Source organism: Octopus sinensis, linkage group LG7, assembly GCF_006345805.1.
Source record: "Octopus sinensis linkage group LG7, ASM634580v1, whole genome shotgun sequence".
Lineage (NCBI taxonomy): Eukaryota > Metazoa > Mollusca > Cephalopoda > Octopoda > Octopodidae > Octopus > Octopus sinensis.
The window spans coordinates 100419619-100491707 of record NC_043003.1 but is presented as its reverse complement, the minus strand read 5'-3'; the positions used below and the strand labels follow the sequence as shown (position 1 = coordinate 100491707).

General features: G+C 37.6%; 4 protein-coding genes across 12 annotated transcripts in view; 3 read left to right on the top strand and 1 right to left on the bottom strand.

Moving 5' to 3' along the window:
- LOC115214490 (dual specificity protein phosphatase CDC14A) overlaps nucleotides 1-1494 on the top strand; it is a 292683-nt gene extending 291189 nt beyond the window's left edge. For all 9 annotated transcript variants that reach the window (XR_005000182.1, XR_005000181.1, XR_005000179.1 and 6 more), the window contains one exon: nucleotides 1-1494. This exon is cut by the window's left edge and continues 1193 nt beyond it. The gene's annotated coding sequence lies outside the window, so the exon portion shown is untranslated.
- A 16050-nt stretch (nucleotides 1495-17544) lies between these two features.
- On the top strand, nucleotides 17545-18462 carry LOC115214489. The gene has a single exon (XM_029783688.1). It carries the CDS (start codon nucleotides 17545-17547, stop codon nucleotides 18460-18462), a length of 918 nt encoding a protein of 305 aa, XP_029639548.1.
- Nucleotides 18463-34534: 16072 nt separating this feature from the next.
- LOC115214488 (synaptonemal complex protein 1-like) lies at nucleotides 34535-37535 on the bottom strand. The gene has a single exon (XM_036505002.1). It carries the CDS (start codon nucleotides 37423-37425, stop codon nucleotides 34759-34761), a length of 2667 nt encoding a protein of 888 aa, XP_036360895.1. The 5' UTR covers nucleotides 37426-37535; the 3' UTR covers nucleotides 34535-34758.
- Nucleotides 37536-37596: 61 nt separating this feature from the next.
- Nucleotides 37597-64166, top strand: LOC115214487 (U2 small nuclear ribonucleoprotein A'). The gene is made up of 5 exons (XM_029783686.2): nucleotides 37597-37849; nucleotides 38690-38730; nucleotides 48459-48565; nucleotides 60949-61074; nucleotides 64049-64166. The coding sequence occupies exons 1-5, from the start codon at nucleotides 37768-37770 to the stop codon at nucleotides 64164-64166; spliced, it is 474 nt and encodes a 157-aa protein (XP_029639546.1). The 5' UTR covers nucleotides 37597-37767.
- Nucleotides 64167-72089: the final 7923 nt, after the last annotated feature.

Here is a 72089-nt window from a genome sequence, read left to right as displayed (position 1 = left end):
GTGATGGCTGAAGAGTTAGCCGAAAGGGAATTGGGAAGAATTGTGCTTATACACACACACACACTCAGTTCTCTGGAGCTCAGTTACACTGATGTGGGCTGGTCTTCTCAAAAACTGCATATTAAGTAGCCATCTTGGTCCTTTGTGTTTTTCTCTGTGAGGTTGAACGTCATGAGATTGGTCTTTACCACCTTGTCCTTTGTCTTCCTCTGTGCGTGTCTCTCTCTCTTCCACAAGTTCCATCCACCTTTAGTGATTGATAGTTCTTTATACAGTTGTCCTTATCCATGTGCATCTCATATCCATAGCAAGGAAGATGTCATTGTCATTAGCAGATGTATTGACTCCGTGAACTTTCAATAACCTGTTCTTACTCTGGCTACTATATTCTTAGAGCAACCATCTCCCTTGCTAATTACATCTCCTTGGTAATGAAAAGTATCAACTACTTCTAGTGAACCATTTGGGTATTTAAGAGAAACTATTTCCAGTGTGCTCCTACACACTGTTCCAATACATCTGTCACATACAAAGCTTACATTCTTCAATAGCCTGCCTGTAATTCCATAACATCTCTTGTGTGTTCATAGCTTGCATTAGCTACAGCATATGCAGTTTATACCTACTCCTTTTCTGTAAGCTGAACAAAGCTATTTGCCTGAAGGTACCAAGGTCTTGTCTTCTTTCCTATTTACTAAGACCATTGTGTTTGCTAGGTTTACCTTAAGAATTCTCAATTCTAAGTTAGTTTCCATACCTGGAATTTCCTTTCTAATTTCCTCATAGACTCAGCTATGAGAACTAGATCATTATATAGGAGTGTGATGACCTATAGGCCTATGATGAATTGGAGAGGGCTGAGAACTGAAACTTTATGGACTCCTACTTTCATACTAAATCTGTCACTGAAATCATTGCTGACACTCACTTACTGCATCCTTGTACACAATTTGTATCATCCTCAAAACCATTCCTCTCCCACTAGTTTCCTCAGTGACCAGTAAATTCTTAAGCATGGTATCTTGTCAAAAGTTTTCTTCAATTTAACAAAATTCAAGAATAGTGGTTTATTCTTAGCCAAGTATTTCTCCAACAATTACCTAAGTAGGAAAATTGCATCTGTGGTGCCTCTTCAAGAGGTACAACCAAACTGCATCTCATTTAGGTCTACACTGTCATGAATCAGTTGGGCTATGACTCTCTCCAAGACCTTCATAACCTTGTCCTGTAGTTTTATTAATCTAGAGTTGCTTCTCTCTAAGGCATCTCCTTTGGCCTTGTAGTAGTTTATGATGATGCTGCTACACCAGCCATTGGGTATGACACCTTCCTAAATGACTTGAACCCAGGTGGTAACCTTGTATCCTACCTCTCCAACTATTTTAAGTATCCCTGATTAGACCCATAGATTTCCCTCTCTTTATATCTTTGTTTATTTAATCTATCACGCTGCTGTCAATTTGAATTACTGGTCCTTCTACTGAGTCAGCATTTATATGTATATATATATATATATATATATACACACATTATACACACACACACACACACACACATGTGATGGCAAGTGGCCTAGTGGTTAGGTTGCAAGGAAGCACATTGTAACCAGGGGTATGTAACCACATCCAATAGTCTAGTTGATTCAGTTATATATGTGTGTGTGTGTCTATGCATGCACACATACACACACACACACACACACACACACACACACACACACACACACAGATATTGTGTCACATAAATCTAATTCAGGCCTTGTTTAGCTTGTGTTCTTTATATTCAGCAATCTTTCATAATAGCATTTCACCACCAGTTTCATTTGTTGCATATCAACAATGAGTGTGCCTTCAACATCCATAATACTTTATGCCTCTGATCCTCATGTTGCCTCACTTTCTGCCTCACTTTTCCATCAAATATATGTCACCTAGACACCTTTCTAATCATTAGATAATGCTCCCAACTACCACCTTCTTTCCAGGCTTTCTAAGTCTGTCTTTTAGCCTTGCCTGCCCTATCAACCTTATCATTCCACCTCTGTGTTACTTTTAGCTTAGCTAGAATCTTGCTCCAGCCTCATGTCTGATCCATTGCCCTTAGCAGATTATTTTATAGAAATTTCCAGTTGTCATTATATGTATGTATGTATGTATGTATATATATATATATATATATATATACACATTATACACACACACACATGTGATGGCAAGTGGCCTAGTGGTTAGGTTGCAAGGAAGTACATTGTAACCAGGGGTATGTAACCACATCCAATAGTTGATTCAGTTATATATGTGTGTGTGTGTCTGTGTGTGTGCATGCACACATACACACACACACACACACAGATATTGTGTCACATAAATCTAATTCAGGCCTTTATTGCTAAGCTCCCTGTTAGAAATAACAACCACAACTCTGAAATAAAGATAATGCAGTCTTTAATATATGAAGACAAGGTGTTCGTGACTTGAGCACTTTGATTATCAGTATAATTAAGACAAATATTTAGCTAAATCATAGCAATAGTACATACTTTACTTCTTCCTATGCATCTGGTCAACAAATGACTGCTGGTGTCTTCCTTCACTAAAATTAAGTGCTTGCCATGGATTTCTATGGGCAAATACAAAGATAGTTTCCCATTGTCCTTTGTCAGCTATTTTTTTTTTTTTTTGACAAGACATCATTTTGTTGGCTAAATAAAGGCTGCAACATCTTGACACTCAGAATGTATAGCCAGTACAAATGCCTAAAATATTTTGTTCAATGTTGTGACAATTGTGCAACAATTATGTTATGGACTGGTGTATTATTTTATCAACCTTGACAGAGTGGAAGGAATTTTCCCTTGGTGGAATTTGCACTTAGAATGTAATGACACAAAAGTAATTTTGCAAAGAATTTTTCTGATGCTACAATTTGCTACTTCCACAGTGCACATGTCTGCTCTAAAAAGTACCAGAATAAGATATACTGATGTTCTACTTTACTGGAATAATATATACTGATGTATAGTAATATATACTTATGTTAAACTATTCCTTATTCACAGAAAACTGTTTGTACACAATCTTCTCAGTTTATTTTCTTAATTGCTTGGAAAGTATTATTATATAAAAAGCTTTATATTATTGTTTTTGTATCTGGTTTGCAAGATTCCTTGTGTAAATTCTTGCATTGAAACAAATTTTGTTGTGTCTGCGAAAAGTCAGAGCCTTAATATAATACACTCACCAATTCAATTTCCATTCATTTATTTATTTATTTATTTATTCCAGAAAACTTTTTCATCACCACATTTGTGACCATATCAATGGATGTTGACTTTGGATAATCAGAGTCAAAATTCATTGATACAGTCACAAATGCAGCAATGAAAAAGCTTTCTGGAATAAATAAATAACTAAATGAGTGGAAATTGAACCAGTGAGTGTGTTATATTAAGGCACTATGACTCTTCCCAGACACAACAAAATTATATTATTGTTTTATTTGTATATTAATTTTTTTAACATCAACTATATTTGAAGTAAAACAGAATTGTGAGTAATCAGGACAGAATAGAAATTATATTAGAAATAAAATCAATTTCAATTTTATGAATTTTTAAATAAAAACTTGTTGCAATTTAACTAAAATCATACCAGTGATTTTTTAAATATTTTTTTCCCTTGAAATGAAAATCATGTATAATTTATAGCACTTGTAATATTTCTTACTTCATTATAAAATTCTTCATGAAAAGATCCTACCTTACCCATTATTATTTTTCATGCTATTTTTCAATTTTACACCAGTTCTTTTGGTTGCCTTTACTCACTGATATTACTTCCAATTGAAATTTAAACTATATTGAACATGATATTATTACAAAATATTTACAGTAAGTTTAGGCTAGAAATAATTCCCGAGAGATGTTCCTTTGGACTGCATCATAAGATGTGTAGAGTACATTAACAGAAACTTGTTTTAGTAACAGTTGTCTATCATGAAGTGCATTTCTTTGTCATAGTAGATCCAAGTATAACCTTGCTATTTTATAGTTTTGAGAAAAATTCAATATTATTACATAATATTATAGGTTATAGTTTCCACTTAACTATTTTACTTATTTAACTAGAGAAAATGGGTTTTTTCTGACCCTCATACATCCCACCATAATTAATAACAATGTAATGGGACGGTTTAGTTCAAAGCCTTATAGCTACTATCAAATCTCTTACATTAACTGAATAGTAAAATGCTAGAAACACAAAAATAGTAATAAAAAATAATGATAGTGATTTCTTATAGTGACACAAGCAAAGTTTGCTCAAACTCCAAATATAAATGATCTCAAAGCAAAAAAAAGAGATAAACTTAACAATCCCTACCAAACACTACAACGATATATATTGCTGTGTAACCTTTGTTTAGATTATAGGTCTTAAGATTTTCTCTGTATGATTTAGTGTTTATTTTCTAAATGTTGCCAAATAAAAGTTACATTATTAACATGTGTGTGGTTTTAGTGACATTATAAGACAGTTTTTAAATAGTATATTACAGTAAAATTAAGTAAACTAAATATGAAAATCAAACAGAATAATTCATCTCAAAGGAAACTGTACAGTATTGAAGCTAAGTCAAATCTCAAACAGAATAAATTATGTCAAAAGAAAAAAAAAACGATGGTCGCTAAAAAAAAGAACAATCAATGTAATATATGTCCATTGTAAAATTTACTTTATTACTATGTACATATGGGAAGAATTTTGTTTTCCCTCCATGGAAAACCTTTTGTAAATCAAAATTTAAGTGTCTTCTTGAAAAGAATTTCAATTAAAAAATGATTTTCTTATATAAAATGGAAAAAGAAAAAAAGATTATATTGACTATTTGATTTATATAACCCTATTTCTGAAATAAACCAATAATATAATCAGTTTACATAAGTTTGTCTGAATATGGGTTAATTAATTGTTAGAAGCAAAACTATTATTCTCTGTCTGAAATCTATCTTCAATCAATGTTAACTGTTTTCACCCTTTACAGTCAATTTTATTTTTATTTTATTTTAAAAAAGAAACCCTATGGATTGTTTTATGGATGCATTTATTTTTGTAGATGTTGCTAGATTGTGCTGTTATTATACAGAATCAGGCCCCATCCTTTTTTTTTTATAAAAGTTGTTGATTATTTGTCTGTTGAACAATGGACATTGATGAATTAAAAAGAAAAGTTGTATATTATAAATGATAGAGGTTTTGAAACTGATGTAAATTTTAAACATTTATCAATTTGTTTCCATTTGTTATTAAACCTGTCAAGCCATCATTGATTTAAACCAAATGTAGACATAGTTTCACTGCAATTTCAGTGTCACTATAAGATTTTGTTCAAGCTTTTATTTTAAAGTGTCAATTTGAACTCAAATTTCTCTCTTCTAACTCATGTTGGTTTTCAATTCAGGTAATAAAACTTGTCCAACAGTTAAATGTCTTTATAATATATTTTTTTAATTATTTATAACTGACTTATTTTTTATTTATTTATCTATTTGATGATAAAAATGATATTGAAGATTATGATGACATTGTTGTTAATGATGATGATGATTGGAGAGAGAATCACTGATAAGAGCGATGTCGTCAGCAAAGTCAGTGTCTGTTAAGTGTTCAGCTGGGTGTCTGGAACTTCTAGGTTTTATTTCAAAGCCCTTGCCAGAAATGGTATCAACTGAAATATGTAGCACATAGTCAATGACAATGATGAAGAGAAATGGGGCGAGTGTGTCTCCCTGCAGTATTCTGGTTTTGTTTGAGAATGATGATGTTTTCCCATCAGGGGTTAAGATGGTTGAAGACGTATCTGTGTAGAGGACCTTGATGGCAGAGATGATTTTGTCTGCAATCCCATAGAGCTTAAGGATTTCAAACATCTTGTACCTATCTACAACCTGTAATGATATGCATAAGATCTGGTCATCAAATCTAAGTAGAGATTTCAAACTTAAAATCTTCAAAGCCACAGTTGAACCAATTCTACTATATGGCTCAGAAACCTGGACGTTATCAAAGAAGCTTGAGAGGTGGTTGGATGGAACTTACACTCACCTCATTATGAGAGCTCAAAATCTCTTGTGGAAGCGTCATCCAACCAAAGTACAAATATATGGGAAACTACCACCTATGTCATCTCTTGTGAAAGGTAGAAGAGTCCAGTTTGCTGGACATTGTTGTAGAGCTGAAAACGAGGTAATTTCTACTCTTTTCCTCTGGAAGCCATCTGCTCGCGATACCAGAGGGCACACGCTCTCCTACCCTGATGTAATCTCCAGGGATACAGGCATCCAGCAACAGGACCTCTGTAATGCTATGATGGACTGTGAGGTCTGGCGTAACATAGTAAATTCCATTGTCTCGACCACGGTCGAACAATGATAATGATCATGATCATGATCATGATCATGACCATCATGCTGATGTTCAGAATATGATGATCATCATGATCATTTCTGTAAAGTCCTTCATGGAGACAACGCTCTCTTGGTCACTACTGGTCTCTCCACATCAGCTCTTCAGAAAACTAGAAAGGCCCTCCATAAGTTCTTTGCTAACTTTAGCTTCAAATATACAGTGATGACATTTGAGGACTGCACTAAAAAAGCTGACTTCCTCAATGTAATCTTAGATTTAAATGCTCTGGTATAATCCCCATACCATAAACCTATCAAATACCTGAATTACATCAATTTTCACTCTAATCCCCATAGATATATTTTAAATAGTGTCATTAGAGGTATTTTTATTAGGATTCATGATTTGCCTGCAAATGAGGAAAAGTTTAATAACCACACCACCTATTACAATCTTGTCTAACACAAAGCCTAAGAACTACCTAGTGCAATTAAATCTTAATTCTAGGTACCCCAAAACAATAACGATACCACTCCCCACTAGAAATAAGAACCCTCAGCTCAATACCCTGCACCACAACAAATAACTTACTGAATGCTTCTGCCACACCTCAAAATAACTCATGCAAAATATAATCCTAAAGATAGAGTTACATCCCAAATACCCACTGGAAACTTGAATTCTACCCCCCCCCCCAGATTTCTTATTAGAAGTGGGGAGAGAAATATACTCTAGTATAAACTCCACTTCTCTTTAAATGTTAAGGGCCTGACCCAGCAATTCTTTACCATTATCAATTCAAACTTCCCACCACACTCAATCTTTAATCCACACTTAAATTATTCTATTCCACTACACCAAGCATCGAATCCATCATAGTTGCATCTAATAAGCACAAATTTAAAAGACATAACTCATCAACCCCATCTAAGGAGAATAGTAATAATTCTTTCTACTGGAAGCACAAGGCCTCAAATTTGGGGGAAGGGATTGAGTCAGTTACATCGACCCCAGTGCATAACCGATACTTATTTAATTGACCCTGTAAGTATGAAAGGCAAAGTTGACCTCAGCGGAATTTGAACTCAGGATGTAGTGTCAGCCAAAATACCACTAAGCATTTCACCCGGTGTACTAACAGTTCTGCAAGCTTGCCGTGTTAGAGAATAGTAATAATAATTAGAAGATCAGTGAATGCATAGGCAAAGTAAAGTTGTAGTAGAGGAGAGGCCGAGTCAATATAATGTAGAAAACTTTGTATTACAAGAGGATATAACTGAGGAACAGAAAAGCCTCAGGATAAGACCCAAGTATAAAATAAGTACATGAACAGAATCCAAGCTGGTGAATTTAAGAAGCTTCAACCATAATAATGTGAAATGCACAACCCAAAAGGCTGATGAGATTCTGAGAAAAGATCTAATGGAAACAAGGGACTCGATTCAGATCCACTTCAATTTTAGTAGGTGAACTGGTTGGAAAGAAAGAGAGGAGAGCAGATGGACAGAAGGAACCATGGTGGAAGCAGAGAATTGGAGGCAATGTTAAAACTTTGCATAAAGATCTGAGTTGCACTGAAGAATGGGGCAATGGAAAAATGATAAAAACGGTGCAAGGGCATATCTTGATGCAAAATACCAAATAGAACAGGCAGGATTCAAAACTTATTGAAACCCTAAAACAATGTATGTGGGCAAAAACATTAAATATGCAATGCTACACTGATTGCATATGATAGTTCCAGCAAAACAGAGGCAGTTTTTTAAGGGCTTAGGAGGAGGTAGAGAAGATAATATAACTCCTGAAGCAGAGGAAACCCACCAATTTTGAAATAACATCTGGAGACAAGAAGTTTCCCACAATCACAGTGCTGAGTAGATTCATTCTGTGAGATCTGAATTCCATCACCCAGAGGTTCCATGACAGGACCATATGCACATAACAACGGAAGATGTAATTTCACAGATTTCAAAACTGCCAAACTGGAAAGCAGCAGGACCTGATGGAATTCAAGGCTACTGGTTCAAGTGGTTTAGTTCAACACACAAGCAAATTGCATTGTAATTAGGTAATTGCCTGCAGAGTGGTGCAGTTCCAGAGTGGATTGTAGAGAGAAAGACAACATTGTTGATGAAAGATCGATCAAAGGGCAATGAGGTTGACAATTACCGACCCGTTGCTTGCCTTGACCTCTTATGGAAAGTGTTAACAGGCATCCTCACAGGGAAAATATATACATTACTTGCAGAATGCGATCTCCTTCCAGTAGAACAAAAGGGATGAAAAAAAGATCCAAGGGCACCAAGAACCACTTTGTGATAGACAAGGTTGTAATGAAGAACTGCAACTAATACCAGAAAAACTTGTGCATAGCTTGGATAGACTTTAAAAAAGCTTACGATATGTTGTTGTATTCATGGATTTTAAAAACACTTGACATGTGTAGAATAGCTGAGAATGTGTGTGCACTGATTAAGAACAGCATGCTTAGTTGGAAAACACATCTTTTCTGCAACAACCAGCTCTTAGCCAAGGTAACAAGCAAAAGAAGTATCTTCCAGGGAGACTCTTGCTCACCTTTGCTATTTGTTATAGCCATTATCCCACTTTCTGTAGTCAATGCACACTATGAGATGAGAAAGAATGGACCATGTCTCAACCACCTTCTCTTCATAGATGATGTAAAACTGTTCACAAAAACAGAGCCTGAAATGGAGAGGCTGACTGAGACTGTGCAAGGATACAGGGATAGAATTCAGTATCTCGAAGTGTGTGGTGCTCACTTTGAAATGGGAGAAAAGAGCAGATTGCAGGGGCATAGAATTGCCAAATGGAGAGAGAATGGAAGACCTGGGATCCTAGAGCTGGGCAATATCTTGCACAGAGAAATGAAAGACAAGGTCATCACTGCATATTTGAAGCACCCCAAACTTCTTTTAAAATCAAAACTGAACCCAAAGAACCCTGTGACTGCCATCAACATATGGGAAGTTGCTGCAGTCTGCTATAGTGCACCCATCCTGAAATGGACATGAGCAGAGATTAACCAACTCGATCACACTACCCAAAAGACAATGACAATGCATGGTGCCCTCCACCCTAAGGTGAATGTACATAGGCTCTACATGAAGAGGTGTAAAGATGGATGTGGGCTGATTAGCGTATGGGAGTGCATCAACAGTGAAAGAAGAATATTTGGTAAGCAGCAAGCAAGACCTGCTACAGTATACTGCTAATGTAGAAGGATTTAGCAAAAATGGACTTGAAAGTGCTAATGAATTCTGATCATGAATAGTCAATGAGAGAGAAGAAACTCTACTTCGCATGGATTTACATGGTTAGTTCCATCATGAAACTAACAAATTAAAAGACCAGGGAGCATCATGGAGGTGGCTTAGCAAGAGTGACCTAAAAAAGATGACTGAAAGTCTAATCCTCTCTGCCCAGGACCAGACATTGAATACCAACTCAGTGGAAAGGGATATGTACCACACAATTGCTATGAATCTCTGCAGAATGTGAGGGAAGAGGGTCAAAAGTGTAATCCACATTGTTAGTACTTGTGAAAGTCTTGCACAGAGAGAGTACAAGTGCAGGCATGAAAGAAAGAGAAAAGATGGATAAATATGGAGACCTGGGAGTAGAGATCACCAAGATGTGGCAGCTACAAGAGTCAAACATAAAGGTTGTCCCTATTGTCATTGGAGCATTGGGTTCAATACCTGAAGAAACATCTGGAAACTTTCAAAATCCCCTACAATCTAGGTGTATGGCAAAAATCAGCATGACTTGGAACTGCATGCATATTGTGTAAAGTATTGTCAGTCGGAGGTCCTTGTTGTGACTTGACAGACAGTACAAACCCCCAGTAGGCACTATATCTCCAAATAACAACATCACAATATTGGATACTGTGTGATGTCTTAAAAATTAATAATAATAACAATAATAATAATAATAATAATAATAATAATAATAAAAACAACAGCAACAATAAAAACAACAATAATAATACCAGTAATAGTAATGATAATAATAATAATGGTAATAATATCATTGATGGTAATAATAATGGAAATGATAATAATATTCATTAGAATACTAACAGTGAGAATGGTACTGGTAATAGTGGTGGTAGTGGTAATAGTAGTGGTACGAGTAATGATTTTATAATGTGATTTCTGTATATGTCACCTTAGTATTGTGCACTAATAATGGAGACACCAATTGTCTCCACTTGATGTATTCCTAAATACTCTGCCAACAACTGTAACCAATCCAAAACAACTCTCAGTGAATTATAAGAACTTTACAACAATTTCCTGCAACTTCACGAACTCACAGACAGCATCTTTTGACTTCCTGCAATTTCTCATCTCTTGCTCTCAGTCAAACATGCTGCTACTTATACAAGTTCAGCTAGTCCATTCTCACAGGGTGTGTCATGATATTTGCAATAACAAATAACAACAACAACAACAATAATAGTAATAATAATAAGTACAATAATAATAGTGACAACAACAATTGTACTAGTTGCAATAATAGGGATAACACCATTAGCCATGTCAATAATACCACATTTACCTCCTCTCAAGGGTTAGGAACACCTATATCTACTATCATCAATACTTATGATAAAGGCATAGATAGTAGTGAAAATAGCATATACTTGGCAAGTGAATCAGATTGATCTAATTTAGCCCATCATATATTTTCTAATTATACTAATTGTAATACACTTAGTAGAAAGATTAATGAATCACATATCTTCTAGTGTAACTTCAACATATGGGACAAATGCTCATTACAAGCTCACTGCAAAAGGTCTAACATAGTATTATAAGTGTCCAGTCCTAAATAAGCTCCAAAACTCCACTAAAATTTATATTGGAGCTTTTGTTAATTTTAAACAAAGATACACACCACATTTAAACTCATTTAGACACAAAAAACATAGTAAATCAACTTCTCTGGCAGAATACAAACACTAACTTAGGAAAGAAACATACTACACAATATAGCTTGGTCCATCATTCACTCTTGTCCTCTATACCAGGGCCAATGCATGTTGGTTTGTTTGAAAGAGTCTTTGTATATACTGTCCCATAACTCAGCACAATTATTAAAAAAGCATCACAAGGCATTATGTACACAAATTCTTTAAAACATGCAAATTTTACCACAAATACAGATGAAGTAGGATAACTACCCCATATAGCTACCTTCCAATTTATTTTCTTTGATATGTTGTTCAGATAGGGGATAGGTTCACTTAATTAAATGGTTTATTAACATATCATCATATTTGTTTATTGTATTCATTTATTTTTTCATAGATTTCTTCATAGATTCTTTCCCCACTCTTGTCTATTAATTCATAGTTCTACACCTCACCTGGCTTATAGCTTGTGTAATATATACTCAGTTGCAGCAAAATGATTAAATAACTAATGTCAAGCATTTTTTTCTAGTGTCCATTGTTCCCTCAGATCTCTTACATTTTACTCCAGGACAGGTCTTAATGTAGTTAACTAGCAAAAAATTTATATTCATGAATATGTTATTTGGATAAGGTGTAAACTCACTTTAATTTAGGATACTATGTCTACCTCATCATCATATTCCTTTATTTTATCTAATTTATGGAATATACTCCTCCCTTATGGCATGTTTCTGTATCTCATTTGCCTTATAATGTATTTAACAGCTATTATAATTTCATATTCTTATCTTTCCAAATTTCTTTACCTTACCAGATTTCTTTACCTAACATTTTTATTTATCTACTTTATTCTATCATTTATTACAGGATCTATTATTCATTATTACTTTATTCATTTCCATGTGCTATATAATTCACTCTACTCTAACCTGATGAAACGTTATATTTCATTTATTTATTTTTATTTGTTCCCATTAAAGTTGGGCTTTCAGTTGTATTAGTAATATTACATGCTTCTATAGCTAACACCACTATAACCAGTTGAAGTTTAACTCTTCCCTCACTGCCTTCTGTCATTGTACTGATGGGCACTGATATATATATATATATCACCATGATATATATAAGGGAGCACCAGGAATATAGCATTGGTGGTACTTCTGTCTGGCATAAATCCATATTTAGCAGGGTCATCTCCCTGAAAAGAGCTGTAGCTTGTCTGTTTTCCTACTTATTAGGACTTTGTTCTTTGCTAAATTAACTCTAGGGCCCATTGATTCCAGGCCTTGCTTCCATACCTGAATTTTCTTCTCTAGTTCTTGTAGTAATTCAGCAATAGGAACAAGGTCACCAGTGTAGAGGAGCTCCCAAGGAAAGCCAGTCTTAAATTCCTCTGTTATAGCTTGAAAGACCATGATAAACATGAGGGACCTGAGAGCCAATCCATGGTGGACTCCTATTTGTACACTAAATTTCTTGCTATACTCATTGGTGACTTTCACTTTACTGACAGCGTCCCTGTACTTGGTTTGTACAGCTCTCACTAACCACTCATCTATCCTTAGTTTCTATACTGACTACCAGATAAAGAAGCAGGGGACCCTGTCCAAAGGCTTTTTCCATGTCAACAAAATCCCACTACAAAGGTTTATTTTTGGCTAAATACTTCTCCTGCAGTTGCCTTACCAAGAATATAACATGAGTCATGCTTTTACCTGGTACAAATCCCAAATGCATGTCATCTAGGCTAACTCTCTTCCTAATTAATTAAGCTATGATCCTTTCTGAAAATTTTATTCCATGGTCCAGCAATTTGATGCCTCTGTAATTATTTCTGTCTAAGGCATCACCTTTGCCTTTGTAGCAGTTGCCTATAATGCTACTACTCCAATCATTGGGTATGACTCACTTATGCACAACCTGATTAACTATACAGGTGACTAGGTCATATCCCATTCCATAAGATATTTTAAGCATCTCAGCAGTGATTCCGGATGGGCTGGGAATTTTCCCTGTCTTCATATCCTTCATAGGTTTATCTACTAAGCTACTGTTGATTCTGATAACTGCCCCCCTTGATGGGTTCATATTAGGTAGGGTCTCCTTCTCCCATGCATTCTCTACATTTAGCAGCTTTTCATAGTGGCACTTCCAAGCCTCTTTCTTTGCAAGATCACTAACTGCGAACTAACTTTGCAGAATCATCCATGTAAACACACTTCTCTCCTACAACATCATGGTTTTCTCCGACACACTAATCTTGCAATCTGAAGCACTTCAAACTTCTGATCCTCACACCGCAAAGCATTGACAAACTCCTTCTTTTCTGCTTTTCCCCAGGTAAAGTATACCTGTCTTCTAGCCTCCCTCCTAGCTACTTGATATAGCTCTCTGCTACCACCATTCTTCTTGTCCTCCTAGGCCTCTTTCTTTGTTCTAATGGCCTTGTCTACAACATCATTCCACCACCATATCACCTTAGGTTCGATTGGGACTTTGTACCAGCCACAGATTTGTCTGTGATGCTCAGCAAGCTGTTCTATGTTACTAGTCTGTAGTTCATCCTCCTCTTTGTTAAAGTTTCCATCCCTAAATCTCTGGATCCTTAAGATTCCAAATCCATTTTCTCCAGAGAGGTCTACTACTTGGAACCCTTCTAGCCTGAAGTTTAAAGTCACAAATGACTATTCTTTGCCAGGGAAGGTCTTTGTATTTATGAGTAACCATGTATCACACTTTCTGGAGAGAATGTAATCAATGTGGTTAGTGTGGTCACCTGATTGAAAGGTTATTAGGTGACTGGCTGGCTTTCTGAAGTTGGTGTTGCAGATTATATATATATATATATATATTGCTTTGCATACGGGGTGCACTGTGCGTGTGTATATATGAGTGTATGTATATATTTACAAACATGTTAATATGTATATAAGAAAAGGAGGGAGGAAGAGAGAGAGAGTGATGCTTTCAAAAACAATGACTAAATCAAAATTGTCATCTTGAATTGTAATTAAATTTCAATAGGCTTTACTTATGCTTTACTTGAACTTTTTCCTTCTCTCCCGACCTTTCCTTTCTCATTTTTCTCTTGAAGAACTATGCTCAAAACGTTATACACCCACTCTTTTTACCATCTTGTACTGAGCATCAACTTAAAACATTTACTATGTATGTCCTTTAGACTATTGCTGTTTTGTTATTTTTAATTTTTGATTTGCCTCTGTGTGTGTGTATGTGTGTGTATGCGTGTGTGTGTGTGTGTGTGTGTGTGGTGTGTGTGTGTGTGTGTGTGTGTGTGTGTATGTGTGTGTGTGTGTATGTGTGTGTGTGTATGTGTGTGAGAAAGAGAGAGAGAAATAAGTGTCAGAAATGCCTTGCCCCATGGCAGAGGTTTTGTAAGATCTTCTAAGTCCATTGCAATACTGGAAATGTTTCCATATTGTCAGCAGGTATGTCAGGGTCACAAGCATTTTGTCCCTCACTTCACTTGAGTGAAACAGTGAGGATTGAGTAAGTCTTCAATAACGGAAAGGTTCCACTTGCAGTCTCTTATCAACTATAACCATCTTAAGCTAGTTTCAGATGCCATGCCTTTTTCCTTGATGGCTTTCTTCAGTTGTCTAGGTTCCAGACCTATCTTCTTCAGGAAACAGTACACTGACCCAGATGGAAGGCTATAGCTGTGGGATGATGTCAGCAGCTAGGGAGCTGACCGGAACTTGGGGCTGACCGGAAGAGGAAGGGGCAGGAATAACGCACACGCAAGCAGGGGAGGATTGGGCCTTTTCAATTGGGGTAGCAGACAGAGTTGGATGTGTGAGCGCTTTGTCAAAGTAGGGGAAAAGCAGCTGTTATTTCTAGCGTTCGGGTCGGGCCACGTGGAAGGGCGCATTCCGCTGGAGATGTCGATGTCGACGAAGAGAAGGTAGGTGTCTCTATTTCAAATCTCCCGCACACACCACAAGCTATTTCGGCGCTCCATATAAGACATCACTATGATGGCAGTGAAAATCAGGATCGCCAGCGACATTATCAGACCCTTTAATGGTGAGGGCGATGTAGTGGCCAGGATTCGTAAAATCAGGCTGGTGGCGAGACTGCAAGGCATAAGCGACATAGCGAGCCTTTTTGGCACTGTATTTAGAAGGGAGCATGTTGACTCCATATCTTGGATGAGGAAGAACGTCTGAGCGAGAAGATTGAGCAACGTCTGAGAGACGCTTACACTGAGTCTGAGTACACAGCCTTTGCTAAGTTGGGTACGATTAGAAGGATGGGAGAACAGGTGGATGAATACGTGACAGATGTTCAAAGGCTAGCCACGCTAGCTGGGTTTACAGGAGAAGGCCTGGAGAAAGCAGTGCAACTGGCGTTTGTAAGTGGGTTCCCTGACGATGTAGGGATTCACCTACAACAATTGGCCGGAAGTAAAAAGATGGCGCTGAGCGAACTTGTGACTCAAACCCGTGTGTTGACGCGAAACACTGGATGGAAGGCGATAGCAATGGTGATAGTGATGGTGGTAACAGAGGCCGGAGAAAGACACGAAGAAGCCTACCGTGCAACAACAGCGGCCGATCTCAGGCCGGTGTTTTAGATGTCAGGGGTCGCACATGGCAAGGGAGTGTACGCAACCAAGGCCCATCTGCTTTCAAGGCAGGAAGACAGGGCACATTGCCCATGATTGCGACCAGGGAAACAACCATGGGGAAGTTGCTGCCTCTCAAACGCTCCCCGCAAACGAGTAGAGTTGCTTTTGGAGACGCTGCCCTTAATTGATGTCGAGGCTGAGGGGAAGACGTTCAAGGCCCTCGTGGATATGGGTTGCACGACCACCTTCGTGACTTCAAGGGTGATGAAGAAATGGAATGGGGCAAGTAGCGACCGGGCAGTCAACGGCAGCGAAATCCGTTGCAAAGGCATCAGCAAGGTAGAGATAGTGGTGCGAGGCGCAACGCTAAGGCTGCAGTTAATTGTGGTTGAACGCGTGATAGATGGGGATGGATGCCATCAACCGCCTCGATGGCGTTAGTATTGTAGGAGATGAGGTCACGTTCGGAAGTGTGGGGGCGTCATGTGCTGTGAGTCAGGATAGCCAGAGAGAGCAGAGCCCTGTGAGGCTTACACCATTAAGGACAAAGATTTTCAGGCGGCGTTCAATGGTCAGTGGTGGATGGTAGAGTGGCGATGGAAGGACGAGCCCCCAGTGCTGAAAAACAGAGTGAGCTGCTACCAGCATACCCTGAAAGGTCACGCCAGGGTCGAGTTTGAAGACGAGGTGGAGAGGTGGATCGAGGAAGGGGTCCTTGTTTCGTGTGAGGAGGAGGTAATGGGCGGAGTGCTACCTCTGATGGCGGTGGTGCAGCCAACGAAGGGAAAAGTTAGGCAGTGCTGGATTTCAGAGAGCTAAACGAGTATATATTGTGCCACACGGGAGGCGAGGCGAGGCGACTTTTGTGGCGAGATGTTACGTGCATGGAGACAGTCAACCCAGGCAGAGTCGATTGTCGACTTGAAATCAGCATACATGCAGCTCTGTGTGAGCGACAAACAGTAGCGATATCAGCTGGTGCGGTACAAGGGCCCGATGTACTGTTTAACCAGGCTGGGTTTCAGACTGAATTCTGCTCCGAAGATCATGGCGGCAGTGCTTAAGAGGGAACGAGGACAAGATTAGAAAGGCCACCAGTTCCTACATAGACGACATTTTGGTGGACGAAACTGTAGTGCCAGCCAACGAGGTAGTGAGACATCTGGAGAAGTTTGGACTGATTGCTAAGCCACCAGAGTCGATGGAAGGGGGAGCTGCACTGGGGCTGAAGCTGCAAAGAGATAGATTGGGTGAGTTGGTGTTACGGAGAGGGAATGAAATCCCAGAGCTGAGTTCCAGCATCAGCAGGACAGAGCTGTTCTCGGTGTGTGGGAAGTTGGTCGGTCACTACCTGATCGCTGGATGGCTGCGCACAGCATGCGATAGGGGTTGTGTTGGAGATCGAAGGCGCTGAGGTGGAGGACGCGATCTGGCTTCAGAAAGCTGATGACTTTAACCACATCAATGTTGCCGAATTAGACACGGTGCTGAAAGGGGTGAACTTGGTCCTGAAATGGGGGCTGCACTCAATCGAAATCCAGACAGATTTGGCCACTGTGCTTGGCTGGGTAGGATCGGAGATCACCAGTAAGAGGAGAGTTCGGATGAAAGGTGCCATGGACATGTTGGTGAAGTGCCGTCTAGGAGTTCTAGGAGAATTGATTGCCGAGTTCGGACTGAAGCTGAATGTGGGTTTCGTGCCTTTGAAGAGAAACAGGGCAGACGCACTGACCAGGGTGAAAAAGGCGTGGTTGGAGGAACCAGAGGAGGCACAGAAAGGGATAGCTGCGGTGTGTCGGTTGGATGACTCGGAACTGAAGAGACGGCACGCTATGTATCACTTAGGTGTGGACAGGACCCTGTATCTTGTGAAGAAAATTGATAATGACGTTACTAGGAGAAGCATCCGGGAAGTGGTTGGGAGCTGCGACAGGTGTCAGTCCATTGACCCTGCTCCATGTGGGCATGAGCAAGGAAACCATTCGGTGGAGCACAAGTGGAAGAGGCTAGCTGTGGATATGACGCACTACCGTCAGGGAATGTATCTTTCCATGGTCGAATGCAGGCTGGGAATTTGGAGTGAGTTGAGAATGGGCATTGCTGACGAGATGCCGCAGATTTTGAACAGGATATTTTTAGAGAGGGGTCCTGTGGAAGAATTGCTAATAGACAACGGGGCGGCATTTCATTCGGAAGCATTGAGGGATATGCTCGACCGGTGGAAAGTGCATCGCTTGTTCAGAGCAGCATATAGGCACCATTGGACAGTCAAGGCCATAGCAGAAAGAGGGCACATTTTGCCACTGGAAGCAATTTTTTGGTACAACATGTCTTCCCGATCTGGACAAGCTGAAGAATCTGTGCTGCACAGAGCGGTATTTAAATATGAATGGAGGCATCTGAGTAAAGTGCTGGAGGGCCAAGAGGAAGAGAAGGGACCCGCTTGCGTGAAAATTGGGGAGGAAGTCTGGGTAAACCACCGAAGGCCCGCTGTACGTCTCAATGGAGCAGAGGAACGGTGATGGCGGTCAATTCCAGAAACAACGTATCCATGGATGGAATGCTGCGACATGTCTTGGACCTTCACAGGATTGTCGCTTTGTCAAATGAACATTGTGGAGAGAAGGAGAACGAGGTGCCTAGCCTGAGAAGATCTCAACATGCAAGGTGCCCTCCCAGTTGGATGGTGGACTTCGACGTGGAGTAGAGAGAATGTGATCTTTAAGATCAGGGTGGCGTCTGGGATGACATCAGCAGTTGGGGAGCTGACCGGAACTTGGGGCTGACTGGAAGAGGAAGGGACAGGAGTGACGTGCGTGCAGGCAGGGGAGGACTGGGCCCTTTTGATCGGGGTAGTGGACAGAGCTGGACGTGTGAGTGCTTTGTCAAGGTAGGGGAAAAGCAGTTGCTATTTCTAGCCTTCGGGTTGGGCCACATGGAAGGATGCGTTACTGCTGGAGAGGTCTACATTGACGAAGAGAAGGTAGGTGTCTCTATTTCAAATCTCCCGCATACACCACAATGGCAGCCAACTTCAATGGGGAATGAGGTCACATGTCAGTGTTTAACAAGGACCTCATTGACTAAAACCAGATATTTCAATTTTTTTACCCAAGTCTGTCCTCTCAGGGTACTGTGAGTTCAGTCATGATACTTGTCTTTGTATTCCTGGAGAGCAGGAACATGTCTAATTGGAGTGAGATTACAACCATTTCCTCAGGGAAGACAAGTCTGCCTCTCAGGTCCACTTGTATCTCCCATTCTCAGGCTAAACACAAAATTGAAAATAGGTCTCCTTCCATTGCTTTTGCCTTGGGAGCTTTTTCACCTCCCTTTAGGAATTTGGTACTCTTCGGTGGAGGTAGCTGGTGTTTATTAGCCTTCACCCTTTGCAGATCAATCCACTTGGCAATTTCTGCAAGAACCTTATCATGTCTCCACCTGTATTGGCCTTCTCCCAGTGCACTAGGGCATCCGGTCAAAACATGGGTCAGGTGCAAAAGTTGCTCTACACTGCTTATAGGATGGGTCTTTTTCATGATCCTATATTTTAAGGTTGTTTGGGATTTTTGCATTCTTAGAGAGCAGGAACATGTTTAGTTGGAGTGATGTCTAAGAAGAAAAACCTGCTCCTCAGGACCACTTGCATTTCCCAGTATGAGGTTGAAAGTAAAATAGAAAAGGGGACCCTTCCATTGCAGTTCAGGTTTCTGTACAAGTTTACCTTTTTCTAGAAGGAAGTTCTCGTGGGAACTAGGGGTCCTTCACTTCCAGTAGTCTACTTGCTAATTAAACCATAGCTGGGACTCTAACAGGTGCTACTACTCTGAATCAGAGTAGACCTGGGAACAATAGTTACAAACAGGTGATTCCACACTCCTCAAAAACCCTGGAACTCCTGTTGTGCCCTTGATTTTAGAGTTGATTGTGTTGAAAATTGGATTCAGTACTGTGCAACACTTTACTCTCTTAAAAAAAAGTCACACATAGGAACTTCTTGGATTGGTCATGAGTTGATTTCCACCACCATTATTATATATACAGGGTGCGAATAGATTGTCGTCTAAATTACACAAAAATGAAAATAACACTGATATTTCATTTTAACAGGTATATTTATCAAAATGACACAAAAATATCTTGAAATACTAAAGAATAAATATATTCAATAAAATTGCCATTGACTTCAACCATGGCCTCCAGACAACTTCAGAATCTGCAACTTTTCTGGACAGCCTCCTTGTTTAAGTTAGTGAATGCTGCCGTATTCCTTGCCTTCAGTTCATCTTTGATGTTACAAGGAGTTTTGTCAGTTTCTCACTCAATTGCACCCCACACATAATAATCAAGGGGTTGCAGTCTAGAGAGTTAGGTGGCAAGATGTTAGGGATGATGTGGTTTCAGAAATTATCTGACAGCCATGACTGGGTTCTCCTGGTTGTGTGGCATGGTGCAGAGTCTTGTTGCCAGACATAGGGTCTTCTAGCAGCCACTGTCTTGAACCAGGGCAACACTAGCTCCTCCAGGCACTTGATGTAGGCCTTTGAGTTGAATCTGAGGTCACATGGAAAGATGAATGTCACCATCACTAGTGATCACTTCATGTCGACTGAATGTTTGATTTTTATCACTCTCAGTACATGTACTCAGATTGTATTGTCCTCAGATGGACCCCCAAACACTCTGAAATGTTTGTATTGGAGCTTCCAGTATGAATGCCAAGCAGTACAGCATGTTGTTTCCAAATTTCTGGCAGAGTGAATTGCGCCATGGTGCTGTTTTTCTCACAGATGGTGCCCAGCTGACCCTACAATACTGTGTAGTCAACTAATTCAAAAATAATGTGCATGCACGAAATTAAAAAAATAAAATGGCGACAATTTACCCATCACACCCTCTTGCAGTTAAGTGAGAGACCAACAAAACTCCTTGTAACACCAAAGATGAACTGAAGGCAAGGAATATAGCAGCATTCACCAACTTAAAGAAGGAGACCATTCAGAAGAGTTGCAGGAGATTCTGAAGTCATCCGGAGGCCATGGTTGAAGCTTATGGTAATTTTATTGAATAAATTTACTCTTAGTATTTCAAGATATTTGTATGTAATTTTGGTAAATATATCTGTTAAAATGAGATGTCAGTGTTATTTTCGTTTTTGTATAATTTAGATGACAGTTTATTCACTGCACATCCCATATATATATATATATATATATATATATATATATATACTCTGTACTCTTTTACTCTTTTACTCTTTTACTTGTTTCAGTCATGTGACTGTGGCCATGCTGGAGCACCGCCTTTAGTCGAGCAAATCGATCCCAGGGCTTATTCTTTGTAAGCCTAGTACTTATTCTATCAATCACTTTTGCCAAACCGCTAAGTTATGGGGACGTAAACACACCAGCATCGGTTGTCAAGCGCTGTTGGAGTGGGAGGACAAATACAGACACACAAACATACACACACATACATATATATATATACATATACACGACGGGCTTCTTTCAGTTACTGTCTACCAAATCCCCTCACAAAGCTTTTGTTGGCCCGAGGCTATAGTAAAAGACACTTGCCCAAGGTGCCATGCAGTGGGACTGAACCTGGAACCATGTGGTTCATAAGCAAGCTACTTACCACACAGCCACTCCTATGCCTATATATATATATATATATAATATATATATATATATATATATATATATATATAATATAATTCGAGACAAAACCACTATTTTAAAACCAAACAAGGAAAGACTTAATCAATACATAAAATTTTAATATAAATTAAATAAACCGCCACTACAAATGTTTCATGTCTGCTACCGACAATCTTCAGGTGGATTTTCGATCTTCTAATCAGTATCAAATTTTGATATATATATATAAAATGGGAGGCAAGGTTCGCGATATTGGATGAATATCGCCTTCTCCCATTAAAATTGTTCTTTGTGTTGTGTCAGGCTCCAGCAGGTGAGGAAAGCAGTCTTAAGTAAAAATGCAATTAACAACCAGTTTATTTACAAGTTACACAGAATAGATGAAGGGTGTTGCTCTCAGTATTCCATCTCAAGCTGTGTGCATCTCGTTGTATCTCCATTAATGCAGGTCCATTGCCTCTGGAGATATGACATGCAGACAGGACTAGCCTGGAGACCCAGTCAGCGATGAGTGTTCAGCAAGCACTTGCAGTGAAGAAGAGATAGAATCTGTTTTGTTGGGCCCTTATATCCAGTTTGCCATCACGAGCCTTGTGCATGGCAAATGGATGCAGGTGAGGTCTCGCTCCAGTCTCAGAGATGGCAATGGCTGCCGCGAGGTCTCATCCAATATGGCACTGACTGCTTGTGCCGCTACAAGGGCTTCCCCCTGAGTACAGCAGTGTGAAAACAGAATAATTGGAGCAGGCACAAGAAAGAGCGAAGATGGTAACTGATCGCAACCAACAAGATATGGTACAAAAATGTGACAAGTCAAATAGAAAAATAAATATAAATTGGCATGCACAAAATTTGACAAAATTTTCAATGGCAGAGTATTGGAACTGTCCAGTAACACAAGAAAGTGGTTGTCTATCACAGGAAACACAAAAGAGATGGTCAGATATAATTAGTTTTAGTGAGTTTTTTTGGCCAATGCAGAGTGCGGCCAGTCCTGGTGACATAGGATTTGTTCATGTTAGGTAGTGGCAATGAAGGTGGAGGTGGAGGTGATGGTGTGGTCAAAGGTGCAGGTGGATGTGTAGGTGGTTATAAAGGATCAAAGGGGGGGGGCGTGTTTGGGGTGTCATCGAAGAGTGTTGAAACCTCAAAATGTGCCCTTTTAAGTCTGTCAACCGACATGGTCTCTGCCCGACCATTGATGTCGAGACTAAAAGTTTTGGGTGTGCATGATAGCACATGAGATGGCCCTTTATAAGGAGAAATGAGAGGTCCTCTGACAAAATCATCCTGAAGAAAAACATGAGTCCATTTGTCAATGTCTGGTGGGACATAAGAGTGAATAGACTGGTCATGCGGATGCATGGATGGAAGACTTGAAAAATATGAGCAAAGTCTGATGACATACAACATTGGATCAGAAGGTGATGAGTTGTCTGGCACTAACATTGCCCCAGGGAGTGCCAGGGTGGTACTGTAAAGGAGTTCAGCAGAGGAGAAACCTAAGTCTGCTTTAACAGCAGTGCAACAACCAAGAAGAATTCTGTCCAAGACTGTGGATCAGGTGTGGTGTGTAGAGTGGCCTTCAGTTGCCTGTGAAAACGTTTGACCATCCCATTGGAGGCTGGGTGGTAGCTGGTCGTACAAATGTGATGAATGCCTAGGATTCGTGATAATTCACGAAATAGGGAAGCCTCAAACTGGTGTCCACGATCAGTGGTTATTTTTGCTGGAACACAGTCTAATTCCTTCTCCACTAACTCAACTACAATACTATAAGTTGTATCTTCAGAATTGAAAATACTTTAGGAAGATCTCTGTCTGAAATTTTCATGTTGAGCATAAATAAATTTGCTTGATCCCAAACCAACAACTTAAGTCAAACTGTATAATACTACACTACCAAACTTCATTCATTGGATATAATTCAAGTTTAACTTGCAAAATGTTTGTAAAACTAGTTTCTTGTCATTTCTAAATTCTAATCAATAATAATGTACAAACAAATTCATTTGCTGGCTTTCTAAATAAATTACTTATAAGCAGGCTCTAGTGAATTCATACAGACTTTTACATCTTATCAACACAATTACGAGGGGTATTCATTAAAGATTCCCCTGACCCACTTCCGGTTATTGCAGGAAATGGAACTTGTACAGGTATAAACATACATGTCCCTACATGTCACATTGTAAATTGCAGTTTTCCACTAGTATTCGTTTGTCTTTTACGGCTGCTGAAGTGGACTAAGATGTTATAATGGAGGCAATTGAATGCGGATCAGTGATCAGGTTCTTATACTTTTGATGAGATGAAAGAAATTTATGGTGACAATGCACCACCATACAATGTAGTCATGCACTGGCATCGCCAGTTCAAATGTGGTCAGATATTGGTGGAAATTGGTCCTATTCCTGGACAACCACATTCCACTACTGTTGACAACACTATCCATAAAGTGGAAGCTGCCATTTTGGAGGATCAACGCATAACTATTCAGCAACTAGCCCAAGAAGTGAAGATAAGTGTAGGATCCATGTGAAAAAATCATTCACAACCATTTACACATGTAGTAGTTGTTTGAAATATGGATTCTCTTGATGCTCGCACCTTTTCAGAAGCAGAAATTGCTCTCAGGCACTTTTGGAAATGTTCCAAGAAAATGAAGAGGACTTTTTTGGCAGACTTATCATACAGGATGAAACAAGGGTCCATTACTATGATCCTGAGACTAAAGTTCAGTCAAAGTAATGGAAGCATGATAACTCACCATTTCCAAAGAAGGCTCATGTCCAACCCTTAGCGGGCAAGGTGATGCTCACAGTCTTTTGGGATCAGCGCAGAGTAGTGGTGATAGACTTTTTGGCAAAGGGCACACAATTAATGGGGCATATCATGCTTCTCTGCTGCAGAAATTGTGGGACACCATCAAAGCAAAGAGGCATAGCATGCTGACCAAAGGAGTCTGCCTCCTCCAAGACAACATCCCAGTTCACAATGCGCATGTTACCCTGATGAAAGCACACTCTTGCGGCTATGAAATCCTTTCTCATGCCCCTTACTCTCCCAACCTCACACCATCTGATTTCCACCTCTTTCCAACCGTGAATTCGTTTTTTAAGGGAATGCACTTTTCAGATGATGATGAACTTATTTCCAAGGTAAAGTTTTGGCTCCAGATGCAAGACAATGTTGTAACAGTATTGTTATTTGTTGTTGTCGAGGGTTGCCAGTTGTAACAGTATGTGCAGTGATACATGTTGATTGTTGGCAGTTAGCAATTGTAACGGGTGTTGCTGTTGCAGATGTGCAAGATGAAAGAAGAATAGTAATCAAAGTTGTAAACAAACATTTATTTACCGTTACTTTGTTATAGCCAAACATGATGGGCTGGTATGATAAATTTGTAACACATGCAAGGTAAAGAGAGATACTGTAGATTTTCTTTGTATAGGCATGTTTGTGTTATCATTGTGTAGTAGTAAACTACTGATAGAGATAGGGTAATGTGGTAGAGAACAGAAAGTGAGCTAATAAAATGGAGAGAGGTGGGATGAAACAACTGCTTCGTTGGTGAGTTACCATAGTTGTTCCTTCAGAGATGGCATTTTGTTTAGCTGGTCAGCCAAACTCAATTCTCACCAACTGACTTTGGCTTATAGAGTTATAGAGTTCTTGTATTTATAATTATCCAAACTAATTAGAAGGTGAGACATATTGTTGAGAACAATAGATTTCATTGGGGGGTCGACCTGTTATCTTAATTCTAACTTTTCAGTACTGTTGAAATATTATGGGAAATTTGCCGATTCAGGTTCGAATCTATGCCTAAATGAAGTCACTACAAGGTCTTCACAGTTGCATAAAGCGAGGGGAGAAGTGTCTCACCACTGGTGGTGGCTGTGTAGAAAAGGACTAATAATTATGCCAAGTTTCAGTTAATTCAGTCCTTGGGAAGTGGGTCAGGGGAAATCTTTAATGAACCCCACTCGTATAACAATCTTAATCTCATTCAATTGTTAGTAAAGGTGCAACTGTGTAAGCTCAGAATTATACGAAGTTTAACATAGAAATATAGTATGACTAATGATTATTTGCATGCTTATTCTTAACTCATCTGGACAGGTTCAGATGCAAAATATGCTTGTTGCAGTAGTGTATGTCATAGAAGAATAACTTTTCTATTTTACAACAGTTAAGAATAAGTTTGTGAATAATTGTTGCAGATGTTGCTGTGCACCAGGTAAATAACAATTTTTTATTGGTTGGCAGATATAAGCACCAATCAGCCAACAATTTGTTCCCTGTATGTATAAACAGAACCAACAGCTTTGTTTCGGCCATGCACCAGGCAGCCACGTGCGTTCAACACACTGTTATTTTAAAAGAGAGAAGTTATTCTCCTATGACATACAGCAACCAGCAAATTTTGCATCTGAACCTGTCTAAATGTGTTAAGAATAAAATGTGAATAATCATTGGAGACCTCACTGCATCCAGTGCAAATAAGCTTTATAGTGTAACTGCTGATATTTATTTAAAAGGATTATAATCTCAAATCTTATATTATATTCTTATCTTGACAACTGACATAAAATTCATTATAAGTCAAAACCACTTAAAAATTCATTTATTTAGAGGATTCCTGTATAAATTTTGCTTATAAAAACATAACTCCGAATTATTTCAATAGCTTTTATTTTTCAAAATATTAATTTCACTGTGAAAATCCATGAAATTACCCTTTTAGCCCACTGTGAAACCCACTTTCTTTCTCTCTCTCCTCTGAACCACCTCTATTGCCATTCCTCACCAACTCTTACTTTTATCTCATCATACAACCCTACTTTTATACACCTCTTATCACTCCTCCTCTGACTTCATGCCAGACAGTCATGTTCTTTTCATCATATTCTGGCTTTTTTCACCTACCCATCCTCCCAGCATCACCCCACATATCCTGCCTTTTTCCCATGTACTCTGGTTGCTTCCACCCTCCTACCAATTCTAGTCCTTCTGATATAATTGCTCTCTTTCTCTCTCTCCCCACAATTCCTCTCTTTGATCACATGAGAAAATGAACACATCCTAGATTATAGAGTACTCCTTAAACTTACATTAACACTACATTCTCCCTCTCAGATACCCATTTCTGACCTCTCTGTTGCCTATTCCCAATCGTGTCCCATCTCACTCTATACATTTAGGTTACTAAGTACTAGATTTACATTTGTCATTGTTACCTCCATTGTAGACTGTATTGCAGAAGTCTGTCAGAATGTCATTGAATTCTCCTGTTTTCCAGACTTCAGGAGAAATGGATGAGACATTTATTAGTTCAGTCAAGCAGCCTTTTGGTTTTTGGTGTTTTGAAGGACTTCTTTCAATTCATCAATGGTGAAATCACCAGTTATGATATCAAGGGTGTGGTCAATAATTAATGATGCATCACTATTGAAAACTGGGATATGTTCTAAAGCAACTTTCAAAAACGATCCCTCCACTTTTCAAAGTGTTCTTGTGGATCTTTTAGCTTTAATTTTTGATTACTGGACTTTTTGCATGTTTATTTTGTTTATTGTCTTCCAGGCTGGTGATGTCTGCTTGTTTGCTGTAACATGTTTAATTTGATTTATTTTACTTTGGATGTAACTTTGTTATTGAGAGTGATATAGGCCTACTAGTTCTTTCTATAATATTCTAAAACTGGTTTTATTCGAGGGGCTTGGATGAGACATTTATTAGTTCATGGTTTTATGGATATGATTACTTCTGTGTGGGATATTACAAAATTACTCTATTTCAATACCTCAGCTGAAGAATACGAATCCCAGAAGATGCTCAGATAAGAAGTTTTGTCATTTCAACCTCATTCATCTACTCTTCTATTTCTGCACAGATCATAAACTCCTTATTAGTTCTTTTCATTATTCTGTCTATTTCCGTACCATGTCATCATGTAAATATAGTTTCAATAGTTTCATCTTCCTCGTTGTTGCCTTAAGATAACCTTAGTTCACACATTTCCTTAACCGCAACATATTCATTCATTCATCAATTAAAGTTTATCACACAGTCACTTATTTCTCTAATTTTGTCTTAGATTGGTTCTCAGATTTTTCAATTCTATTTTACTATTATCAACATTTGCTGTCTTGTTAAATTATGCCACACGAATCCCAAAAGAATATTTTTCTCCCTCGTGTTCTGACCACTACCCCCTCTCTGTCTGTCTGTTTGTCTGTCTCTCTCTCTCACTCTCTCGGCCTCACTATGTCTGTGTGTGTGTGTCTCTCTCTCTTTCGATTACCACACCACCACCACCACCACCCTATATAAACTAGTGCATGCACTCGGATTCCCCTACTTGATTTTTAATACCTCCACCAAAAGAATACGTATCCAGAAGATGCTCTTATCTAAATTTGCTAGTTCGCAGTACCCCCGCCCTCCCACTCCCTCCACCTGTACCAGAAGTCCCTATACTTTGTCATCCTTTGGTTGTCTCCCATGAACACTTCTAAAGGCTTTACGCCATCTGCACCTCTACTTAGGGTTTATCTACTAGGTAAGGTAGTGATCATATAGTGCAAAAATATGATAATGTAGTGTATGCAGGTTGAATTGAAGGCTATTGTTTGTTTATGAATTCTGCCAAATGCAAGCTTTCTTTTCAGGTACATGACGCTGCTGTCCCCTGTCCCAGAGTCTCAAGGGTCCATACCTCCCACACCCTCGGTGTTGGCACTCTCAACGTCAGCACACTGAAAGGTAGGTCTAGGTAGATTGTTGAGATGCTTGAATGGAGATGTATCGATATGTGCTGCATCCAAGTAGTAAGGTGGTGAGGAGGTTCCGCTAGGTTCCTCGCAGGCAAAGAACACAGGTACAGGATTTTCTGGGCAGGGAACACTGACAGGGTTGGGGGCGTGGGTATACTTCTTGTGGAGAAATGGGTGGATAAGGTAATCGAGGTAGTTATCTCGGCCTATGCCCCTCAGCCGGGGCTACCCAATGGACAGAAAGACCGATTCTATGACACCCTCTTGCACACTACCTCGTTGATGAATGACAGGGATCTTCTCTTTGTGCCTGGTGACTTCAATGGACATGTTGGACAACATACAGGGAGCTTCCATGGTGTACATGGAGGCTACAGTTTTGATTCCCACAATGAGGAGAGAACCAGGCTGCTGGAGTTCTGTGATGCAAATGATCTTATGGTTTGCAATACTAACTTCAGGAAACCTGCCAGTCACCTAGTCACCTACCGATCTGGCAAACACACAAGCTAAATTGACTACATCCTCGCCAGAAAAAGGGAAAGACAGCTGCTTATAAATGCCAAAACCTTCCCAGGTGAAGAATGTACCCCACAACATAGACTGGTAGTTAGTGATTTCAGAATCAGGGCTAAGTGGATACCCAGAAGACGACCAGCATAGAGGAGAAGGGTCTGGAAGATCCTGCAAATGGATAGAGATTTAGAGACATATTACTCAAAGCCTTTGACGGAATAGAAGGGGATATAGCTTCACACGATATAGAAGACAAACTGCTGAGGGCCACTGACCAGAGCTGTGGATGGTACAAAGTCCCCTCAAGACCCAAAATAACGTGGTGGTGTAACAATGTTGTCAACAGGGCTATTAGAGAAAAGAAACAGGCTTGGAAGGACTGGAAGAATGGTGGTAGCAGGGAATTGTATCAGACTGCCAGAAAGAAAGCTAGGAGACAGGTTTATTTAGTCAGATAAGGAAAAATTTACCAATGTTGTGCACCGTGAAAACCAAAGACTTGAGGTGTTTTGTGTTGCAAGACAGTGTGTGAGAGAGAATCGAGATGTTGTAAAAGAGAAATGTGTCTGCATGGATGATGGTTCACTTGCACTAAATGAGGCTGCAAAGAAAGAGAGTTCGAGACACCACTATGAAAGGTTGCTAAATAAAGAAAATGAATGGGAGAAAGAGAGTTTGCCTAATGTCGACCCAACAGAGGGACCAGCTATCTGAGTTGACAGTACATTGGTAGATAAAGCAATTAAGAATATGAAGACAGAGATGCTCAAAATATCTGGCAGTGTCAGCTATAGCCTAGTCACCTGTATAGTTAACCAGGTTATACACAAAGGAGTCATACCCAACGACTGGTGTAGCAGCACTATAGTCAACTGCTACAAAGGTAAAGGTGACACTTTAGATACAAATAATTAGAGGTATCAAGTTGTTGGATCAGGTAATGAAGGTCACTGAGAGGGTCATAGCCCAACTAATTAGGGAGAGAGTCAGTTTAGATAAGATGCAGTTTGGGTTCGTGCCAGGGAAAAGCACCACTGATGTTATATATCTGGTAAGAGAGCTGCAGGAGAAATACCTTGCCAAAGATAAACCTTTGTACTTGGCTTTTGTTGACATGGAGAAAGCCTTTGACAGGGTCCCCCAATCCCTTATCTGGTGGACAATGACGAAACTTGGGATAGATGAATGGTTAGTGAGAGCTGTGCAAGCCATGTATAGGGACGCTGTCAGTAAGGTGAGAGTTAGCAACGAATACAGTGAAGAATTCTGGGTAGAGGTAGGGGTTCACCAAGGTTCAGTCCTCAGCCCCCTCCTATTTATCATAGACCTCCAGGCAATAACAGAGGAATTCAAGACAGGATGCCCCTGGGAGCTCCTCTATGCTGACGACCTTGCTCTAATTGCTGAGTCACTATCAGAACTAGAGGAAAAGCTTCAGGTGTGAAAACAAGGATTAGAATCGAAGGGTCTTAGAGCCAACCTAGTTAAAGCCAAAGTCCTAATAAGTAGGAAGGCAGGCAAACCACAAATCCCTTCAGGTAGATGGTTCTGCTCAATCTGTAGAAAAGGCGTAGGTAGAAACTCTATAAGATGTAAGCTATGGACACATAAGAGGTGCAGCAATATCAAAGGAAGGCTATCTGGGAAGATAGTTTTTGTATGTGGCGCTCAGGAGCAATAAACACTGAAAATGTGCAGAGAACAACTTCCGCCACATTCCAGGGAGAAAAACTAGACAGCTTTCATTACCTAGGTGACCAAGTCAGTAGCAGGGGTGGGTGCACTGAAAGTGTAGCTGCTAGAATAAGAATAGCCTTGGCAAAGTTCAGAGAGCTCTTACCTCTGCTGGTGACAAAGGGCCTCTCGCTCAGAGTAAAAGGTAGAATGCATGACACGTGTACGAACAGCCATGCTACATGACAGTGAAACATGGGCCATGCTGAGGACATGCGTAAGCTCGCAAGGAATGAAGTCAGTATGATCCGATGGATGTGTAATGTCAGTGTGCATACTCGGCAGAGTGTAAGTACTTTGAGAGAAAAGTTGGACCTAAGAAGCATCAGATGTGGTGTGCAAGATAGACAACTGTGCTGGTATGGTCATGTGATGAGAATGGATGAGGATAGCTGTGTGAAAAAGTGCCACACCCTAGCGGTTGAGGGAACTTGTGGAAGAGGTAGACCCAGGAAGACCTGGGATGAAGTGGTGAAGTACGACCTTTGAACATTAGGCCTCACCGAGGCAATGCCTAGTGACTGGGACCTTTGAAAATATGCTGTGCTTGAGAAGACCCAGCAACCAGCCCACTTATGTGTACCTTTCCTTCATTGGACACTAAACTCTGCTTGTGAAGACCTGTTGAGGCAAATGAAATCAAATCAAATTTAAGGACTGGAATCTGTGCTAGTGGAGTGCTAAGAGCACCATCTGAGCATGATTGTTGCCATAGCAGCTAACTGGCTTCCATGCCGGTGGCACGTAAAAAGCACCATTTGGGCATGATTGTTACCAGCATCGCCTCATTGGCACTTGTGCCGGTGGCACGTTAAAAAACATTTGAGTGAGGTCATTGCCAGTGCCACTGGACTGGCTCCTCTGCAGGTGGCAAGTAAAAAACACCATTTGAGCGTGGTTGTTGCCAGTACTGCCTCACTGGCCCTCATGCCAGTGGCACATAAAAGCACCCACTACATTCTTGGAGTAGCTGGCATTAGGAAGGGCATCCAGCTGTAGAAACTCTGCCAGGTCAGATTGGAGCCTGGTGCAGCTATCTGGTTCGCCAGTCCTCAGTCAAATTGTCCAACCCATGCTAGCATGGAAAGCGAACGTTAAACAATGATGATGATGATGCTGATGATATTGTAAGGCTGTATTGGAGGAGTTTTGTCCATTTTCATTTTGCTTTAGCTCAAATCTGTTTCTAACTGCAATGGTGTATTGATCACAGGTTCCTCTGTTACTGATAAAAACTAACCCATCATATGCAGGTCTAGAGGGTAATTTAGTTTTATTAGCTCTATGTGGCAATTTTGTGGTCATTGCTAACTCCCTCAAAAGTATTGTAAGACTGTGTTTAAGGCACTATTCACCCATTTCTTGTTGATTAGCATGTTATCAAGTTGGGTATTCATGCCATTGGTATATTTGAATGTATATAGCTTGGAGAGTTTCTTTTGGTATTCGGCATTTACATATACTAATTGATTTTCAAGAATAAATTCAGTTAGATAGTGATTATATTCATGGTTGTGTGGAATGTGTATTTATGACTTCAGATCTTTTGAGATGAGCATCCACATCACCTCTAATTATGAGAACAGTGCTTTGATATTAGTTGCTCTAATGAGGAAAGAGAGCCTGATAAAATTGGAAGTTTCTTATCTGTTGTGTTTGCTAGTGAATAAGCAAGATATGAGTGATGTTTCTGTATTTCCTTGGTAAGCGGCTATTACTATTTATGCATGAATTTTCATTATGCTGTTTAAAGATGAGGGCTGGTAGGTTTAGTAGCATACCCACACTGCCAATGGTGGAATTGGTTGAATCTTTCCAAGCTAAGGCTGAGAAGTAAGTCCAGCTTCTATCAGTATTGTGCAATTTCAGCTCAACATCATCATGATAAAACCTGTGTTCTTGCACACAGATAACATCAATTTTGTACTTGATGGCTGAGACAACAAGTTCAGGGAATTGGTTCAAATTTCAGAGGGTGCATTTATTGAAGGAGGAGACAAATTTATTTTGCTTACATTTCAAAAATTTATGTACATTTGTCTTTGTGGCTGATTTTTTAAACTCTGAGGCAGATCAGAACTACAGCAGGATGTGCTCCTAGCTTGACTACATGACAACTGATGTGGGATAACTTTATTAAGTTAATGCAAGTTATGGAATGTCTTTCAAGGTCCTATAGACAATTACAGTGTCAGTTATAATGATGGGTTTTCCAGACTAAGTTTCACAAAAGTGTAATTTGTTGTGAGGAGTGAAAAGAAATCTAAAAACGAAGTATTTTATGTCTTGCATTCCATTTCCTATTTTAACAACAGTGGCATTTCTTCTCTTTTTAGGGCTTCAGGATTTCAACATGAACTTGGCAGGGTGCTATGCCTTGCAAAAGGGCAAGCTGTGATTTTGTCTGGGATTGCTTATTGAGTAGTTGCAGCTTCTTTGTGTATCTACTGGCCATTCCCCTATCTGTAAACTGGGGACACCAAAAATAATAGATTAAACAAATATTTGAAATAGATATTTTCTGTTCAACTTTATATGCATATCTACAAATATTGACAGATAAAAATTTCAGTGTCACATCTTGTGATTGCCCTGGTTTTATGAAATAGACTTCTTGTTTTAAAATGATCAAAGTTAAAATTTTCTATCAAAGTTGCATGTTAATTTGAGTTTCAAACACCAACTTAATAATAACAAAATTATTTTACTACATTCTCCATTATTTTCAAAATTAAGTAAAGCAAAGGTGATATATTTCAACAAAAATATGAGTAACAAAGAGTTAAAGAGAAAAGACTGTGTTTAAAGAAACATGCTAGAAGAACACTAAGTTGTGTTTGATAAGAAAAATTCTATTAAACCCATTACACCTGATTAATTCACTTCAAATTTTGTAGAGATGTTATAATTATTTGTCTCATATTTAACATCTAATAACAAATATTTCAATTAGCAGGCAAAACTTCTTTATTGGACAAAGTGAGGTACAGACACAAAAATTACCTAAAAATGGAAGCTGTATGAATTCAGAGAATTTTGAGATTCTTTAAATATTCACTTCATCTTTTGTGATTCTGCTTTTCTTCCTTTCTTTGTTTTGCACATTTCAATTTGCTTATTTACTAAATAACTTTATTCTATTGTGTCTGGGGAGAGTCATTTTCTTTTTGTGCCTTATTATGTAACACACCCACCGGTAAAATTTCCACGTTTTCTTATTTTTATTGTCGTAAAATTTTCGTTGCATCTTGCAACATTTTCAATAGTTTAACAAAAATTTTAGGACAATAAAAATAAGAAAAACGTGTAAATTTTACCGGTGAGTGTGTTACGTAATAAGGCACAAAAAGAAAATTACTCTCCCCAGACACAATAGAATATGCTTCAACACACGAACTCATATAAAGAATCTTGCAAACCAAATCCAAAAACGAAATATAAATAACTTTAGGTTGCTTATTAATATATAAAGACTAATTTCAAATTCAGGGCCTATATTTTTAATGTAGAGGTTCAAACCATTTAATGCTCTAGTGTAGACTTTGGTAGAATAAGACAGCCATTCCTGCAATCAATTTAAATGTCTCAAACAGTTACAAATAGTTAGCTCGACAGTGACTGCATCTTTGATGTTATGCTTGTTGAAATGTTGAATTTTCAAGAAATACAAGTTTTCAGTTTCAAACCCAGCCTTTGGGCATTGTGAATAGATGATTGTGTATGAAAATAGGAACATGAAATATGAGGTTAACAGCCCTCATAAAACTTTGTCATTAAAAGTACTTTAAAGTATATATAAACTTATGCATTAAGAACTTAATTTTCTATTTGTAACCTTAACATAAGACTTAATAACATTTATGTAATAACAACTTTTAATAAAAACACTTTTTAACAACTATCCAAATAATTTGATTTTGGCTAAAATTCTACTTTTTAGAGAAAAATAAATTGTTTAAATAAAACCAAAACAGAATAACGAAATATAGAAATTATTACCACAAGTGGCAGTCTTCAATATTTGAATTAATAAAATATCCATAGGAATAAAATATTCTTTATTTTTAATTTGGTTCTGTTTTTCTTTTTGTTCTCTTAATAATCTGATTGTTAACTTGTGTCCTTAATCATCAGATCCAAACCCAAACACAGAATCCATATCAAACCAAGCATATTTGTCAATTGAAGATGCTAGTGATCTCTTAGACTTTGGGGATTTGAAAAACTTCTTTACAGGTTGAGTTTCAGATTTTTTCACATTTGCTCTCTTTGGTTTAACAGTATTTAAATTTTGTTTCACTGGACTTTTTTTTGTCTTATTATTTCCAGTCAAAGTTCTGGTTTTCCTACTTCTTGCTGAAATGTTATTTTCAAGATTTTGTTGATTCCCAGTAGTAAGGACCACCTCTTCTAACTTATGATCAGAAACATTATCTTTCTTGGGTGAATTTATGTTCTTCTGGTGTTGTTTCAATAATGGGGTCCTTATTGTGATTTTATCGTTCCTTTGGCATTCAGATACTGAGGAGTCTGAATCAGACACAAGCATCATATCATCAGAATTAAACACCACTTTTCTCTTCTTGGAAGTTAAGAAGTTTGATTTAAAGGAATTTACATTTATTCTTGAAGGTGTCATATTAATTGGATGTTGTGGTGTCATCAGGACTGCCACTTGAGGTTGTTTTCTTGTTGGAAACACTGTTTGCATGGTATTTTCATACATTTCCTTTTTCATATTTTCTTTCTCCTTTAGCATTATATCTATTTTTTCTTCAAGTTGGATATTGTTCTCCATTTGATATTGAACATTCTGTCTTAGCTCAGAAATTTCACTTTTATACTGTAAGATCTCTTTCTCAAATTCACTTGTTTTTTCTTTCAAATCATTTTCATGTTTCAATTTTTGTTCTTTGATTTCACTTTCATTCTTTGCGTAGATTTCTTTAGTCTTAATGTCAAATATTTTCTGATTTTCTTTTTTATACTTTTCAAGAGTATTCACCATTTCTTCTTTTTGATTTTCACTTACTTTTAAAATTCTCTCCTTATCTTGAACTGCATTTTCTTTCAAAATTGTCATTTGTTTAAGTTCTTCTTGATAACCCATTAAGACTACTTTTTCTTGTTGACATTCATCAATTTCTTTTTGTATCGTTTGAAGTTTATCTTTATATTCTTCAATTTCTGTTTCTTTTGCCTTCACTATATCTGCATATTTACTAAATGAAATTGCATTTTCTTCAATTGTTTTATTTAATTTGCCAATGTGAGAAGAATATTTACTTTCATGATTTTTCATTTGTGTTTTTAGATTAGATATTTCATCTTCCAGCAGATTATTTTCATTTCTTAGCTCTGATATAATATTTGTCAGTTCATTAGATTCAACTGAAGATGTTTTTTTAAGTTCTTCAATGTTTTTCAAGGCCTCATTTAATTGTTCCACTTTTTCTTGAAATTTGCCTTTTAGTACTTCTGACTCATTGCTTAGGGTTTTGTATTTTTCTTCTAAAGTTTTAAGTTTTTCTTTTGTTTTTTCATGCATATCAGCAGCATCCACATTCAAAGCCTTTGCATTGACTATTTCATCATTTAACAGTATAATGTTGCTATTGAGGTTATTTATCTTGGCAGATTTGGAATTTAACTGGGCCAGTAGATTGTCTTTATAGCTTATTTCTTGTTTTAGATTTTCACTCAACTCTGCATTCTCTAAAACTAAGATATCTTTATCACTCTTCAAGTCTTCAATCATTTTATTTGCTGATGTATATTTAACATTTAATTCTCCACATTCTTTTTCTAGTTTTTCGTAAGCTTCATTTGCTTCTTTTAAAAGATTTTCTGAAGAAGCCATTATTAATAAAGCTTCATTACTTTTCTCAGTTGTTTCAAATTTAAGGGTTGTGTATTTAAATTCCACTTCTGAAAGACATTTCTTAGATTCTTCATAATCAAACTTTAGTTGATCTTTCTCCTCTTTAGCATCATGTAAATCTTTATTTAATTGTTCCAACTTTTCATTTCTACAACTAATTTCATTCTGTAACTCCTTATTGATATTCTGCATATCTGCTATCCTCTTTTCTAAAACTTTTCTCTGCTTTTCCTTCTCCTGAACAATATTATTAATTTCATTTTTTAATTTATTTTCTTCGTCTTTGGCTGAAATATTTAAATCATTGAATTTTACTGAAAGTTCTTCAAATTTTTCAAAATGTTCTCTTTCTTTATATTTTAATTCATTGCTTTCTGCTTCACATTGCATCATTTTATTCTCTACAGTTTGAGAATGTTCTTTGACAATGTTACACATTTTTCGAGTAAAATCAATTTTTTTCAAAATTTCTTCTCTGTTGCTAATTTCTTCTTGCATCTTTTGACTTAAGTTTTCATTTTCTATTTGCAATTCTATGAAAGATTTTCTAAGATTCTCAATAGTTTGGGTCAATTCCCCTATTTTTTTCTCTTTTTGTTTGCTTTCAGCTTCTGTGGAAAGTTTCCACTCCCTTATTTTTTCAGCTTCCTGTCGGAGTCGACTATGCAAGGAAAATAGTTTGCATTCTACATCTTGGGTATTTAATGATTGTTTCTCATGTTTTGGTTTTTCTTTAGAGACAAGATTTTCTTGGAGCGTTTGAAGCAGAGTTGTACTTTTATGCATAATAAGAGGCATTTTAAGTTTTTTTGTTAAACCGAGACCATAGTTTGTAGACTCAGAACTGTTCGCCAAATTTTGATCAGTCTTCTCATAGACTTGAGACATCGATGCTAAAGTACTTTGCATCGTGTACGCAATGCTTGAACTGGTTTCTTTTTATATGAAAGTATTTAACATTCCATTGAAGTGCGATAACAACTGAATGCCTGTCGTCTGCTTATAAAGGTGAAGACGAGAGGAAGACGCTAAAAACTCAGCAGCGCCCCCAACAACAATTCACCAGAATTATCTCCCTTATTTCGCGCATGCGCCATTCGCCATTAATCTTCCATGTGTTTCATCTCTCTTTGATCGCGAATTGAAACTTACGAGTGTGTTGTTAGATACTCTTCACCAACCTGACTGTGTATTATTATTATTATATTTAGAGTGGTTAAAATAATAATTTATTGGCTTAAACAAACAACAATGGTTAAACTATCTGCTGAATTAATAGAACATTCAGCTCAATATACCAACCCGGTTAGAGACCGTGAATTAGATCTGCGAGGTAATCATGTTTCCTTCTTGATCTTTTCTTTAATCATCAAACTTTCTAATTTCCAATGATATCGCTTAATAAATTTATATTCTAGTTATTATCCCAAAAGAATATTATTATTATCATACCTGTATAACTCTCTTTATGCGTCATGAAATTAAAAAAATTAACGACTTAATACTAGCTGAAAAATGAAACTTTTGTGCATTTTCAAATTCTGTTACGTACAATTTGAATAAAAATCAATATAGACAAGTTGGATTAATGAAATTTGTTGTTTTAACTTGAAGCTTTGACAAATTTTTTTTTAAACAATATGTACGAGTTTTAAATATTGGTTTCAAATTTTGACACAAAGCCATCAATTTCGGGGGCTGGAGTAAGTCGATTACATTGGCAATACTTCTCAATTGGTACTTATTTTATCAATTCCTAACGGATGGAAGGCAATGTAGATTCAGCGGAATTTGAACGTAAAGAAGGACGAAATACCGCTAAAAAATTTGTCCGGCGTGCTAACGGTTGTGCCAGCTCGCCGCCTATGACTTTTAAATATTAACAACAGACAATGGTAAATAAACCGTTTCAGACACACAACTGGTTCCTAGCCCAAATGTCGCAACATTTCAGTGGTCAGGCCTGTATTTTCAGTTAATTTGACTGACAACATATTCTAAAATTTTGTCGCTATTTCAAATAGCACAAACAACTCCCGTATTTTCTCTAATTTTATACAGTTATTAACAATGAACTACATTTTTACTGCTTTACATTGAATAAACATGAGTGTCATTTGAGTAAATGTTATAAATTTAACTCTCCTAATAAAATTGTCTTATTGTATTTCAGGCTATAAAATTCCTGTTATTGAAAATTTGGGCACTACTTTGGTGAATATCTAATTTTCTAACTACATACGAACTTGATTTTCTTTTTGATTTAAGTTTTTAAATATTAGCTGTTGAACTGGCATCCAGCCATAGAAATCTCTGCCCCAACATACTCTTGCCTGATTCATGCAAGCATGAAAAAGTAGACTTTGAAATAAAATGATATATACATGTATATCAAACCAGCGCAGTCTTCTTGCTTGCACACAATAACCAATTCCTCTTATGCCTCTCTGGAGAGGAATGAAGGTAGTATGCCCTGTTGAATTTGCAACATCAGTGTGCATGACTGACAAAGCATAACTGTGTTAAAAGAAAAGTTAGACATGAAAGGGATTAAATGTGGCATGCAGGAGAGGAGAATGTGTTGGTTTGGACATGTGATGCATATGAGTAAAGACAGCTGTATAAAGAAGTGCCTGTCATTGAAAGTTAATAGCACCTGTGGAAGAGAGAGACCCAGGAAGAAATGAGATGAAGTGGTGAGGACTGATCTTAGGCTGTTAGGCTCACAAAGGAAATGACAATAGACTGAGATGTTTGGTGATAGTATGTTCTAGAGAAGACCCACCCACATCAGCAAAACTGAGAGCTAGAAGCGTTGTGTCCCACCCACATGTAACAACAAACTTTTCACACACCTTACCCCAAGGACCCAAACTACATCTTATCTAAACTGCATCTTTCTCTTACATTTCCTCTCCATAAACTATGATTGTCTTCCAATCCCCTTCTCTGCCCTTCTTGCTCACTGTATTGCTGCTTTCCCCCACCCCATTTTTATACCCAAGTTTTTGCAAGTCACAACAATCTCTACTCCCTACTTATACCTTCTTCACAATACCTGACCATGTATATTATGACCTCTATACCTCTCTCTTCCTTATTCTACCATCACATCTATGCTCTGATCCTTTTTACTTCATCTCCTTCCTGGATCCTTGGCACTTCATCATCTCCTTCCTGCTCTCTCTTGCACTTTTGCTGTTTCCCACTCTTTCTCTCTTTCCCTTACTCTTTCCTCTGGTTGGGTAGCCGTATATCTCCTCTACAGTAGCACACCTGTTTTTGCCCTCATTCTTGATCACTCTGGTTCCTCTTGCATTTCTTTCTGACTACATAACCAAATATCTTCTTTATATCTGTGTACCTGTTTCTATCCTCTTTCTTGTACCTTTCTCTTCTCTCTCTTTCTCTCTCTCACTTGTTGGGTAACCATGTACCTCCTCTATAGCAAGATACCTGTTTCTGCATCTCTATTTCTCTATCTTGCTCTAACCTTTCATCATTTGACATTAGATCACTGTTTCCAATACCCCCTCCATTATAGCAAGACACCCGTTTCTGTCTCTCTGTTACACTCTAACTTTTCATCCTCTGACACAAGTTCCCTCCCAAAATTCCTTGCAAGTTACTTGGTGACCTTGCCAGTGCTGATGCCTCGTAAAAAGCATCCAGTCCACACTGTAAAATGGCTGATATTTGGAAGGGCATCCAGCTGTAAAAATCATGCCAAAACTAACCTCACCTGTGCTAGTGCCATGTAAAAGGCACTGAGTCCACTTTGCAGAGTTGTTGGTGTTAGGAAGGGCTGTAAAATCCCTCTCAAAACAGACACAGTAGCCTGGGGAAGACAGACATTAAATGAAGATGTGCATGTGTATATATTTATATATATATGCATATGTGTAGGGGTATGTGTGCACATGAATGGATGCACATCTGTATATATCACCAGCTTTTGTCACTACCATCATTTCAATGCATGTTTCACTATGAGTGGTCAGGTCTTTTCCTGTACTGCATATCACTCATCAGGACAGTCCTTTGTCATATCTTCTGTGATGTGCAACATCTTCAGCTCACTCTTTATTACTTCAGCCTATATCTTCCACAGTCTCTCTCTTCAGTGGGTTTAACTTAGAAATCTCTTCATAAACAAGATTGATGGAGATATTTTAAGGACTGATACTTAGCTCTATTTCCATGTTATTAAATGGATGATACATTGTTACATGGAAAGGATGCTGGTCTTTTTCAGCATTCCCAGATAATTCAGTTTGTATTAATGGAAGTGGCATAGACAGAACCATTCATATAATTTGCACACCTGTGTAATTTACACAGGTAATTTTCAGGATAAAAATGATTAAAAAAAGCTTTTACTCGTGTCAAATTCGCACCCAAAAGTTTTCAGAATTGCCGATAGGGCCTGGGGAAAAAAGTTTTTTTTATTTAGTTGTATTTAGCATAATTTCACTTACTTATGATTAGATTTTATTAAATTTTGATTAAATAAAAATAATTTCTGTTTAACAGGCATCACATTGAAGGCTATTAAATTATGAAGTGTTTGTGTTTATAATAAACTGTATTTTACATTTCTTGCCCATAAGAGATTATGCCGATCTTTAGCATACTTCTGTATATCTTCTCAAATCACAATCACAGGAAAAGTTGTTCATAATTCTTATCTACAAAAACATAGCTGATGAATAAATATGCACAATTGTTGCAAAATAAGTTAAATTACCAATAAACATGTAATTCCTGGTTCAAAGAAACTAATTTTTAGTCATAGTCCTGTACGTTATTCTGAATGACCGTTCTCTCTTCCTCTTCCTGTCAAATGCGCATGCTCTTCATATCAATGTTATTTGCATAACATTCACCCCCTCCTAGAAAAAGAAGGGAAAAAATCATAGATTAAGCCTTTCTGGAGCTTTCCAAATCCTTTGTGATCGACACAGCTGAGGGGATTCTTTTTGTTCTTGACGGTTATCTCTTGGAGGAGGGGAAATTTCAGTTGGTTCTCTGTCTGGCTGTTGAGTGACAAATGTTTGGGTTAATCTTCCCTGGTGATGCCAATTGTTTTGTGGATACTGTGGTTTCGTGACCATCTTGATAATGAACGTGAGTGTATTGGAAGTTGGCTTCGATTAAATCAACTTGGTACACGATAGGGTCATACTTGTTAGTGTGATTGTTCCTTTGAACAAGCCAGGTTCTGGGTTAAGAAGCCATGTTGGCATAGATGTTCCTGTTACTGAACGTCTTTGATAGTTAAAAAGACGTTCATGAGAAGTGGTGTTAGTGGACGTACAAAGTAGAGATCTGATTGAATGCAACGCATCTGGAAGAACTGTTTCACATGAAGATACTGGAAGGGCGCGGGTTTTCAAAGAGAGTAGTACTGACTTCCAAATAATACCATTATATCTTTCTACTTGGTTGTTCCAAGTGAGATTGTATGGTGTCATCCTATTCATTGCAATGTCCTTACCGAGGAGCCATTCTCTCAATCTTGTAGACATAAAGGCAGTTCCACGATCTGAATGTACATAACTGGGCATACCAAAAACTGAGAACAAATCTGTAAGACACTTTATTACAGTCTGAGCTGTGTCAGATACTGGATACCCGAACGGAAACCGCTCATACCATTCAACTCACCACATAGCATACTACCTTCACTCTTTCCCTCAGTATAATGGAAACATGATGTAATCCGCAGCCTACGGATATATCTCCAGAGAGTGACTTTACTTGCTACAGGATGGAATACCATGGATTATAATAACATCTTGAAATGAAATTCTTACTTTTCCTTACCATGTCTATTACATTACATGACATTATTTTTTATTTTCTACCTATTTTACTCTTATCTTATTGACCTTACCCTATTATTTTAACTGAGTTTCCCCACGTTAATTTCCTAACATTTGTACTCTGAAGAAGCCTTGAGGCTCAACCCAAACTCTGTATAAATATAAAACCCAAATAAGATTTATTTGTGAGTGTATACTTATTGATATTTATTTATATATGTAGGTGTATTCTTATAACTCTTATAGCAAACTACCACACATAGCATTTCATTCCTTTCATCTCTATCCTTACCTGAACACTCATTGTTTCTCTATAATTACAATTAACCTTAACTTTATTTTTAATGCCAAATTTATTTATTCTACAAGTCCTCTCTAGCATATTGCTTCCCAAATAACTAAACCCTTATTTGTAAGTGTTTATTCATATATTCATATGTATAATGATATTTATACATATGGGTGTGTACTTGTGCGTGCAGACTTACATGTGTGTATGCTTGTGGGTATATATATATCTTCTCTCTTCGCTCCTTTACGCCATTTGGGCTCAACTCTCCTCCCCTCTTCATCTAACCTCCTCCCCTTGCCCCGACTCCTACTTCTCTTCACTCCTACTTCTCTTCACTCCTACTTCTCTTCACTCCTACTTCTCTTCACTCCTACTTCTCTTCACCCCTACTCTCTTTCCCTCTTCTCTCTTACTTTATCTTTATTATCTCCTCCATCAAATTGAAATAAGACGTGATCTCACAACTTCTGGATATAACCTTGGACTTTACGTTTTTACTTCTTGCCATTAGGGACTCTCTTATGATGTTTTGGTATTCAATTTTTGTATGATGTGTCAACTTTCGCATACTAGACCCCCAAAGTAGAAACAGTTGTAAGAGTTGTATTTATTTATTCCTATGATTGCTGATGTTTGTCAATTGAATCTCTTCTCCATTTTCTTCCTTGTCTTATAAATTCTGGATAAACTTTTGTTTACCTCCACTTATACCTGTTATTCACTCGTACTATTGCCTTGCAACAGTAAGCATTTGGATATAAAAAGGTATACCTCCATTAGTATATTGGATATTTATTATCCCTTAGATGGTTGTCTAATTTCTAACTCATACTTAATATAAGTTTTATATATATATATATATATATATATATATATATATATATATATAATGTGAATGTGTACATGTTGATATATATTTTTTAAAAGGTTGAATGCGAATTCTTCCTTTAATTGGAGTAGTTTCCAAAACATTTCTATTGTTATTTCTTCATACTTTACTTTGAATTTACTGGTGTAAATTAGCGTGGATATGAAAAGTTATATATATGTGTGTGTGTATATATATATATATATATACACACATACATACATATGTGTGTGTATATATTCTTTTACTTGTTTCAGTCATTTGATTGCGGCCATGCTGGAGCACCACCTTTAGTCGAGCAAATCGACCCCACGATTTATTCTTTGTAAGCCTAGTACTTATTCTATCGATCTCTTTGCTGAACTACCAAGTTACAGGGACGTAAACACCAGCATCGGTTGTCAAGCGATGCTGGGAGGGACAAACACAGATACACAAACACACACATATTTTATTTATGCGCCCTTTTCAAGCTTAGCCAGGCTTATGGGCCCGATTTCCCGGTTTCTATGGCATGTGTTTCCCCCCCAGCTGGACGGGACGCCAGTCCATCGCAGCATTACTCAAGAAACAGGAAGAAAGAGTGAGAGAAAGTTAGGGCGAAAGAGTACAATAGGGGTCGCCCCCACCTCCTGCCGGACCCTCATGGAGCTTTTGGTGTTTGCGCTCAATAAACACACACAACGTCCGGTCTGGGAATCGAAACTGGGATCCTCTGACTGCAAGTCCACTGCCCTAACCACTGGGCCATTGGGCCTCCACATATATATATATATATATATATATATATATACACACACATACATATACATATATACGACGGGCTTCTTTCAGTTTCCGTCTGCTGAATCCACTCACAGGACTTTGGTCAGCCCGAGGCTTTAGTAGAAAACACTTGCCCAAGGTGCCATGCAGTGGGACTGAACATAGAACCATGTGGTTGGTAAGCAAGCTACTTACCACTATGTGACCACGTGTGTATCGTTGGCGATTTTCTTTCTCCGTCTTCCTTTCTTGGATCTTTCCTTTTTCTATGTTTCTGATGAAGAGCTCTGCCCGAAACGTTAAATCCTCTTTCTTTTCTTTCCTGAGCATCCAGTAACACTATACTTGTTCCATGCCCTGGCATTGTTGTGCTTGGTCTTTGTGTTTTCATGTTTGGATTAACTATACATACATAAATACATGATGGCTGACCCCTCGTTGTCGAGTATGGCCATTGCACAAGGCTTAACTGTTGGTGCTGTGATTGAATGTGACTCTTTAGTCCAGCTAAAGATCTACAATGTCTTGTACAGAATTGGCAGCTAAAACCTTTACTGGCAATAGCCGGCTGTAGTTGTAACTGGGCTTCATGTACCTTTGCATGTTGTTTAAGTCCACCTGCCGAATTACACTCCTTTCTACATACATGACAGATATGATTAGTATGGTGTGTAACACCACTATCAGTGACCTGGTTGTCAATCATCTGTTTCGCTTTATGACTACAAAGATGACTCTTGAGTCCAGCTTTACTGAGGCAGGGTCTTGCACAGACACTGCATGTCAGCATCATAGGAAGACCCCTACCATCTGGAAGTGCAACAGCGATGCCCTCCTTGACATCCCTCCTTACTTTCTCATGTGCAGCTCGATATTTCTCAAATGTAGCTGTCCCCTCATACACAATCCTTCTCCACCTACTACGGTCAATAGCTATGCCCTTCCATGTGTCAAAAGAGATGCAAGCATCTTTTGAGGAAGCCTTCAGCAAGTCTTTATACCTCTGTTTCGGTTTATGTGGAGGTCATTCTCCTTTAGCTAACTCTCTATAAAGGAGTTGTTTTGGCATCCTTGAATCCTTCATCCTGACCAGATGACCACTCCATCTGAGCCTTTGCTTTAACACAAGAGCTTCTATACTTACACACTGAGAGCTTTCCAATATTTCAAGATCACTGATGCGGTCCTCCCACTTAGTGCCATAGATCCATCTGAGACACATATGATGGAAACGTTCCAGTTTAAGGTGGTATCGATATGTGACCCACGTTTCGCAGGCATAAAGAAGAGAAGAGAGCACACATGCCTTGTACACTTTTATCTTTGAATACCTGCATATGTCTCGCCAACTCCAGAGGCGTCTTACCAGCCTTCGGAAGGCATCACTTACTTTCCTAATTCTGTATGGAATTTCATCATCCAAATTGCTATATCTATTACTAGTGCTTCCCAGGTAGACAAACTGATCAACTACATCATGTCATTTACATATAGATATTTGGTTCACTATACTGCTTACCAGGGGCAGGTTGGTACATGACAACAGTTTTCTTGTGACTGACTTTCAATCCTAAGGCAGTGCAAGCATCAGAGAATGCATTCAAAATGTGTTGCATATCAATCTCCGTGTGTGCTACTAGCTCACAATCATCTGCATACAAAAGGTCTCTTATGATAGAGGTAAATACCTTTGTTTTTGCAGCAAAGCGCCTGATATTAAATATGCTGCCAGAGGTTCGATAATGGATGTAAACACCATATCTGCAGTTTCTGAATGCAATACAGAAGACCATCGCAAAATATATGGCAAATAGTGCCAAAGTATCCCCCTGTTTCACTCCATTTTGTATTGGGATAGGCTCTGACATTTTACCTCTAACATTAACCCTACCCTTCATATCTTCATGAAAAGACCTAACCAAAGCAAGGAACTTTTCAGGACAACCAAGTTACTTGTGGACTTTCCACAGTGCATTTCTATTAACAGTATCAAAGGCTTTTGTCAGATCGACAAAAACCTGATATAGATCTAGACCCTGTTCCACACACTTCTCCTGAAGCTGTCTAACTGAAAAGATCACATGAAAGCCATATTGACTTTCTGGAAGAACACAAAATCTGCAGCGTGTTTCAGCAGACGATCCAGAAGTACCCTGCATAAAACTTTTCCTACAACAGAAATCAATGATATTCCCCTGTACTTACCACAATCATTCCTGTTGCACTTTCCCTTATATAAGACCACCATTACTGTATCTCTCCAGTCTTCAGGTACAGATTCATTAGCCCATATCCTACCAAACAAAGAGTGAATTGCTGCAGAAGTTTCTTACCAGCATACTGTAATAACTCCGCTTGTATGCCATCCATACCCGGAGACTTTCCATTATTCATCCTTGAGACAGCCACTGCAACTTCTTCCAACTTTGGTGGTTCTGCGAGAGCCGCCTTCACAGGTAATCCAGGGACGAGTTTGAGAACATCCTCACTAACTACAGACTGCTGATTCAAAAGTTCATTAAAGTGTTCTCGCCACCTTCGCAGAATTCCTTGTAAATCAGGAAGAAGTTCTTTACCATGAAAAGGGTTAAGCTAATTATTTTTTTATATTTACTTTAACTACTTCTTTTTTTATCCCTTGCTTTTTGTTGACATTAAGGATGGTTAATTCCCTGAACTTCAATCTAGCACCTTAATTGATATGAAACAATATGTCTTTATTGTTACTGATCATAATAAACTAATTTTTTCTCTTTATATAAGTATATATAAAGAGAAAATTTGGTATGTATACATTTACCTCTCATACCTCATAATTTTTACAGATTACATATGTATATGTAAATGTATGTGTGTTTGTGTATACCCTTGTGACATCACATGATGGTTGTAAACAAGCACCTGTGTCATACAAGCAATGGGATCTTTCCTGTTGCTGTCACAGTTTTCAAGTCTTGAAGTTTTGTTCCAATTGTTTCCAATTTTCGTGTTCTGGTGTAGTTTTGTATGCTACTTATGGAAACAAAATTTATTTTTGCAACAAATTAATAAATAAAGAGTTGATAACTTTTAAAGTTTGTAAATTTTGTGTAAATTTAGCCATTTGAAAGCAACTGACATGTTGATGCCTGTTTCCAGAGTAACAAGCCAAAGTATAGTCTGCTGTACTCCAACCATGTGCATTGTCTTTATCTGTCTATTTTCTTTGACACATGCCTATTTATTGAACATTTGTACTACCTCATTTTTGTCATTTTCACCTGTGTCTTTTTCCAAAACAAACAGAAATTTTCAGTGTCTGTCCTATCATTACCTCATGTATTTTCCTGACTGCAGCCAACTCATTTAACCTTTCAAATATGATGGAGAAACTGAAAACCAAGAAAGATGCAAAAGGTGTTATCCCTAAAAGAAAACTATGTACAAAAAGACACTACATGAACAAGATACTTTGTGGGAAAATTTACTAGCAGTGCTCCCAAAAAGGATGCAATGAATGTCTGTTAATGATACATGTTGGAATGTAACACCCTTCCTCTTAGGAATGCACTGCTTTTTTTCCCCCCTTTATTCATGGATCAAGGCGTTGACTTTAATCCAGTTTTGTGTTGAAGAGCTGGGGATGAGCCACTGCACAGCTGTTGATTACAACAGCTATGTTCATGAAATATGTGCAGAGGACTTACTCCACTTCCCATTTCAGATAGGCAGTTCTAGGAAGATTGTTGGGTATATGGCGTGGTGGTTAAGAGTGCAGGCTACTAACCCCAAGATTCCGAGTTTGATTCCAGACAGTGACCTGAATAATAATAATAATAATATTGAAAAATACCTTAGGAATGAGAACCTAGGTTTGAAATTTCCCCAGGACACCTGAAGAAGGCTGGAGAGTATATCAGCCGAAATGTGTTAACAACAAACAAGGTGAGGACAAATATCCGTCAAATGTAAATAATGTACATAATTCCTCATCTCGCAAATATAGAACTGTATACAAATAGGTTCATAACATACAACAGTAAAATTGCTGTGACTAGTTGGACAATAATTTCCTGGAAATTTAATAACAGTTTGTCTACCTGGGAAGCACTGTTAATTTAATAAAATTTAGTTGAATATTGTATTATTTTTTTTTTATTTTTGTCCTTTTTTTTTGTCTGACTTTATTTTAACATGTTTGAACTACTTGTAGGATCAATTTGATACCATAGATTTTTCTGATAACGAAATTCGAAAACTGGATGGATTTCCTCTCTTGAAGCGCCTAAAGTGCCTACTTCTGAGTAACAACAGAATAGTGTAAGTATATTTTACATTTATCTGTGTTTGTGTGTATTTTTAATTCTTTACATTTTTCCAATAAAGAAAGAATTGCTGGCGAAGAAACAATGCTTCCTCATAAACATTTAACTAATACTGGATATTTTCAGTGTTCTACTTACATATTGAATTTTCAGAATACAAGTTAAATCTTCTCTTCATTTACTTGAAAGCCTCAGTTTTCCAGATTATTAAAGTACTTAGTGCCATAACCAAGTGTGTCTCTGAGTACAAATGTAGTTTTATAATAATTTTAAGTTTTGAAGAAGTTCCCTTTCTTACTAATTTTGAATGAATTAAATGTTCACATCAACTGGCAATATCAAGTATTTGTGTTCACATAGACCAGGCAGTATCTAGTTTTTGTTTTCTGTCACAATCAACTCTCAGACCTGATGTGGAAGTTTTGGTGAGAATATTACACCAATATTTATAGTATTGGAATTTAAGAATATACTCAGCACCAATAATATATTTTTATGCTTGAGTACAGACTTTCCTACAGGTGGTGTATTATATTATTTTAGCAAGGGTGTCATGCCTTCATTTTGGAGAAGACAGCTGTTGATCAGATGTAATGTTTTCCACAGAACTGTAACATTTAGTAAGTTTTTGGGATGCAAAATGTATGGTTATTGAGTCTGACATGTTGGTTACAAATCCAAGCTTCCTGCTGATATTGGCATTATTTTCAACCTTGCATAATGTTTGCCCTTGTGTTTTTTCTTGATGTATGTTAATCTAGCAGTGTTTTGGGTTGTTAGACTGTTATCATAAGATGTTGTTCTCTTCATTTTTGAGCACTTATTTGAGATATTGTTTTTGCTGTTGTTTGGTAGGGGCTTTTTTAGCGATACTATTTTGCATCAAAATCTGTATTGGCTTATTTTCCCGTGTATTGTGTAAGTGTATATTAATATTTTGTAAAATGCAGTGATTGTAGCAGTCATAAGTGAGGAGTAATCAGATACCTTTTCTTTTAAACCATAGCTTTATTAATCAAAATTTCCTCCACACATCATTGCACTCTCTTTTTAAAACCTGTCTGCTCATTAGTCAGTGCTTTAATGAACTCATAATGGTTTTTGAAGAAAATTATGTATAACACTTCTCCATAATATTTGTTTAAACTATCATATTTCTTTATCTTACAAGTCAGTGTTTTTATTCTTGGATACAGTATTTATCCCTACTATTTGCAAGCTAGTTTATATATTTCAATTTCACCTTCCATAGTTCTGCAGAACTATGGAAAATAGTCCTACAGATTGTGGCATTCTGTAGAATATTAGTATTTTTTATCAGTATCCAACTATTCAATTTCTGCTTCCAAATTATGCAGTCTTCTTTCAGCCTTAGTAAAAGTTTTGCAATTAGTAGTATGTTTTATTGCTGTTAGCACAGTATTCCTTCTTTATTCTATTGATCCATAATGTATTATAATTAGAATCCTTGTTTCTCCAGGTCTTAGGCTAAAATGATTTAAATTCTTCTTGAAAAGGAGCTCTTTTCACTGATGTTTTCTGTCATTGAGTAATAATATCGCTTAGAGATTAAATGCAAATTTATTAATGATGGCTTGTTAATCTGTCATTTTCAGTAATAGTTTTCCTCTCAAGGTTTTGAGTTATTATGTATATATGTGTATTTACACATTTACGTGTCTGGCCATTGATTCATCTCTTCTCTTGAAAATTTATATTTTGATAATTTTGCTTTCTGACTTTCATTTTCTTTTTTTCATGCAACTGGTCATGGTGATGGAATCTTCTCTATTCAGTTTTCAGTTTTTTGCAATACCCTCTCAGTCATTACTTATGTTGACACATTTTAAATTATTCCTAACTATATCTTTATGCTAGTAATGGTCTGCCAACCTTGTGTTATGAGTTTTTTTAGTTGTCCATAAAAGACTTGCTTTTGGAACTCTACCATCATTCATTTGTGAAACATGGCCACACCATCTCAGTTGAGTCCTGATTAGGAAAGTTTTTATGGGATATTATACATAGACAAGATATCACTGTCCCTCACTCACATTTTATTTTGCATATTTTTCTCAGGCATCTCATATGAAAGCTGTCTGGTTAACCCTTTCGTTACTATATTTCTGACCAAAATACCCCCCTCATGAGTTTCAATTAAATTCTAAAATAATCATGAATTTAGGCTTGTTTCATTAAATAACTAACTTTTTTACTTATCAACATATCAATGTGATATTTGGAACATAATTAAAGAAAGGGTTCTTAATCAATCCTATTGCATAACTTTTGTCTCAAAATGACTTTAATTACAAGTAAATCCAGGTAAATTGAGCAAAAGGTAAAAATATTAAAATTTTGTTTAAACATCACCATAGAAAATGAATCATCAGCTAATATTTAAATGGGTATGCAACAAAATTTTGATAAAGAAGAATTGTGCACATCACTAGATCATCAGTTGAATTTAATGCACAACAGGTGTACCATAAAGGTGGAATAAACTGAAATACCGGAACCCACCGCAAGTTTGACCGAACTAAAGAAATCGGTCAAAAAATAATATACGGCCCTGGTTATGGTATGGAAGTGATAAATTCCAGACCACATCGTTCCCTAGGCCATGCTGACTAACATTATTTTCCTTGTATAAAAACTAAATCCACTGCAGTACCCAGTATTTGCTTCACAAATTTTCCGAACTTTGATCCCCTATTTTGTGTTTGCTTACAATCTGCGTAAATTTGTTTCCGCATTGATCGCTTCAAACAATAACTTCCAGACCACATCATACCCTAAGCCAGTCTGACTAACATTAGTTTCCCTGTATAAAAACTAAATCCGCAACAGTACCCAGTATTTGCTTCACAAATTTTCCAAACTTGAATCCCCCATTTTGTGTTTGTTTACAATCTGCGTAAATTTGTTTCCAAAGTGATTGCTTCAAACTAGCATACTGAAAAAAATAAAAGTCTAATGGTTTCGCTTCCTAAGAAAGACTATAGATAAACTATCTCCTCAGAAAAATTGCTAATAAAAACATTTTTAAAGTTTTTTACTTCATTCCGATGTAAAATCGTCTTGCTGTTGCCATCGCTGCTTTCGGTTAACGGATAAAATAAATATCCTTTTCTTTATTGTACACCACGTGCTTTAAGATCTCATTCATTCTTTTTCTCGATATCTCCCTATTTTCCATAGAAAAAGCTTTAAATTCGGAATCAATGCTTAATAACATGAAACTCCTATCCATTTTCAAAGTTGAAGAAAAATCGATGCCGAAAAAAAATGTGGGAAAAAATCTCCTAAAATTCACTGAGTTGAGATATCACTTCAAGCAATGTCGGATACTATAAGCCAACTATTTACAAAGTGAAATCACATGTTTTAACAAATGTACCAACGACATTTGGGTTCAAATTTACATTTAAATAACAATAGGTTCTCTCGGCTGGGTTGGTATTATGAACCAAAAAATTTTTCAGACGGGTTAGTAACGAAAGGGTTAATATGCTTCTGGTAAGGGGTTCAAGTCTCTGCCCCCAGTAGAGTTGTTATGATGAATGCTTTGTAGATTTCAGTTATGGTTTTTACAGACATCATGGGTATTCCAAAGTCTGGTATTGTTTGCCAAATGCTGAACTTGCTTTACTTATATATGTTTCAATTTCTTTATTAAGCTTAGCATCATTTGTCGTAGTACAACCAAGATAGGTAAAAGAAGTGACTGTTTTTAGAGCTTTTCCTTCTACAAACACTTTTGGCACAATCTTTGGATTATTGCTAGGACATGGCTGAAAGAGGAGTTTGATCTTTTTAATCCTTTTCATCGGGCCAAAAGATCTGGCATCTGCAGCAAGTTTGTTTAGTCTTTTTGGATGTCTTCAAGAGAATGGGTAAGTAGTGCGCAATCATCTGCAAATAGCAAGTCTCCTACAGTTTGAAAGCATAAACTTGCTGATTGTAAATTTCTCCATGGTATAATATTCCACAGGAATTCCTACAGCATCAGCAAAGGCATGTTTTATCATGACTACAAAAAACAATGCAAATAACATTGGGGCCAGCACACATCTTTGTTTTGTACCATTTGTCACTCCAAATGGCTGTGATTGATCGCCATTTGAAATAATAAAGGCTTTCATCTTCCCTTGTGCAATGTTATAATTATATTCATCATTTCTTCAGATATCCTAAGTTTTGCCAGGACCTTTCATAATGCCTCAGTACACACTGTGTCAAAGGCCTATCTGAAATCAACAAATATTACATAGAGATCTTTATGTTTGTGAATTTTCTCCTGTACCTGCCACTGGCTAGATATCCTGTCTATTGTTCAGTGGCCAGCCTGGAAACCACACTGGCTTTCAGGATATACAGTGTTCACTAAGTCAGCATTTATTCTATTTAAAATCACTTCAGAGGATTTTCCAGCAATTGAAAGGAATGAGATGCCACAATGTGACCATTCACTTTGTTGCCTTTCTATTTGTACAAATTGTTGTGGGATTACTCCAGAGTTCCATAAATTTATTCATAGTTCAGTTACTTTATTAGTTTAAAAATTTCTCCAGGAATTCCATTCTCTGCAGGGAATTTTCCATTAGATTGTTGTTTGATATATATTTTAACTTCTGCTATGGATGGTGCTGGTGCAAGAAACTGCATCACAGGACTCCAAAGGAGGTTATCAGTTACATTTGATTCTCTGCTGAGCACATCTTTATTAAATCCTGTCAATCTGTAAGTAAATTTCCCTCGGCAGATAGGATACGAAAGCAACCATCTTTACTAGGTTCAAATACACCCTTAGATTTTGATAGATTTCATATCATGTTTATCTGTGGCCTCTCGAATAGTTTTAGCTTCCTCTTCCCACCATGGTTGCTTTGTTCTATGCAGTTTAGCCTTTTGGCCACTTGATATTCTTTTTTCTTTTGACAACAGTCTGTACATTTTTTGTTCTCTATTGATAGCGTCATCATTTCTATCAAACCAATCTTGATGTTTCCAGTGAGGAAAACCAAGAACCTCTCTAAATGACTCATAAATTATATGTCTTAAAAGAGTATGATTTTTCTACATTTTCTGTGATATTAATAGCCTAATTGTATCAGCTTTGATCTTTGACACATCTAACTTGTTTGGAAATTGTTTATAATTATATTTTATAACAAGCTTTGGCTAAAATATGGTTGGGCCAACATGCTGCTATCTGAAATGATCTTATATTTTCATTTTAATCATGGCTACACACAATTATATAGTTGATTTTGTGTGACCATGTTCAGATACAGAATGTCTCCAGGTGGTTTTATATCTATCTGATAGTTGAAAGTGTTATATTTCTCTTGTTTACTTGCAAAGAATAGAGTAGTTATCCAGGTAGGTGTGTTGTCTGTTATTCAAAATACTTCTCTCATTTACTCTCAAAGAAGAAAACACAGTGGTATTGCAGATAAGTGTGAAGTCTGTTTATTCCAACTGTAAAACTCAAGACTGTAATAATAACGTAAACCAAAAATTGAGACACCTTGTGAATGTTCTTGCAAGTTCCAGAACTTTGAATTCTATTAGCTAGCAATCTCCACAACACATCCCCACCAAAACTGATGTTACACTAGAAGAATCAACAACAAAGTCTAGGTTTGGGTGTTCTTTTAGATTGTCTTGAGTTGTCCAGTTCATACTTTGGTACAAGCAGTTTGGTTTTAGATAGAAGTGGTCTGGTCTGTCTTTGGGGTTATGGCCTTTCTTCCAGGATTTCCATTGAATGTTTTGTTGGAAGCCAGGTTCGCAGTCCTCTGCAGAAGCATAGCATGGATGTAGTGGTTCCCAGTGTCATCTGCATACTGGGCCATGAGGAGAAACCTTGATGTTGAAATGAGTACCCAAAGACTTTGTGATGACTGCAACTATCCATCAGGGTTGCTTGTCATGGCGAGGTCCATAGTGCATATACAGGATCACTAGTCTTGTACTGCTTGGTTACCTTGGCGACATCTGAATCTGTTGTCATCTTTGGCTTTGATGACACCTTGGATTGCTTGCCTTGAACTATGTGTGATGGAGAGGGCAACAGAGTCAATCCTAGTTCAAATCTGCTGGGACATCAAGATTTCACTTGGAGAGAGTCCACAGGATGTCAGCGTTCTCCAGTACTGCATCAAAAATTCCTGAAGAGCTTGTTTTGGGGGCAGAGAAGACTGTCTCAGTGCTTACTTGAAAAACTGCACCAGACGTTCTGCTGCACTGTTAGTAGTTGGATGGTATGGTGCACCTGTCAGATGTAAGATCCCACATTTTTTGCACCAGCTCTGAAATTCTTCAGAAAGGAAAGTTGATGCATTATCTGTGACCAGCATGTGAGGATATCTGAAGTTAGCAAAGTCCTCTTTCAGCGCATCTAGAGTGGCTCTAGTGGATGTGGATGACAGATGAATTACATGGATATCACAAGAAAGCGTTTGTGATCACCAGCCAGTTTGTATTCATGATGTTGATGGTATGATCCATATGTAAACAGCTCTATGGCTTCTCTGGTAGCATCCATGAGTGAACTACAGGCTTGGATGGCTTGTTTTGATGTCTGCCACACATCATCGACTAGCCATTTCAATAGCTGCATCAATACCAGGCTAGTAGACAGCAGTTCTTGCTAATTGCTTCATATGTTCCATGTTGAAGTGTCTGATATGCAGTAAGTTATTGGACTGTAGGCTCTGTGGAATCACAACTCTTGATCTTTGGATGAGGCATCCGTGGTAGATACTGAGTGAATCCAGCAACTTCTAGAACTTTCCGACTACAGCATTGGTCTCAGTGTACTTCAGTGGCCACCCTTCGTGGACATAGCACATCACTATAGTCATCACTGGATATTTCTGTCTAAAGGTTTGACTTGAAGACTGAGAACTCTAATGGCACACACCATGTCCATGTCTTCACCAATTTCCTCCTTGTCAAAGTCGTCGTCATTTCCAAATGGTAAGTGACTGCATTGCCATGATCCGCTGTTTTCCTGTACTCAATTGTGTAGTCAAACTGGTTCAGCCACAAGGCCCATCGAGCTAGTTGGTTGGCTGTGAGAAGCGGTGTCCCATTTTTCGGGCTGAACAGTGCCGTCAGTGGTTTATGATCAGTCACCCGTATGAAGTGGTGTTTGTACAGATACTGGTAGAATTTCTGCAAGCCAAAGATAATGGATAGGGTTTCCTTGTGAATATGCCTGTAGTTTCTTTCTTCAGACGTGAGTGTCTTTGACACATTGGCAATTGGGTAGCGATGAAACAAGACAGCTCCAATTCTGACATTGGATGCATCACAAGCCAGTCCAAGAAGCTTGTCTGGGTTGAAATATACAAGGATTTGATCTGAAGATAATAAGCTTTTCAACTGTTTAAATGCTCTTTGCTCCTCATCTCCTCACTTCCAAGGAGTTGCCTTCTTGGCTAAACACTAAAGTGGTTAGGTTTGGGATAAACTTCCCGTAGAACTGAACCAAACTTAAGAAGGACTTTAAGCTTGAGACATCTATAGTGGGTGGCATCTTCATGACTGCTTTGACCTTGGATCCCTTCATGATTCCTTTGGCTGATAAGGTGTGGCCAAGATATTCCACACTGGTTGGTGTGAACAAGCACTTTTCACAGTGACATCTGAGTCCTTTGTCATTTAGATGAGAGAGCAAACGCTTCAGGTTGCTCAAGTGGTCACTTACATCTTTCCCACTGACATGCACATTATCTTGTAAAACAGCAACTCTAGGCAGATCACTGGTCAGGTTATCCACGATCTCCTGAAAGTAACCAGGTGCTGATTCAATTCCAAATGGCAGTTGTTGTTGCAGGGGTACCCCACAGTGAGTTCTGAGGGCTAGCCTTTGTTAACTCTCTGGTGCCAGTTTAATCTTCGTATAACCATATCCACCTCCCAGCTTCTGCATCAGTTCCTCTGGGAGCAGTATTGGATGATGGTGTACTTCTAGTTGATCGTTGATGCCAACTGAGTAGTCACCACAAATCTGTGACATGGGCTTCGGAGTGCCTGGATTATGTGCTTTGTGAATTGGTACCATTGACGTTTCATATTTGTTGATCTGGACTTGCTTCCAGACTTCTTTTGCAATACCTTCTTTGTAACCTTTGGCCAGGTCAGCACGAAGAGCGAATGGAACCGGTCGTCCCTTATGAAAAACCAGCTTTGCATCAGACTTGAATTTCACTTCCAGTTCAAAATCCTTAAGACATCCCAATTTGTCTTTGAAAAGATTTGGAAACTTGCCACAGAGATTGTGGCAATGTTGTTGCAGGGAAGCATAAGGCTCATTAGAGGATTTAGGATGTGATGTTTTTGCACCTTATTCTTGTCTTGACTCTCTATGCATTTCAGTCCAAGAGCATTGTCTACAGAAATTCCTAGTGTTTGGATAGTGTTTCATCCCAGCAAGTTCAGGTCAAGGATCTTGGTGACAATGTAAGGAATTGTACTTTGCTTCCCAGTCATTGGATCCTTGGTTTCGGCCATGAAAGTTCTTAGCATATGCAGGTCATGCTTGCTGGCAGACTCGTAGCTATGTTGGACATCATCTAGCTTTGGTTTCCCTAGTTGTTTCCAGATCAGCAAAGAAATGAAATTTCCAGTAGTTGCAGTGTCAAGTTCCATTATGAGCTGTTGGTTCTAGGTTGTGATTGGCACAACTAACTTAGAAGTATTGTTGGGAAATTCACTTAAGATTGCTTTGTCTAGCTCTGCTTTTGTGATTCGCTTCACAGAAGGTTTGGAACGATGTTCCCCTTTGCTGTCATTGCTTCTTCATACAAACAGCTTCCAAATGTCCTTTCTTGTCACAAGAGTGGCATTTGACTTCTTTGTAAGGACAGTTTGTAACTTTATGGGCCTTTTCACTTCTGTAATACTTCAACTCAGGGTCTGTGGAATTAGACTGCTGATGGTTTATTCATTGACCCTTGTTCTGGGGTTACTTGACCTTGTTGACAGGCCTGGTCTTGGAATCATAGACAGTTTTTTTGGCAACCTTTGCTACATCTTCGGTCTCTATTGCGACTTGAACAGTACAGGCAAAGTCCAGTTCTGTGTCCTTGATCTTAAAAAGAACCTTTAAGACCGCTTTATTGTTGATAGAACATCTGAAACTCTAAGAGCGTCATCTTGTGGGTCTGTGATAGAAGGAATGTTAGAGATAACAGCGTCTTGTTGTATATGTGCTGCTAGTTCCTGGAGAGTTTCGCCTGGTTTCTATTGCATGTCACTCCAGAACTTGAAATGTTCCCTCACACTGAAATGTTTTGGGTTAAATTGTTCCTTCATAAAGCTGGCAATTTCCACCATTGTCAGCTCGTTAATATCCTCTGGTGGACTCTGTTGAGTAGCCAGATTTGCCAGTTGTTTATGAATGTCAAAAAAATTTGAGTCTTGCACTGGTCAGGCACAGCATTTGCCATAATAAAGGTTCAGAATTGTTGACCAGTAATCAGGCCACAATTCAGATGCTGTGTCAAAAGCAACAAATAGTTTCATAAACTTGAACTTGAATCAGCCTTCTGAAAGCTTCCATATCTTCTCCATTTGTTCCCTCTGAAGTTGAAGTTGTTGTGTGAGTAACTTTATCAGCTCACTGCTTTATTTCGCTATTATTATCAACGTAAAAATAGTTAAATTATTGACTTATCTAAAATGAAGCTTATGTGCAAAACTGGTTGTTTACTTTTCAGATAATTATATCTGAGTGTCAAGGTAAAAAGTCCGCTCTGCAAGAATAGTCTTTCATATCCTATTGTAAGATGTCCACTTCGCAAAAATGATGACAGTATCCTACTGGCGACACAGATTTATTATATTTCTCTTGTTTACTTACAAAGAATAGAGTAATAATCCAGATAGGTGTGTTTGTGATTCAAAATACTTCTCTCATTTACTCACAAAGAAGAAAACACAGTGGTACTCCAGATAGGTGTGAAGTCTATTTATTCCAGCTGTAATACTCAAGATTAATAATAACGTAAACCAAAAACCAAGACGCCTATGAACGTTCTCGCAACTTCTAGAACTTTGAATTCTATTGGTTAGCGATCTCCACAACAGAAAGGGAATATTGATTACACAAAGTCCAAACTCACTACACTTGGAAAGAAGCAAAATCCCATTTGAGTTTATTTTAATAATTCCTGGTCTGTCAAAACTATTAAGTAAATTAAGATAGTCTGAGCCTGCTCACAGATGTAAAATATCCCATGAGAACAATCTTGTCATTGCATGGATATCTCTTTAGCAATTCTTTTAAATCAGAAAAGAACTTACTTCATGGCAGTGTCTATAGAATTTTAAGTTGGGGAATATGCATTGATAAGTGTAGCGTATCTATGAGAGCTAATTGAAATTTGAATTGTCAAAAGATGGTCACTTACTTTGATCTGTAGAGAGTCATGTTTGTTTGCTAACTCATTCTTGATTGCAAACCCTATGCCTGATTGCCTTTTCTCTGTCGCAGATTTACTTATCCAGTTACTAACTAGGTTACCGCTAATTACTTCAGCTGCTTACATACTGTAAGTCTTGTCTCTGAGAGTGCAGCAATATTGTTATGTTTTTCTTTCAGAACATGAGCAACAAGTGCTGTTCAATCTGGATGTTTCTTATGGTCTTGTAGTGTTTGTACATTCCCAGCTGCACAAAAATATTTGATTTTTTTTTTTGTTTTCTTCTGTTTTCTTCTGTTTTCTTCAATATTTCAACTGCATTGTTGGACATCCTGTCATTTACAGTAGGATGACATGATTGAGTGAGCAAACAATTTTTAGAGCATGTTTTCTAACCCCCTTCTGTATGTGGGAAAGCAATGTTATCCTAAAGAAACTGCTTTGTAGTTAAGAGGATGCAAACTATGAAATTGCTCACAGATGTTTTACAGAATGCCATCTACTTCTTACTACCATATGTGCGAAGCTCCAGCTTGAGACCACCAATGGTATCCTCCACCTATCTCTGTCACTATCACTTCATTGCCATAGGATTTTTTTTCTTTTTGTATTCCTGTGACTCAATGACCTGCACTATGAATTTAATTATAGTGGACTTTGCTTATGGTTCACAAAACACACTCTCCCTGTAGAGCATGGCTTGTTTGAGTGCACGATGTGCTGCATGTCAGATACTGACTAGGTTACAAATTTAGGTTTCTGACTTGATTTATCATAATCCTGCAGATTTTGAAAAGCAAAAGAAGCAGTGCTATACATCATCATCATCATCATCATCATTTAGCGTCCGTTTTCCATGCTAGCATGGGTTGGATGGTTCAACTGGGGTCTGGGAAGCCAGAAGGCTGCATCAGGCCCAGTCTGATCTGGCAGTGTTTCTACGGCTGGATGCCCTTCCTAACACCAACCACTCCGTGAGTGTAGTGGGTGCTTTTTACGTGCCACCCGCACAGGTGCCAGACGGGGCTGGTAAACGGCCACGGACGGATGGTGCTTTTTACATGCCACCGGCACAGGGGCCAAATGAGGCTGGCAACAGCCACGATCAGACAGTGCTTTTTACGTGCCACCGGCACGGGGGCCAGGCGAGGCGGCGCTGGCAACAGCCACGATCGGATGGTTCGCTTACTTGTCACCGGCACTGGTATCACAGCTGCAATTTCCATTGATGTCGATCGACTTCAATTTTGGTTCTGCTTATTTAAGTAAACTGCTCGCCAATTTGCTTTTTGAAGGTTGGTGGCTTGGGCATACTCAAGGTGTCTTTTGCTTGGCATAGATCTTGTTGAATATACAATCCCACACCATATGTTGTAAACACATGTGTACATTATTGTATGGCCACTGACTCTCATGAGTTCCTCTGCTCTTTGGTAGGTTTTGTTTTTTGTCCCACAGGATGTCCAAAAACACCTGCCTCACCACTAAGCAAGCTTGGTGGGGTTAGCACTTTAATCACAGATGACCCGACTGTGCAACAAGTTGTACTGGTTTACGTTACCAGTAGCACTAAAAAATTACCTGAGACACACGCACATACACTAAAAGAATCATCTCATGTATTGTTCAATGTTATGTAAATTGAGTATAAATTTACATACCAGTCAGGTATAGGAATATAATGAGAGTGGGTAAGTACTACATGATTGATGAAAATATGTGCTCTGTTTGTAATGGTTGAAAATCACCATGGTAGATATAGACTTGAGAACATTGGTGCATACAGGATTTCCAAAAAGAATGCTTATATGCAGGTCCTTAACTAGTGTTTGCATTTAATGTAGATATGGAAAAATTCATTTTTTCTACTTGTGCCTTGTATTATTATCTCTAAATAAAATTTTATAGACAATGTCTAAAATATCTCTTTCTGTTACAGGCGGATTGGTGAGGATTTAGAATTATCTGTACCCAACTTGGAAACTATAATTTTAACAAACAACAGTATTCAAGAATTATCTGATCTTGACAATTTGGCCAATTGTAAAAATCTTAAATATTTGAGGTTAGTATTCTTATTTATTTCATATATTTTTATGTTATTTATTTTTAGACTGGAGTGGATTATATGGTATGACTTTTCATTGTATTTATGGTCAGAAAATGATTCAACTCTGATTAGTTGCTGACTCCACAAAATCTTAGACTCACATTAGAGTATAGCCCCCTTATCTGTGATGCTGCTGCTACTATAATGTACACAAACATTTGCATGATTTATGTACAAATATATTATAAACACCAGCTCATTGATGTACTCCTTTCTTCTACTAATTAGTTTTAAGAAAAAGACCCACAGTTGGCTTTATTTGAATTAAGTAAACAATTAAATCTCAGCAGTAGTGTTTAGTTAGGGGTAACAAACTGTCTTTCATTCTTCTGGTGTTTGAGAAATTACCCATCAAATTTAATATTCCTATGAAGCTTCTAGAATTAAAGTAAGAACTATTTTACTATTGGTATAAAAGCAACAAAGAAAAACAAGAGTTGAAGTGTTTTTCTGGCTGAATATTCCTAGTCATAAACTTATAAATTTTCAGCTTGGCTCATTAGAGGTAGATAGTTTTAATTCATCCCGGGGTACTATACCTACTGCAGTGAGCTATGATATCTTAATCTTGTGATAGTATTGCACTTTCACATTCTATCCTTTATTCAACTAATCTTAAAGATTAGGTACTCACAAGATGCAGTTGAATCCCAGATAGGCTGATAGAAAAAAGTTTTCCTATGTAGAACTGCAAAGAAAGAGGCTTGTTAGTGCCACTATGAAAGGCTGCTAAATATTGAGAAAACATGGGAGAAGGAGAGTCTGCCTAATGTGGACCCAACTAAGGGACCAACATTCCAAATAGTCAATAGCTTGGTAGATAAAGCTATGAAGGAGATGAAGACAGGGGAAGCTCTCAGCCCATAAGGAATCACCACTGAGATGCTTAAAATATTTGGCAGAGTGGAATATGGTCTAATCTCCCATTTAGTTAATCAGGCTGTCCATGAGAGAGTCACACCCAGTGACTGGTGTAGCAGCATGATAAGCTGCTACAAAGGCAAAGGTGATGGAGGGGTTGGCATTGGGAAGGGCATCCAGCAATAGAAACTAAGCCAAAACAGTGGAGCCTGGTGCAGCTCTGAGTTACCAGTTCCATTTAAACCATCTAACCCATGCCAGCATGGAAAAGAGAAGTTAATTGGTGATGATAAGTAGAGGGTGTTAGGAATAAGTAGCGGTACCTATGATATAAGTTGTTTCAACTGCACAAAAGTAATTGATAGATACTGTATTTAGGTCACCCAATTAGCATTGGAGAGGGTTCTGAACACAGAAGTTAGTAAGAATGGGGTGGTAAAGTTCAGGGAGCTATCACCTCTGCTGGCAACACTGGGATTCTAGTGAAAACTAGTGTATCTGATATTTATATATGAAGTGTAATGTTGCATGGTAGCGACATAGGTATTGAATGCAGGTGTGTGAATGCTGGAAAGACATGAGGTGACCATGCGTCACTAGATGTGTAATGCTAATGTGTATGAACAGTGGTGCAGGAATGAGCTGAGAGGAAAACTGGGTATGAGAATAATTAGATATAGTGTGTGGGAGAACAGACTCCACTGGTATGGACATATGATGCGTAAGAAAGATAACTGTTGGGTAAAGAAGTATCACTTGATTCAAGTGGAAGAAGGTGACATGGAAAGAAGGGTGGAAACTGATCTCAAAAGGATTCTATCAAGTAGGGAAATGTGCCGGAGAAGAAACATCCAACCCATACTGTATGAATTTCAATTACATTTAAGAATAAAAAACAATAAAGTAGAATAAATTCCTAAAATTTATTTTTCAGGAAATGCAGTATAAGTAAATATAAAGATGATGTCACAATGCTTGTTTTAGTAAAAAAAAATGAAGAATAAATATTTATGTCCTGCTCTATCTTCCTTAAAATCACATTCTACTGTCTTACATAAAAGAAAGGCACACTGGATAATATAGTACTAGATTTACCACACTGTATCTGAAAAGAAAATAGAATAATCACAGCTGGATGACTTTTGATCTTAAGTCTACTTGATCAGGGCTGATCTGGGAATCAACAAGGATAAATAATTGCTTAAGCTTTTGATTGGAGGTATTCATCAATAAATGAACAGTTTTATTGATTTAAAAAGTGGTAGGAAAGTAGTTGTGAATTTTTATGCCTATCCTCAAAAGTATTTGCAGAAAAGGCTACAAATTGGGAATTGGCCTGGTTTTGTCAACTTTCTGTAATGAGCCTATGTTACAGTGTATATAATTCATGACTGTCAATACACAGCTGCAAGCTGCACCATTGAAGAAGCCTCCTTGTGATTGCTTGATTTGCAAGAAACTGTAATTAAATTACACTCTAATCACAGAGAAGGAATAGATTGAATAATGTAGTCCTTGATACTGTGTACCTGAAAGGAAAAAGGACAGGATAGGAATGGCTTGATCATAGGCTTGTTCAATCAGGGCTCATATGAGACTAAATAATGTCAGTTGCACTGTAAAATTGAGAAAGTTCAGTTTTTCTGTTGGGAAAGTTGCCTATGATTGTCATATTATCCAGGGGATGTTTGTCTCATTTAATGCTACAGAAATCAAAGATTAGGACCAATTCATTGCACTAAGTAGTCATTAAGAAGCAGAAAAATATGTAAAGAGAAACCAAAATGTCTTTGGGAAGAAGTATCCCAAAAATGAATTTGTTTTCAGTGATAATTGAAGAAATAAGTTCCAGAAATGTCACAGTTAGATGATTGTGCCATTCCTTAGTGGATCCAACACAGTGGTGGTGGACAGCTGTAGAGATCATATAGGGAGTAGAGAGTATAGTGAAAAAAAAAGGGGGGCAGCTGCAGAGTTTTAAAGATAATTGGCTTAATAGATTGAAGTTTTAAGACATGGAAATTTCTGTTCATACTTTTATTTGTACTGATTGTATTTCTTCATTCAGCTTACTCCGGAACCCAGTTACAAATAAGAAAAATTACAGACTTTATGTAGCACACAAATTACCTACCGTTCGAGTATTAGACTTTCAAAGAATCAAACAGAAAGTGAGTTCAACATGATTTAATCATTTCTATATAGAGTTCATTAAAAACTAAGTATTGCTTTTAAAATGGATTTATTTGTTGTTTTTGACACTATTATTTTTTCTTTCATGTTGGTTTGGATAGTTCATATATTGATCTTTTTTAAAAATTTGTTTATTATGAAATATGCTATGAAACTTCATGTTTTTCAAATTCTTACCTACCCTCAAGACCTTTTTTTGGGGGGGGGGCTTTTTACTAGTTAATCACTCTCCAGCAGACCTTCTGCAGTATCAGTTCGTTTCTCTTTTTCCCATCACTTGCCTTTCTATATTGTCTATATATATGTATGCATGTATGTACAGTACATAAATACTCACATAAGCACACTAGTTTATATGCACATATCTATATATATAAAACTCAACTTGTGTGTGTGTGTGTGTGTGTATCTATCTGTGTGTCTGTGTGTTTAACCCTTTCGTTACTATATTTCTGACCAAAATACACCCCTCATGAGTTTCAATTAAATTCTAAAATAATCATGAATTTAGGCTTGTTTCATTAAATAACTGTAACTTTTTTACTTATCAACATTTTAATGTGATATTTGGAACATAATTAAAGAAAGGGTTCTTAATCAATTCTATTGCATAACTTTTGTCTCAAAGTGACTATAATTACAGGTAAATCCAGGTAAATTGAGCAAAAGGTAAAAATATTAAAATTCTAAATTGAGCAAAAGGTAAAAAATTAAAATTTTGTTTAAACATCACTATAGAAAATGAATCATCAGCTAATATTCAAATGGGTATGCAACAAAATTTTGGTAAAGAAGAATTGTGCACATCACTATATCATCAGTTGAATTTAATGCACAACAGGTGTACCATAAAGGTGGAATAAACTGAAATATTGGAATCCACCGTAAGTTTGACCGAACTAAAGAAATCGGTCAAAAAATAATATACGGCCCTGGTTATGGAATGGAAGTGATAAATTCCAGACCACATCGTTCCCTAGGCCATGCTGACTAACATTATTTTCCCTGTATAAAAACTAAATCCACAACAGTACCCAGTATTTGCTTCACAAATTTCCCAACTTTGAACCCCGATTTTGGGTTTGTTTACAATCTGCGTAAGTTTGTTTCCACATTGATCGCTTCAAACAATAACTTCCAGACCACATCGTACCCTAAGCCATGCTGACTAACATTAGTTTCCCTGTATAAAAACTAAATCCACAACAGTACCCAGTATTTGCTTCACAAATTTCCCAAACTTTGAACCCCGATTTTGGGTTTGTTTCCGAAGTGATCGCTTCAAACTAGCATACTGAAAAAAATAAAAGTCTAATGGTTTCACTTCCTAAGAAAGACTATAGATAAACTTTATCTCCTCAGAAAAATTGCTAATAAAAACATTTTAAAAGTTTTTTTACTTCATTCCGATGTAAAATCGTCTTCGCTGTTGCCTTCGCCGCTTTGTTTCTTCGGAAGGCACTGCTTTCATTTTCGGATAAAAAAATATTCATTATTTTATACACCACGTGCTTTAGTACCTATTTCATTCTTTTTCTCGATATCTCCCTATTTTCCGTTGACAAAGCTTTAAATTCGGAATCAATGCTTGATAACATGAAACTCCTATCCATTTTCAAAGTTGAAGAAAAATCGATGCCGAAAAACAGGTGGAAAAAAATCTCCCAAAATTCACTGAGTTGAGATATCACTTCAAGCAATGTCGGATACTATAACTTAACTATTTACAATGTGAAATCACATGCTTTAACGAATGTACGAACGAGATTTGGGTTCAAATTTACATTTAAATAACAATGGGTTCTCACGGCCGGGTATGGCCGGGCTGGTATTATAAACCAAAAAATTTTTCGGCCGGCTTAGTAACGAAAGGGTTAACTTCCTGGCACATCTAGCCAACAAATCATAGAACCACCAAAAATGGGTCGCTTAAAGTTTAGGCGAATGACAATTGAACTGCGCTATTTCTGTTCTGAAATTCATCTCGCAAGTGCAAAAATCGATAATGTGTTTGTTTAGGCCTTATCCCATGCATTGAATAGTGAACTTTACTCAGTCAGCTGTTTGACGTGAACTGTGTTCACCACGCGTGCAAGCATGCGTAAATTGCATGAAAAATAAAAAATCAAGATATAAAAACGAATCGCCGTAAACATTGTAGAAATTCGGCAAAGAAATGAATTTTTGGGATGTAGCCTGGAGGGTTTTTTCGTATTAATCGTTTGGACTTTGTGAACACATACCAATTGTTTTCATAACATTTTTAACGCTTTGAATTAAATGTGACCATTTTGCGTTGAGTCTGCAGTTTGAATCACTTTAACCAAATTTTAGCAGGCCGGATTTTTGATCATTACGATACATCGCCAGCGACTCCCTGAAACTCTCCCCTGAAATCCCCGTTGAGAAATACTGATCTAAAAGAATAATTCAAAGATGCAATTATTTGATCAACAAAAATTTATGAAACGCTTCTACGTACTTCCTATTGAGGAAATGGAACACATAAGCGCAAAAATAGAGGGCATTAAATGCTTGAATTTAAAACCAAAATAATTGAATTTTGATTGAACTTCATCCAAGTTTAGCTTAATTCGCGCGTGCATAGAACGCACGAGCGCATGTACGTACATTGTGTAAGAAAGTATTGATTTTGCACTCGCAGATTAATTGATTTTCCTCAGTGCGATTAATAGTCACACGTGCAAAAACTATGACAGCGCCGGGTCATAGTGCTAGTATAATTATAAATCCTCTCTCTGAAACTTTTTCTCACTTCACTCTATTGTCAGTGTGCTTGTGTATATGTATACTAGCATACCTGTGTTGTCAAAAATGCAGGCAGTTTTATAAATGTTAGAAGATGGCATTATCAAAACAATGAGACTAACCATTGATAAATGTCAGCAATTGAGTAAATATATGTATCATCATCACCATTTAACATCCATTGTCCATGCTAGTATGGGTTGGACAGTGTGACCAGGAGTGCTACACCAGACTCCAGTCTGATTTCACGTGGTTTCTACAGTTGTGTGTCCTTCCTAATGCCAACCACTTTACAGAGTGTGCAGGGTGCTTTTCTAAGCACCCCATCCCCCCCAAGCATTTGAGGGAGTCTATTGTTTGTGCATTTTTAGTGCTTATTCTACCTGCACATTTGCCACACAGACTATTTTCTCCATTAACCTTCTTACTACACCTCTTGTGTTCAAAGCTTGCACTGGGTACAACATACGGAGTTTCTACCAGCACCCTTCTTACATATTGAGCAGGCCATCTCTCTGAAGGGACTTGTAATTTGTCAGTTTTCCTACTTAGGTTTTTGCTAAATTAACTCTAAGGCCCTTAGATTCCAGGCCTTGCTTCCGCATCTGACATTTATTCTCTAGGTCAGCTATCAAAACAAGGTCATCAATGTAGAGGATCTCCCAGGGGCAGCCAGTCTTGAATTCCTCTGTTCAGGCCTGGAGGACTATGATAAATAAGCGGAGGGTGGGGACTGATTCTTGGTGAACTCCTACCTGTACACTGAATTCATTGCTATACTCATTGACAATCTTCACCTCACTGGCAGCATCCTTATACAACTCTTACTAACCACTCATCTATCCCTAGCTTCTGCATTGACTAACAGATAAGGGTGTGGGGGACCTTGTCCAAAGGCTTTCTCCATGTCAATAAAATCTCCATACAGAGGTTTATTTTTGGCTAAATACTTCTCCTGCAGTTGCCTTACCAGGAATATAGCATGAGTCATGCTTCAACCTGACACAAATCCAAGCTGTATCTCATCTATTCTCTCAATTAATTGTGCTATGTCCTTTCTGTGACTTCCATCACCTGGTCCAGCAATTTGATGCCTCTAATTATTTGTGCCTAAGGCGTCACCTTTGCCTGTGTAGCAGTTGCCTATAATCCTGCTACAACTATTGTTGGGTATAACTCCCTCATGGACAACCTGATTAACTATAAAGGTGACTAGGCCATATATCATGGCACTCCATTGGTTACGACGATGAGGATTCCAGTTGATCCAATCAATGGAACAGCCTGCTCGTGGAATTAATGTGAAAGTGGTTGAGCACTCCACAGACATGTGTACCTTTAACATAGTTCTCGGAGATTCAGCGTGACACACAGTATGATAAGGCTGGTCCTTTGAAATACAGGTACAACAGAAACGAGAAGAAAGAATGAGAGAAAGTTGTGGTGAAAGAATACAGCAGGGTTCACTGCCCTAACCACTCGGCCATTGCCTTTCCACAGGCCAAATATATATATATATATATATATAATCAGCCGAAATTGCTAAGATGATCTGGTTCTTGACTGATGACTGAGGGCTTCGAATGTCCCGTCCTGTGGTTCTTGTGTCGTCTCTGTGGTGTTTCATGTTCTTGTCCATGTCTGTAATTATTTTTACTGTTTACCTATATATATATATATATATATATATATATAATTGAATCTCTAAATTCCTTTAAGGTCTTAGACATTTCTCATACTAAGAGGACATATCTGAAATTCAGTACACTTTATTTTCATTGAATATATTTGATCAACTCGTATATATATATATAAAATACAGTGTACATTTAAACACATTAAGAGGTTTCCATCATAGGAATCCTTTACACTAGAAAGAACAACTAAAGTCCAAACCACTAAATTAGGGATAAATTCTCGAAGGGAATGAAAAATAAAAACATTTACCGTCTCTTTCCTGGACCATGGTTTCTGATTTATTTTAGTAAATAAAATAATTTACCAGGCGAAGTCTTCATCAACAGGGACACCAAAAGATTAATGTGCTAGTGTGTTTAAATGTACACTGTATTTTATATGAATAATATATAGTCTATTGACTAATTTTTCTATACGCTAGGCCACTGGTAATAAAAATTTCTAAAATCTTTATTACCCTGATATTATTAATTATGTATAATGATTTCTGGTAGATTCATTCGAAGAAATTGCCGGCAAAAGAGACTGCGCTTGCTCGGTGGATTTGAAGAAAATTAAAATGTATAAGCAACGAGGCACATGCTGGATTGACCTCGTTGTTTATATATTTAATCTTTTGGCGTCCCTGTTGATGAAGACTTCGCCTGGTAAATTATTTTATTTACTAAAATAAGTCAGAAACTATGGTCCAGGAAAGAGATGGTAAATGTTTTTATTTTTCATTCCCTTCTTTATTGTAGTTAACTAATTTTGACATTTGATCCCAGTTTGCCAGCACACAATTAACACCATGATATCCCAGTATAAGCTACCGTATTAACTGTTATTGCATCTTCCCAAGTGTTCATCTCATTCACAGGCTGGGGGAGGGTAAGCTTTGGGACTCCTGTGTGTCTGCATTTTTCTTTGTGTTAGTGGGGTGTGGGGAGGGTTGGCGTAGTGGATGATGGAGCAAAGTGGGTGTGGGTGGGGGTCGACATCCACAGGGTGTACCTTTCTTCTCTTTATCCTTCTGACCATTTCCCAATCATTCCTTTTGTTGTTTGCTTCTTCCTCAGCACTTGAGTTTTCTTTTGTTGGCGCTGGAGGTGTGACTTCATCCCTGCTCATGGACCCTTGGGGTTTTTTGAGCAGTGGAGGACAGTCCACTCTAATGTGAACTTTTAGGCCACACTTGTAGCAATGCAGGGTCCTGCCCTCCTCTCTGACCCTGAATATCACATCTTCTATAGAGATAGTTTCTACTATATTTTCAAGGTCCTCCGGGGCCACCTGGATAATTATTTCCAGGCTCTGCCCTTGCCAATTCTTATAAGCTGTTCTTGTGGCTTGCAGGACCACTATCTTATCTTCATTGCCCAGCAATATGACAGCTACTTGCCAGGCTACATCAATCTCTGGTGGTACATCTTCTACCCTAACCTTGGAAGCATGCCTCCCAAGGAATATGGGTAGAAGTACCACTTCTGTCTTTAAAGGGGTTACTGAGTGTAACCTGGCAGTAGCTACCTCTCGGAAGCACACCTCCACTGTTCTGAACTTGCTTTTTCTACTTGCGTGGTCGTCATTATTTTGATTTTCTTTGTTTTCATGGAGTACGTTCTTTATATTATAGTTTTCTCCTTAGTAGCTTTATGTCACACCCCTCCCTACAAAGCATGTTCTTATTTTTATTCTGTTAGTTCAACTTTGTTGCTGTGGCTCTTGGCAACAGCCACAAAATTTCTTTTCTTCACCTCCTCCTCCATTACTTTGACAGACCTCAGTAGTTCCTCCTCAGAAGATGTAAGCTCCATGAAGGTGAGGCTTTCGTACTCCATTGTTAATACTCGTGCTACCCACTTCTTCGAAGGGGGAATGCATCAACAGACTGCCATAGGGTAGTAAAACAAAGCATTTAAAAGACACAAAACGATTTTAACAATAAACGATTCAACAAAATAACAATAACTATGTCAGTGCTTGGCAGAAAATAAATGTACTGTACTGACCCAATGTAGAGTAAATTAATGTTATATTTAAATTATTATGTTTAAAATCCATTTGTTGTACATTATAGGTGTACAGGTTCAAGTTTCAAGAAGACAAATTTCAGGCACTAGTCCAATGGATAATTTATATTATGTGAACATGTGTATAGTCTAAAATGATTCAATTTAAATTTTCTATTTTCTTACAACAATCCTACTATTTTATTATGATACCACTATATGAAATACAAGATACTAGTGTGAATCTTATCTTGATGATCTCTTATAGTGTTTAAAAGTTTTATAAAACTTATGTCTTCATGTAGATAATACTTCTGAAATTACTTTGTTTATGTAATAATATATATATAGCGATTCTTTTGTACAAAGCCAGCAGATAGAAGATTTATGTGTATATGGTGTAGCTGAGTCAGTAAATGACCTGGATAATTTATAGTTAATGTTTTTTTGTTTGAGTTTATGTATATATGTAGCCAATGAAGTAGTGTTACTTGTTATATTCAGTTTAAATGAATGTATATGTGCTAAAAGTCTTTGTTTAACCCTTTCGTTACTATATTTCTGACCAAAATACACCCCTTATGTGTTTCAATTAATTTCTAACATAATCATAAATTTAGTCTGGTTTCATTAAACAACTATAACTTTTTTATTTATCAATATATTAATGTGATTTTTGGAAGATAATTTAATGAAATGTTCTCAACCAATTCTATACTACAATTTTTGTCATAAAGTGACTCTAATTGCAGGTAAATACAGGTAAATTCAACAAAATATAAAATTAAAATTTTGTTCAAACATCGCTATAGAAGATGGGTTATTAGCTAATATTCAATTGGGTATACAACAAAATTTTACTATAGGATTTGTTATTCTGGGTAACTTTCTGATACCCATAATAATATTTATGGCAAAATAGGCCCTAATTTCATTTAAGGTTGTGGGAACCCACAAACTATCCTTTCTTTCGCTTTGTTTACATTTAGCGTAACGGTTTGTTTCCGCCGTAATTTTCTGATACCCATAATAATATTTATGGGTAACTTTCTGATACCCATAATATTTATGGGTAACTTTCTGATACCCATAATAATATTTATGGCAAAATAGGCCTTAATTTCATTTAAGATTGTGGGAAACAACAAACTATCCTTTCTTTTGCTTTGTTTACATTTAGCGTAACGGTTCGTTTCTGCCGTAATGATTTCAAATAGGCTCATTCGAAATAGTAAAAAGAGATAGTCTAAGGCTTTACTCTCCTAGGAAAGACTGTGGCTTAGTCCAGTTTCTTCAGAAAAATCACTGAAAGAAAGTTTTTAAATTTTCACTCCATTCAGGTGCCAGTTCATTTTCTTTATCGCTGTCGGAGCTCTCGGATTCACTGTTTTCATTTTCGGAAAATGAAACATCGGATTCATTATCAAATACCTCGTGCTTTTTTTTTTCAGTCATAGA

Excerpts from the sequence above, each read along its gene's own strand:
- LOC115214489 (XM_029783688.1), top strand. The coding sequence starts at position 17,545 with ATGAAAGGTGCCATGGACATGTTGGTGAAGTGCCGTCTAGGAGTTCTA.
- LOC115214488 (XM_036505002.1), bottom strand. The coding sequence starts at position 37,425 with ATGCAAAGTACTTTAGCATCGATGTCTCAAGTCTATGAGAAGACTGAT.
- LOC115214487 (XM_029783686.2), top strand. The coding sequence starts at position 37,768 with ATGGTTAAACTATCTGCTGAATTAATAGAACATTCAGCTCAATATACC. Across the intron at positions 38,731-48,458 it reads AAAATTTGGGCACTACTTTG|GATCAATTTGATACCATAGA; the intron begins GTGAATATCTAA and ends AACTACTTGTAG. Across the intron at positions 48,566-60,948 it reads CTGAGTAACAACAGAATAGT|GCGGATTGGTGAGGATTTAG; the intron begins GTAAGTATATTT and ends TTTCTGTTACAG.